A 72,089-nucleotide genomic window follows, 5' to 3' on the forward strand; every position below is an offset into this window, starting at 1 on the left:
AAAGACATTCCGGTAGTATGCGAGTATGCGGATGTCTTTCTCTAAGCGATAACTCTTATCGCTAAGCGACCCTATCGAATGCCTGGACTACCCCTTGATAGAGATATTGAGTTTGTAATTGAGCTACAACCAGGCACAACTCCTATCTCTAAGCGACCCTATCGAATGCCACCAAAGGAGTTAGCAGAACTGAAGATTCAGCTTCAAGATCTTCTGGATAAGGGATTTATTCGACCAAGTGCTTCACCTTGGGGTTGCCCAGCCCTATTCGTGAAGAAAAAGGATGACAGCTTAAGGCTATGTGTGGACTATAGACCTCTCAATGCGGTAACAATTAAGAATAAGTACCCTCTTCCCCGCATTGACATCTTATTTGATCAGTTAGCCGGAGCTAGAGTTTTCTCTAAGATTGATCTTTGTTCCTGTTATCATCAAATCAAAATTCGGCCATGTGACATACCGAAGACGGCCTTCTCTACTAGATATGGACTCTATGAGTATCTGGTAATGTCTTTTGGCCTTACCAATGCACCGGCTTATTTCATGTACTTGATGAATTCGGTGTTTATGCTAGAGTTGGACAAGTTTGTCGTTGTTTTTATTGACGACATTCTGATCTATTCCAAGAACAAAGAGGATCATGCTAATCACTTATGAGTTGTTCTTCAAAGGTTACGGGATCATCGCTTATATGCTAAATTCTCCAAATGTGAATTCTGGTTGGATAGTGTGAAATTTCTGGGACATACTATCTCCAGTGAAGGCATATCCATTGATCCAAGCAAAGTTTAAGAAGTAATGGATTGGAAACCCCTACTTCAGTTCACCAGATCAGAAGTTTCCTTGGCTTAGCTGGTTATTATCGTCGTTTCATTCCAAACTTCTCCAGAATAGCTAAGCCAATGACGGAAATATTGAAGAAGGGAGTTAAATTTGTTTGGGATGGCAAGTGTGAAGAAGCATTCCACACTCTTCGAGCACAATAAACCACTGCCCCAGTATTGGCTCAACTAGATAATACCAAGCCATTTGATGTGTATTGTGATGCTTCCGGCACCGGACTTGGATGCATTCTTATGCAAGACAACCGGGTAATTGCTTACGCATCACGAGCACTTCAGACCCATGAGGAACTATCCCACTCATGATCTTGAGTTAGCAGTAGTCATCCATGCTCTTAAGATATGGAGACATCACCTTATGAGAACTCATTGCAATATTTACACTGACCATAAGAGTCTCAAGTATATCTTCACACAAGTGGATCTGAACATGAGGCAAAGACGATGGCTAGAGCTCATCAAGGATTACGATCTTGAAGTGCATTATCACCCCGGCAAAGCAAATGTGGTTGCGGATGCACTTAGCTGTAAGTCACATTGTCATTGCTTAGATGCGAAATCATACAACGAGACTCTATGCAATGAAATGAGGAAACTAAACCTAGAGATGGTTCCGCAAGGAAGCTTGAATCACATAGCTATCGAGCCTACGATTCAAGATAGTATTATCTCGGCGCAACTTCGAGATAAAAGTGTCAAGATCATCAAACAAGAGTTAGCTCGAGGCGAAGAAAAATACAAGTGTTTTCATCTGGACCACAAGGGAGTTTTATGGTTCGATAATCGCATTGTTGTTTCCGAAAACCATCAACTCCGAAGGCAAATCCTGGATGAAGCACACCTCTCAAAGTTCTCCATTCATCCTGGTAGTACAAAGATGTACCAAGATCTTAGGCAGAATTATTGGTGGACTAGAATGAAGAGAGAAATAGCCAAATATGTTTTCGAGTGTGATGTCTGTTAGAGAATTAAAGCCAGTCATCTCAAGGTAGCAGGTACACTTCAACCACTATCAATCCCATCCTGGAAATGGGAAGACATTAGTATGGATTTCATTGTTGGCTTACCCAACACATCCCAGAAGCATGATTCAATATGGGTGATCATTGATAGATTAACAAAGACTGCCCATTTTCTTCCTGTGCATACTACCTATTCCGCTAAAAAGTATGCAAAAATCTATCTTGATCAAGTAGTTCGTCTCCATGGTGTACCCAGGACAATCATATCTGCTCGTGGAGCACAATTTGTTGCACATTTCTGGGAGCAATTACAAGACTCTCTTGGAACTAAGTTGATTCATAGCTCTGCATATCATCCTCAAACGGATGGACAAACCGAAAGGGTAAACCAAATCCTTGAGGATATGCTTAGAGCATGTGTCATCCAATATGACAAGAACTGGGATAAATGTCTGGCCTTAGCAGAGTTTTCTTACAACAACAGTTATCAGTCTAGTTTGAAGATGGCACCATTCGAAGCATTATATGGCCGGAGATGTCGGACTCCATTGAGTTAGTCGCAAACCAGAGAAAGCAAAATGTTTGGACCCGACTTAGTAACTGAAGCGGAGAACAAGGTAAAAACTATCCAAGCAAATCTTAAGGCAGCTCAATCTTGTCAGAAAAGCTATGCAGATAAGAGGAGAAAGCCATTGCAATTTGAAGTTCGAGATCATGTATATTTGCGAGTATCTCCAACAAAAGGTGTTCAACGATTTGGCTTCAAGGGAAAGTTAGCACCTCGCTACATTGGACCCTTTGAGATCCTTGAAATTTGTGGACCAGTGGCATACCGAATTCGACTTCCTTCTCAGTTAGCTGCTGTCCATGATGTCTTCCACATCTCTCAGCTCAAGAAATGTGTTAGAGTCCCCGAGGAAATTGTTGAACAATGAAACTTGGAAATAGAGTCAGATCTATCATATGTGGAGTATCCAATGAAAATCCTCGACACTAAGGAAAGAAGTACCAAAAGAGCCAAGGTTAAAATGTACAAGATCCAATGGAACAATCATACTAAGGAAGAAGCTACCTGGGAAACAGAGCACTATCTTCAACAAAACTTTCCCGACTTCCTTAGAACGAATCCAGGTACCTAACATCCCAGTCCACTTCTACTCTGGAATCTCGGGATGAGATTCTTTTTAGGGGGGAAGGCTGTGACACTTCAGGTGTCTAGCTATTAGAACATAACATTATGTGTGCATTTTGTGTGCTTATCCTTGTTTGATAGTTAAAAATTTTCAGTGCAAATTAAGGGCATATGTGTAATTATGAAAAATTACTAGCCCCTTTTTGCAAAAAGTTTTAATTTAGGGAGTATTTTCAAATTTGTGAAGGGCTTTCTTGCAAATATGCTAGTAATCATTACTTGACAGCTTTATTGCATTTTAGCCCAAATTTGGTGTGAATTTGCAATCAAAAAGTACTTTTTCCTTATTAAATAGAGTTCTTTTAAAGTTTTGAAAATATTTCAAAATCCTTTGATCTAGTGAAAATTTTCACAACATGAAAGTTGTAGATCTTGAAAAACTGAACAACTTTCATTTTGGGCACTTTTTCATTTGATCCCTAGATTTTTCTAGTTTTGCAAAATAGTCCTCAGCTACCCTTCTTCAACCTCCCGACCTGCCAGAGCTGTGCAGGCACCGCCGCCGCGGATTTCCCCGCCCATCAACCGATCGCGCCGCCGATTGGAGCACCGCTAGGCCTCACCGCACTCTCCTGGACCCACTTCCCTCCTCGCTGACATCTTCCTCCCCTCACCACGCCGCGCCGCCGAGCCGCCGCCCCTGCTTCATGATTTCGGCGAGCGCTCTGCCGCGGTTTCACCAGCCCGATGCCTTCCAGCTGCTCCACGCGTCACGCATGAAGTTCCACAACCCCTCCACTGCCTCTTGCTGGCCTACCACCCTTGCACCATGCCACACACCAAGCTCCCCTGTGCACCACCCCGCCGGCCGCCGTGGAGAAGACAACTCCGTTGTCAATTTGCCTTTCTTTCCTGACGAGCTCAATCCCTAGTCTTCACTGATGCTCATCGCCTTTGCCTTCGCCTATAAAAGGCCAGGCCGAGCCTCATCGACCGGCCAAACCCCACCGTAACCCTATCCCAACTCCTGCGAACTCAATCCACCATCGACCCGCCGCCATAGAACCTCTCCAGCTACCACAACGCCACTGTGAGCTTCACCCTACTCCTGTGAAGCTAACCCGCCCATTAGCCCACTTTTTTTCTTCACCAGAACGACCTCACCGCCATTCACCCTCGCCGCCGTACCCTGCTTCCCGCCGACGAACTTCTTCCGGCCGCCCCACGCCCATCCAAGCCTACCCAAAGGTTCACCTCACCCCCCTCTACCTCCCTGGCCCTTCAAACCTCGCCGCCGGCGACCAACACCGCCGGAATCAGCCGGTCAAGCCACCTCCTCCCCTTTGACTCTGACCAGGGACCTGATTGCAAGGATTGCAATCTTTCCCAAGGTCTTTACTGCAAAAAGTTCTTTCCTTTTTATTTCTCTTTCAGTGAACTTCAAAAATTTCTAGGAAATTGTAGAAAAATAAAAAAATGCCAAACCAATTTTATTGTTTTCCTTGTAATTAGTTCTACAACTTTGATGTTATGGGTTTGAGCTGATTTTGTGTGTTTTTAAATCTAAAAATAAAATTAGTTTATGGTCTTTTTAATTTGTATCCTTTGTTCTAAACCAATGCTAATGTTAATCTTTGAACCATATGTTCTTTAAAGTGTACCTAGATTCTTAAAAAAATTTGTAAACCATTTTTCCAAACTTTAACTCTTACTTTTAAAATTTTTCTGGTATTTTGTGTATACCATCACAAAATTTATTTAAAACCTTTTTACGTATTGTTTAAACTCCAACTTTTTAGTAAAGGAAAGCAATACTCAAGCACTTCACTAATTTCCAATTATTGCATTTCATATAGAAGGCACCCCGCTAGCCAACGGAACCTACGAGATCACCCAGGAGCCAGACCGGGATTTTTCTTCTAAAGCCTAAGTCAACTTTGCTGAATTAACTGAAATTCTGAACCTCGATTCGGAAGAACCCCAGTTTACTGACCCTATAGACACTACTACAGGCAAGCCCTGGTGCATAATCCTATTATTTCAAATTATACAACTATTGTTATTATTTACCTGTGCATTTAAGTTGTTGGAGTTGATTGAAAACCCTAGTTGCATAATCTTAGGTACCTACTGATTGAACACTAGATCTGAGTCCGAGTTAGATGCTATGCTAATAGGACCGGTAAAAGTCGAGTGATTGCCTGTCACTCGCTAGCTTATAGGAGTTGATTTTTTACTTCCTGCAATCACTATAAGGATCATGGGCGGATTTGTTGAAGTCCATCTGTGTTGATGAACTTGATAAGGCCGTAGTGTGTGGTAGTGGTGGTTAAGCGTTTGAAAGTACTAACCACATGCCGTGAATTATGGGTAAGCAGCAAGCCTTGTAACTCCTCGGCCCAGCAAATGGACATACCCCCCCCCACTCTCTCTCTGAGATAGGAAGTTAAATTATAACTAAAATTTATTTTATGTTGCACAACAAACCACGGGTGCAGAGAAGAGTGGTTCTCTGTAGTCGGGGAGAGTGGCGTTGAACCATGAACCGGAATGAGAAGCTAACGGTTGCTTGGGAGTGACTCAACAGTGCTCCAAGCGTGTGTGTTAGGTTTACCCTTGCAAGGTTGGAAATTCGATTCAGAATCGTCCGTTTCTCGTGGAAATTGAGCCTGCTTGATCCCTTTGCCACATAGAGTAAGAAGTGAAACATTCATGATTTTTAATCTTATTGGATGCAATTATATCTTCTACCATGATTGTGTAGATAGATGCTTACCTAGAATAGTTATTGCAACTAAAATCTGAAAGCTAAAATTTGACCTTAAGGATCTATTCTTTGTTGCTTTTCAGCAAAAGAAACTCCAGAGCCTTCACAAACCTGTCATGTCTAGTTAAAGGGCTATATCATATACCCTTACACGAGTCAGTCTTGCTGAGTATTAGTATACTCAGACTTGCTTGTGAACTTGTTTTCAGGAATAAACTCGGAAGACCCCAACACTAGTATGACTTGGCCTAGTGCTTTACATGCTGGCTGGATGATGGAACGGGAACCATCCACCAGCTATGGTTCGAATGAATGATGTCATGTTCGGGCTTATCATGACATCACCGCTATGATGTTTGTATATAGTTGTGTTTTACTTTCCGCTGCAGAACTTTTCTTATAGTTGGTTTCTGTGAAACCCTTTCATTTAGAATAAAACATAAAAGCTAGAGCTTCGGCTTGCTTGCTTCGGAACTATGATGTCAATCATACTCCTTATCTATGTGATGTAAAATATAGTGGAATTGTTGTACCTCTGACTCGCCTTTGTGCGGGATGTATACATGTATTATGATCCGATATCGAGTGGCTATATCGGGATTCTACCCGAAGGACCATTGGTTATACTAGTTGAAGTGCATTTAAATGTTTAATGCACTAAAACTGGTGTAGTTCAAAGTGGTTCTGCCACAATCCCTACTTTCCCGGTGGTGACGCTGGTGGGCGTCAACAGGGTACTCCTCTGGTGATTGAGTTGAGGTAATTGGCGGAATCCTTATCGAGACTCTTCTTAAATTTCCAAAGGACTAAAGGATTGAGTGTCGATATGGTAGGGTCGGACTTCACTAGAAGCTAAAATCTGGCCGAGGTTGCGCCTAAAGTTTCCTTCTCATTCTGCTGGAAGAAGACGATAGAGAATGTCGTCTTCAAGGAGTCCCAACTGCCCTTGCCACTATATGTATAAGACGTGTACCATTTCTCTACCTTTCCTTTAAGAGAGAAGGGAAACAACATCCACCGGAGGACATCTTGTTTCATGCTTGCAAAGGCAAAGCGTGAACAAAGCTGCTCAAACTCTCGCAGATGGTGGTCTGGGTTCTCGCTACTTAACCCAGAGAAGGAAAGATTCCGAACCGTAGCGATAAGGTCTGGACAAGGTTCATAGCCAAATATGGAAGAGGATGGTGGCTCATTGAACTCGCCCCTTAGGGTAGAAAGGCTTTGAAAGGATGGCTTCTCTATGGGTAGCGGGGGTAAAGATAGCAGCAAGGAAACTAAAAATGATGCGGGATAAATCCTGTAGGGTAGAGAAGCTTTTAAAGGATAACTCCTCTATGGGTAGCAGGGGTCAAGGTAGAAGAAAAGAAAACCAAAGGATACGAGGACGAATAGGTTCAAAGAAAGATACAACAACCGTACCCAGGCAACGGTGCCAGAAAGCTTGTTGGATATTTTAGCATCATGAATAAATCTGCAAGCACACGGATACCGTTGTAGCTTTCACCTCAGAGTATTCCAAGGGTTATCGAATCCACAGGGAACGTGTGTGCACTCTCTTCTATTCTAGTCAGTACAAGGACACACCAAGATACGTAGAGGGGTAGAGAGGATTCCTAAGATAGTGCTACTGCTGAGTTAAAGGTCGATCTCTCGGGCACAATACTCGCTTCGGGCACCGGCTTACAACTGGTCTGCCAGTCGACTCTGGCCAACAGTTCTACGCTATATCCGAATGTGGACGATTACAAAGGACCAATTGGGCTGTCACCACCTACGACCTACCTCTACTAAACCATCGGATATAAGGTAAACGAAGGATAACCCTTAGCCTAGACGTGGCCTACGCTACTGATTACTACTATAGTCTAACTACGTATGATATCCCGTAGTAAACTACAACACTCTGTATGAATACAGAGCGACGAACCCATGAGTAAGAGAACTGATCTCACTCAACTACAAGCACTACCAGCATATACTATACCAAGTATAAAACTAGAGATAGGAACCACGAATACTTTTTTTTGAACGCAAACGGCAGGAGCTCTGCCTTTCAATTAAGAGGGAAAGAAAGTTTTAAGAGTACACATGACATCATGGCCACCGAAAAACAAGGGTGGAGAAACACCCTATCTAGCACTCCACACGACATAACACACAGTAGCCTTGCTCAAGATTTTGCTAGTGTGTTGTGAAAGCTCGTTTAAACTCCTCTAAATTCTCCTTTGTTTTACTTGCCACCTGTTGGGCCGATAGGTACTTCTCCTCAAAAATCCGACGATTGCGTTCCTTCCAAACATTCCACATAATATATATGGCCATTCCATTGATGGATCGTCTGCTTTCTTTTGGTACTAATTTATTCGCCACCTCCCACCAATCATTGATGCTGTTGAAACTTGTTGGAAGAGCTTGCTGGAAGGTGTTGAGGCCCTCCCATAATGACACTTGGCACCAAACCGCTTGAGCAAATGGGCATGTGAGGCAGAGGTGCATCCCTGTTTCCATTGGCCCATTACAAAGAATGCAAGAATTTTGTTGTGGCCACCCTCTGAGCGCCAAGTTATCTGAGGTGAGGATCTTGTTCTGGATTAGTATCCATGCGAAAAGCTTGCATTTATTCTCAGCATGCGCGCGCCAAATGAGCTTGGTGTGGTAGCGATTATATGACCCAATGAATTGGGCACGATAGGCAGATTGCGTGGTGTATTGACCATTGGCTGTCCATTTCCACTTAATTTGGTCCTCGATATCTGGCTGCAAATGAACTTGCTGCAGACGTATCCAAAGGGAGACAAATTCCTCAATATGTGTGGCGGTCGTTATTTTGTTACGTAGAGCCCTGATCCAAGAGTTATTTCTCAACTCTTGATCAACAGTTTTATTTTTCCTTCTGACCAGTTCGAAGAGGTGTGGAGCAAGAAATTTTGGGGCCTCACCATCTAGCCAGCTGTGGTGCCAGAACTTTGTTTTCTTTCCATTGCCAACTGAAACATTGGTGGAGGCATTGAAGAGGAAGCGGTCTGACGCATTGCATGGTACTTCTGAACCGGCCCAAGGCTTGTCATCCAGCGTCCATTCTTGCCACAACCATCGTAGACACAGGGCTTGCCCAAATCTGTCGAGGTCTAATACACCAAGTCCACCCAAATCTTTAGGTTAGCTGACGGTGGGCCAGTTTACTAAACAGTGTCCCCCATTAGCATTGTCATCCCCCTTCCAAAGGAAGGAGCGACGGATCTTGTCGATTTTTTCCTTGCCCAAGTTGCTAGAGGAAAGATGGTGAGATGATAGGTCAGCATGGATGATAGTACTGAGGTGACAAGAGTTAGTCTCCCAGCCCAATTGAGAAGACGACCCTTCCAGCCAGGAAGGCGTTGGCCTATCTTCTCGATGAGGGGCTGAACATGTATCTTCTGCAGGGGTTGGGTGTGTAGTTGGAGACCAAGGTAGCGGCATGGGAAGATGCCATGAGAACCCAAAAATGGTTGTAACACATGATCTAGATCAATGCTTTCACACCTGATTGCATGTATGGAGCTTTTCTCAAGGTTTGTGACCAAACCGGTGACTTCACCAAACATTTTGAGGATGTCCTTCATTGCTTGCAAGTCTTGTCGGTTTGGATTTAGGAAAATCGCCGCATCATCAGCATACAATGAGGTTCTCAGTTTTGCTGTTGTGAGTGCTAGTGGTGTGAGGATGCCATGTTGCGTCGCTAGATCGAGTATCTTTTGCAGTGGGTCAATGGCTAGAATGAACAACATGGGCAAAAGCGGGTCACCTTGTCGCACTCCACGCATGTGGGTGAAGCTGCTGCCTTGCCGACCATTGAGAAGTGCTCGAGACGTGGCCGTGCCAAAGAGAATGGAAATCCACTCTCGCCATTTCGGTCCAAACCCCAAAGCTTGCATGACCTCCAGCATGTCGCTCCAATTTACAGTGTCGAAGGCTTTTTGTATGTCAAGCTTCATGAAAAGGGCTGGTATTTTCATTTTCCGAAATCTCCTAACGGTGTTTTGAATGCAGAGGAAGTTGTCCTGTATGCATCTATGTTTGATGAATGCACTTTGGCATTTGGAGACCAGCTTGTTAAGGTGAGGAGCAAGTCTATTGGCCAACAGTTTTGAGAAATTTTTTGCAATACTGAGAATTAGATTTATTGGCCGGTAATCTCCCACTTTGATGGCATCCAACTTCTTGGGGAGGAGGAAAAAATTGGCCGAGTTTAATAAAATCAAAGCCCTGTGCGTTCAGGTTATGCAGCTGGTTGAACGCAGCGGTGAGGTCGTCTTTGATGATCTCCCAACATTCTTTAAAGAAAATTCTGGTAAATCCATCCAGGCCAGGTGCTTTGTCCGTGGGCATTGAATCAATAGTGTCTTTGATTTCTTGCTGGGAGAAGGGTTCTTCAAGGGAGGATAAATCGTGGGCCTGGTATCCAAGTGAAGACCAATTAAAGGTGGCCGGCCTGCCAATGGTAGTGCCAAGATGTTGGCGAAAGTGATCAGTAATGATCTTCTCTTTGTCATCATGAGTAAAAGCAAGGCCCTCTTCGGTTTGCAAGCAGTGGATATAATTTTTCCTTGATCTTGAGTTCGCTCGCAGCTGGAAGAATTTGGTATTTGCATCACCAAAGCGGATATAGGTAAGGCGAGATCGTTGTCGGATCCATGCTTTCTCAATGACGGCCAAGCCAATAGAGCCAAGTTTCAGACGTCTCAGCAGGTCAAGCTCCTCCAGTGTGAGAGCTCAATTTTCTTGGGCTGTCTCTAAACAAAGGATGATTTCTTTGACCATAGCCAATTGGAGCTTGGTGTCACCAATTTTAGATTTTTTCCATTTTTTTAAACTTTTCGCGGTGCGAGCCATTTTGATTTGCAGGCGCTTGAGGGGTTGCGTCGAAGTAACCGGCCTATTCCAGGCCATTTGCACCGCCTCCTTGAAGCCATCCATGTCCACCCAAAAATTTTCAAAGCGGAAATAGTTGTTCGTCTCACGATCCAATTGACCTTGGAGTAGCAGCGGTGTATGATCAGACATGAGGGAAGGTAAGGAGTGGAGATAGCAAGACTGGAAAAGGATCTCCCAATCCGGTGTGCAAAAAACCCGATCGATTCTAATTAAGGTTGGATTAATACTGCCCATTGCTCCAAGTAAACCGGCGTCCATTTAGTCGTAGCTCTTTCAGGCGGAGGGCATCAATGGTTGCTTTGAATGATCCCATTAGACGCCGATGAAGATTTGTATTGTTTTTATCCTCAGCTTGGTAAATGAGGTTGAAGTCACAAGTACTAACCATTTATCAAGGTCAGGATCGGCCAAGTCCTTTAGTTCTTGTAGGAATAGAAGCTTGTCTGCATCCGTCTGGGGTTCATAGACTACCGTAATCCACCATTGTGTGTTGTCAGCTTTCATGGTGATCTTGGCCGTAATTGTGTAATGAGTGAGAGTGATGTTTGACAGAGAGAAGTAGTCTTCCGATGCTGCAAGCAGAATACCTCCTCTAGTTTTCTCGGCTGGTAAAAAGGTGAAGTTGTTTAAGAATTTATTTCCTAGTGTGCGAGCCACAACACCACGATCTATGGCGGCAAGTTTAGTTTCCTAGAGACAAATAATTGTGCTGCATGTGTCCCGTACCAAATCATGAACTACATCTCGCCTGGCTCCATCATTTAGACCCCTGACATTCCAATTGAGAATTTGACAGTTACGCTGTGACATTTTGAGATGTAGTAGACCCAAAAGAAGAAGCTAATAAGGAGAGCGAGAGCGCTAATGTGAACTGCCCAAACATGGATCTCGTATTACTTTGGCAAGTGCTGCATTGCAGAGCAAACTGAAGGCCTATGGCTGCAAGCAAGTACATGTTCACCTACCGGACACGACGAGGAGTTGGAGCTGGTGGTTCTGCAATCGGTGCATGGAGCGAAGGGTCGCTGGGGGTGGCCATGCAGAAACCCAGCAGTTGAAGGCCCCTGGCTGCCGCTGGGGGACTGCACGGCCAGGCGTGAAGACGGACGCGCCCGTGGCGACGAGCAAAGACGAATACAACAGGGAGGACGCGTCCTCGGCGTTCGGTAAACTGAAGCTGCGACATGAAGAAAGACAACACCCTAGGCAGAGATGCGCAATGAGCAGTACTCATACTGATGCATGTAACGCCGCGCAGAGCCATCGAGTCCACAGAGCGCGTCGATGGCCTTGATCACCAGGTCTGTGCTTTTTTCTAAGGAATTGCCTATGCCTCATGTAGACCAACTTCTTCGATCCACTAAGATAAGGGTATGTAACACCCTAATTTAAATTCCAGTATTTATTAATAAATTTAATTGGCTTTAATTAATTTTTCTAAGGTTTATTGTGCTAGACTTGCATTTAATCTAATTTTGTTCCTCAAGTAATTAAAAATTTCATCATAGGTTTACTTTTAATGTTGCATTCATGCTGGAGCATTTCTTTACTTGTTTGAGTGTTAGAGTTGAATTCAAATTAAATTTTGAATTCAAATAGTTTTGGTTGAGTTAGTTTGAATAGGAAAAGAAATAGAAGAAAAAGGAAAAGAAGCCCAAAACCCCATCACAGTTGGCCCACCAACTCCCCTCTAAACCCAGCCCAACTCCCCTCTCCCTCACTCTCTCCTCGCGACCCAACCCAGCAACTCAAGCCCGACCAGGCCCACCCTTCCCTTCGGCCCAGCCACCTGCGCGCGCGCTCAGCAGCCCAGTGCCCTCCCTCGCAAGGCCAGTAGCGCGCGGCCCACTCAGCTCCGCCCCACGCCCGCTCGCGCTCACCCCGTCACCGACAAGCCGGGCCCGCACGGCAGAACCTCCTTCAACTTCGCGCAACAACCGCGCCATCTACTCCGTGATCCCCGGCGAACCTCCCATCTGCGGCACGCCTCCCCAAGATCACCGAGCCGCCCTACAAATAGCGCCCCACGCCTCTGAAACCCCATCCCATCCCGCTAGCGATGCCACCCAAACCCTAGCTGCCGTCTCCGCGCTACCCAGCCTCGCCGCGCCTCTGCTCCGCCGCGGACCAGTCGCTCCGCTGCACCACGAGCCACCGCGAGCCCCGCGTTGGTCCCGCCACGACTCCAGAGAACTTCCCGTGCACTTTTGCCTCCCCATCCGCCACGAGTAGCGCCGGAATCGCGCCGGAACCACCTCAGGTGAGCTCGTTGCGCCGTCGCAATTGCTTGCCGCTGGTGCCGCTCCGCTCACGCTGACCACTCCACCGGCTTCGTAGGAGCACGACGCATCGACCCGCACCGCCCAGGCGCCCGGAGGCCCCTTCCTCGACCCCGGCCACGAGCTCCGCCCCGACTACGCCGCCGGTTCTCGCCGACGTCCACCCTGCGCCGCCCCTTCGGCCACTCCGCACCCTTGGTAAGGTTCGGCCCGACTCCCTGATGTTGTTGCACCCTAGTTCGTGCCCAGTAGACTACCAGCACCACCGGGCGGCCGCGCTCCGGCGAGCGCCACCACGGAAGGCCGAGCCGTAGCAGCACGCCCCGCCCCGAGCCCTCTCGTGCCCCGCTCAGTCCAGAGGTAGACTACGCATGGCGCGTAGACCCATCTAGACCCAAACCCCAGTCAGTTTATCCTCCAGAACGCCGAATTGGGAGGAGTCCGGCGATGCGTCGCCGCGGAGCTCTGCTCCATCGACCTCCCGCCGCCGCCCCGAGCTTCCCTCACCCTGAGCCGTCCGATCCAGAACCCGTGGCCAGGATTAGATCACCCCCTGGTTAGATCCAAACCACTCGATCCAGATCCGACGGCCGAAAATCAAGCGTACCCCTTCGGCTTGTACCTTTTGCTTAAGAGCCCCCCAACTATCACTGATTCAACCCGCAGTCCACAGAAGTGTAAAACTATTTACACAGAGGCCCAGTTTTTAGCGCATAGCCCCCTGGCCTTTCTAGATTTAGTACCCGCAGTCCAGCCCTGGCATTTTTGTGAGTTAGACCCTAGAACTAACGTTTAATTATGTTTAGGCCCTCGGTTTTTGTAGAAAAACCCCTGGAACCTTAGTTTTCTTGCAGTTTAGTCCCTGAACCTTGTTTTAGGCCTAGATTATGTGTTTTAGCTCCGTTTTAGGCGTTCTTTATATCCACGCGATCGTTGTAACGCGTAGAATAGTTTTAGACTAGTTTAGTGTGCTGTTTTATGTATTGATGTACTATTTCTTAGTTTTTGTTAGTGTTTGCTTGTATGCTTATTGTTGTGCCTCGTTTTGGCCATGTGTTCGTGAGTAGACGCTGATCCAGTTGAGGAGCCCCAGTACCAGTACCCGGAGCAGCCGTCTTCCGAGCACTTTGAGCAGCAGCAGGAGCAGTACGAGGAAGGCAAGTATAACATGAACAACCTATCACTTTTAAATACAATTTCATACTGCATTTTAATATTGTATGCCTATAAGGATTTCCTAGCCACTTTATATCCTTTATATATATCCCTTGGGTTGCATTTTGGTTAGTTGTGCTAGGTGCCGCGCTATAACACATAATGGTCCTTTTTAATTAATTTGATTAATGGTATATGCAACTTAATTCTGAGAGTGGCCCTCTGTGTGGCTTGAGTGGCTCACGTCTCGTTAAAATTGGTTTTGTTAGAAACATGATTTAGGGGGCCAGCACGGTGCTTACTGCCTGGTTGGCCACTCTCCATAAGGACTGGTTCATAGAGCGACAACCTGGGACAACAGCGCTACCACAAGACTGGAATGGGATGGTCTTGGCTTACTAATTAGGTCATTTTGGTTCGGGAGTAACTTACCTGCGGGGCAATAGGGGAGTCAAGCTTCAATGGTGGTCAGGCTACGAGGCTGGTCTGTGTGTCTTGTACCCCCTCGAGGTGGACACCATTGTTGCATTGACTGAATCCTTAGCGGTTACACCTTACCAACGTGTCCTTTGTAACGGCCTCGTAGTGAGTTTGCTAGTCATCTCACCTAAGGAAGTGTGATGAACAACTAGCATAGCTCATGACTTGTGGGTAAAGATGTGCAACCTCTGTAGAGTGTAAAACTAGTATACTAGCCGTGCTCATGGTCATGAGCAGCCCAGATCCTCCTTATGATTAGTGGGGTTATCTTCCTTTGACGAGGCAGGTTTCCCCGGGTGGCTTGGTTCGGTTTGGTTCTCAGTAGTATCATGAGTAAATATGATTAATTACTATGTAGCTGGGTTAATGGTAACTCGTCAACTCGTAGTAAATAGCTTTAATAAAATTTTGCTAAGACTTAAAAGCTAATGCAGTTGAGTCAGCCAACCTTAGAGCCTCATAGTTTGTGTTATACTTGTTGAGTACAAGTTGTGTACTCACTCTTGCCTCTTCTCTACTTTTTTCCTCTTGGTTACGCTACTGCTGCTCAGTTCCTGCCGACACGAGGGAGTTCGCTCAGCGGTACCAGGACTACGAGGACTTCTAGGCGTTCGTCTCCCAGTCGACGTCCCTGTGGCGCCCTGCTCAGCTTCGGAGAGTTCTTTTCGTATTTGTACTTCGCTTCCGCTGTATCAGACATTCTTGTCATTAATGTAATAAATAACATTCGTATTTGCTTTAATATGTCTTTTTACGTGATATGTGCTGTGATATACTGTTCATTCTGTTGTATATACGTGTGACTTGATCCTGGCACGTATATGATTGCTCGGTTTATGTCCTTTTATAAACCGGGTGTTTCAGGGTAGCAGGTACCGTCAATGCAAAATACACAACATGACTTGCCTTTCATCTGCCCCGACAGTGCAAAAAGGCTAGGGTGATAAGTGATGGTGACAAAGATAATGGCTTTTAGAGTGAACTCCTTTATAGACACATTCATCATCTTAACCCCATCTTCCCATAGCATCTTCATGTCCTCCATTAGAGGCTCTAGGAACACATCTATATTATTGCCTTATTGCTTTGGGCCAGAAATAAGCATGGTTAGTAACAGATACCTATGCTTCTGGCATAGTTAGGGAGGTAGGTTGTAGATGGTCAGGATGACCGCCCAAGTGTTGTGGGAGCTGTTGAGCTCACCGAATAGTTTCATCCCATCCATACTTAGTGCAAACCTCTCCTCGTCACCAAACTCCTTAACGAACTTGGCATTGAAATTCTTCTGCTGCTTACCATCAGAGCCATGTCGTAGCTTGCCATCATCCTTGATGCGTACTACCGATGCATGCCACGACATCATCTTGGCATCCTCTGGGTTCCCAAATAGCACACGTAGGCGATCGATCATAGGCAGGTACCACACTGATAGGGCAGGACTTTTCCTCTGCAAGTAGCCCTTTTCTTCCTCACCCTCAGGAACCGGGTTCTGCTTGGCCATCTTTTTCCTCTTCTTCCTACTCTTGAGTCCCTCATCATCCACGTCAGCGCGACAACTGGCATAGATCTTGTACCGACTCGAGCTGTAGTGCGAACAGCTCTACAAGTTCTCATACTTACCCCGATACAAGATAAAGTGGTTAGTGCATGCATGGAACTTTTTAAGCTTCATTGACACTTGCCAGATCATCTTCTTCACTCGATAGGTATTGGCGGGCACCTTGTTACCCTCTAGGTATGTGTCAGCAAGCTTACATAACAGGTCGTCGAAGCTAGTGTCGGACCTCCTATGGCGAGACTTCAGCATCAGCAATTGGAGGTTAAAATGCAACAATGTCCAATGCTTTGGACAGTCCTTATACAGCGGATCAATTGCCACTTGCTTGATCCCCTTGAAATTCTCCAGCCACTTCGGATTCCCAAACAAAACATCATCTTGGTCCATATGGTTAGCAAGATTTTCAAAAATCTCTGCACCTTCGGGACCCAACAAATTAAATCACCCTGCTCATCACCATCCTCAACACCATCATTGACTGCCATGTCTTGGAGAAGTTAATCAATGTTGATGTAATCACGATTCTCACTATTGCCGCCCACTTTAGTTGTTGATGACGAGGGCTGTTGTCCTCTTTCATTCACCGTCGAGGTCGTCAACGAGTTTCCTTCAGATCCCACTACTGGAAATCGATGCATCGATGACGAACAGCTTTCATCACAGAAAGATCCAAATTCATCGTGCAAAAAATCCTATGACGAATTTGTGACGATTAGTGATGAAATTCGGTTCGTCAAAAATGGAGCATCGAGTTAGGTCTGCCTTGACGAGACAACAAAAACATCACTAAAATGATTTTTTTCACGATGAAAGGAAATTTCGTCACCAATTTTGCTTCGTTGACGTGCCCGGATCCACATGTGCACATCCGCGCTGGCAGGCGCCATAGGACACGCTGGCGCTCCACGTGGCTTCATCCACACTGGCAGGTAACGTGGCGCGCAGCACGTGTCGCAAAAGAGGGTAGCGACGTGGCAAGCTGGTAACAGTCCATGTGGCGATATGAGCAACTATCATGTGTCAGTTTTTTTTCGGTCGCCTGTCATCTTCTAGTTTTTCCATGTGTCCTTTCTCCATTCGGCCACGTGTCATTCTCTCGGTGACCCACGTGTCGTTTCCTTTTTATCCACGTGTCGTGTGCCTATTGGTCCACGTGTCACTTTCAAGGTGCTGCACGTGGCATTTTATGGATGTTCCATGTGTCGGTTTCCGGTTGTTCCACGTGTCATTTTCATACAGGTCCACGTGGTGCTTTCATCATAGAACTTTTACTGGGCTGGTTCTGGCTGGCGCCAGCCTCATTTTTATCATTCCATTCTAGCCCAGCCAACTATTTCAGCCTAGCCAGCCGAACTGACTGCATTCCATCACAGAAGAAATGATGCGGCAGGAAAACACAGAAAGCGAGCCACATAAGTTACAATGACATATAGTTCATCACACCACTACAGACAACAGATATATAGTTCATCACAACACAACAGATAGTTCATCGCACCACCAAAATAGTTTAGAACCCACAAGCACCGGAGGTAATGATAGGATTAGGGCTGAGAAGAGAAACCAGCAATGCTCGTCTGCAAGATTTTCTGAAGGACGAGATGGTTCTCTTCCTATCGCCTCTTCATGTCCTCATACAGTTGTTGGGTCTTCAGCAGCGCTTCCTCTGCTGCTTCACTCCTCTTCTTGACCTCAGCAAATTCTTCAGTGATAGAAGCTTCTTTTTGTTTCTGCACAGCAAGTTCTTCAAGTAGCACTTGTTCCGCAGCTGACGGAGGCTTCAAGGAGCTAGTGGATAAACCAGCATTCTTGAAGAAAGTGGAGTTGGAGCTGTCAGGCGAGATGACCTTTGAAACCACCTCAGCACTACTCAATGGAGCCTGCCCATCGGCAACAGCTTCTGCCCGGATAGTTTCCATTGACATCTACAAAATGCATAGATGAACTATTACTTCATTGATTGTAGTAAAAGAAAGTAGTGTATCAAAAATACTGGAACAAAGGCAGATTAGATAGTTGCTACTAAATAGTGTTAATATGACACACCACTGAGTGAAAGGGGCAGCCATGAGCCATGCATATTAAAACTATATGATGCAGCATGTACAGAGCATTGGAAAAATTATGACAAAAGCCTTGCAAAAACAACTAAAAGTCGTATTTAATCATGAAATTCTAACTGCTGCTAAAGAACTGGAATTGCAAATTTCAACAAAACTAGCCGAATCCTAAAAGAGCAAGGAACCATGCAAGGGGACTTACAACTGCTTCTCTAGCGGCATCACTCATACCATTCTTGCGGTTGGTATGGCAGACTTTGAATGCTTCCACAATATCGAGTACTTCATCAGATTCCCTAACTAGCTCCTGGGATTGCTCCCCGTTGACTTCACTGCCTTCGGTATCATTCTTCTTGTTATTGTGCTGATGGATATACGAAAATGGTGGTCAAACAAACAGCAAAACCATGAGAATCAAGCAGGAATAACTGACAATAGGACTTGCTACATGTGTGTGTGTGTGTGAGAGAGAGAGATAGCTCATTTCATTAACAAAGCAAAATAATGAAAAGCTTCCATTACAAGAGTGTTGAGACTTACATATTCATGCAACTGGGCAACATAGCAGCGGGATCTTGTTGCTTGAGGCCACTTGACACGTCTACGGTTTTCCTTGTTCTGGTCAGAGACTCCTTGCATGAGAAATTATGGCTTATCTAGTCGCTATCATACGTACATATTTCAAAGAACAGCAAGAGCAATTACCCTATTGCACATGTTTGACCACTTATCAACAAGTTGAGACCACTGTGCATTAGTCATGTAGGCGACAGGAGAGGTTGTGGGGATCTCATTAGCAAGGCGGCCAACAAAGTATTTCTTCTTCAACATATACCGCCTTTATTGTATGGCTGACTTGAATACGCTGACACAAGCATCTTTTGTTGGCTTGTGGCTTGGGTCAATTGCTAACCTTCCCTGGTGATTAATTGACATCCGAGTTACACGAGGGCCATATAAGAGTTCAATGTAAAAGAGGAACTAGCAGATAGGCACTCACAGATAGCTTCCCCATGAAGCCATCAAAATGTTCTGTATGTTGCTTGTATTCTTTCCAAAGGGTCAAGATAGGAACTTGACCCCTAACAATAACACTAGCCTCTGATGCAAACTTGGAAGCTTGCATCGGATCATGCGGCCTTACGTTCCCCTCAGCAACAGTTACGGGCAACCTTCTCCCCATATCTTTGGTCATCCTGTCAAGCATAACTCCCCTGGTTGCTTCCCTCACCTTCATCGGGCCACCTCTTTGTGTAAGTACTGCAATTCAAATTCACATTATTGAACAAGTATACAAATATTAGTGCAACAGTCTTGAGGGTAACATAACAACCAACCTTTAGATATGGGATCATCTTCGGGGATGGGACTGCCCTTGGTCTCATCTTCGTCCAGGCCGCCATCATATGCATATGACCAGTCCCGATTTTCTACAACTGGTGTTGATTCTGCCTGCAGAGCATTGTCACAACTGGTACTATTTGCTGCCAGTGGTGATATGTTTACAGACACATGCTATTCAGGTGCTCCTGTTGTCTTCAGCCTATTCAGTATCCTTGATGAGCCTGCATTAACAACTTGTGCTGGTGGGTTTGACCTGACCCTCTTGGATTGTCTGCCTCCAGGAGCCATGACAGCAAAGTCTTTTCTTCTTCTTTTCAGACACCTTCCTACGCCGAGTTTGTATAGGGCCCTATTGAATTAAAAAAAATAGTTGTTTAAATGAATAACTCAGAAGCAGTATTATGTATTGCAGATATGTACTCCATGCACTAGTGCAGCTTCTATAGGCATTGGAAATATATGTAATCCCGCATCCCGCCCCCTCAGCCAAGATAGAAAATGCACCTCATTTGCTAGGGGTGCCACCTCCTCTTGTAAGTCTGTATTGTCATCTCCATCATCAGGCTCCTCAATTTCAGGGATATAATCTGATAAATCAGACCCTTCACCCCTCCTAGCATTATTGCCGGAGCTCTTCCCCTTGGTGCCTGAACCTCCCCCTTTAAAGTTGCTTTTTTGGTTGGCAACGAACTAAGAGTTGATGCTAGACCACTAAGGCCAAGCTCCTCAAATATTCTGTTATTATCCCTGATGTTGGCATTCCATTGCATTTCGTAATCACAAGACGGTTCTTAAATGTGCAAAATATATTTTAAGTGCAAGTAACCTACATTCAGAGCAGAGCAACCACAATTTTGTTGAAAAGCAGTCCAGAGTGCTGAAACACTATGAGACTAGAGCATACAGTAATCCATAGCAAAAGGTACCCATAGAGAATAAAAATGTTACTTTTTCTTACTCCCCCTCCCCCCCCCCCCCCCCCTCTCTGTCCTGATCTTGTTCGGCTGGCTGTGCCTGATGGCTGGTACTGATTTGTTGTGAGACAAAAGTACTTCTGGTTGGCTAGTGACCGGTGGCTGGTTGCTGGTTGCTGACACGAGGGCGAATATAGACCCACTATAGGCTCCATAGAGGAGGAGGACGAGGGGAAGGATTGTGCAAAGAGGATGGATTTTGCATACCTGGACTGACCATGGTCAATCGTCGGGGTAGCTGCTCGTCGAAGGTATTGGCCTACAGGTGCAGCAGCTCCGGTGCGGAGGTAGTGGCCGACGGGGAAGCAGATCCAATGCGCTGGTACAGGTCGACGGTGAACCAGATCCGGTGCCGACGGAAATTGATATAGTGCGTGGGGGAAGATTGTCACAAATACCCTTGAGAGATGGGGTAGTGGTGTGCCTTTTGGTTGAGGGTAGAAGGGTCATTTCGAGGAAATGTTTTCGGCTTCGGTGGCGTATTTGCCACCCATCGAAAATTTCGAACCAGAGGACCCCACGTGTCGGTTTGAATTGAATCCCAGATGAATGGTGCGCGCGATTTGCTAAAATCCAAAAGTGGTCGTATGTAGTCCATATTTCTCTTTTCAATCCTTAATAAAAACTTGTAACTAGTATTTCTCCCACATACTAACTCGAAATTTGATGATTATTTTTAAAAATTTTATATTAAATCACCCTCTTTCCATTAATTTGTGTTATCCCAAAGTTATGTACTGTTATTTAGATCTTGTACCTATCGTGTAGTTTAGTACGCATAAGTACTTAAAAGAAACAACACAATTTTCAAAAAAAATGCAAATATAAGCTCATATTTGGCATTTGTATGGTAAATTCGACATTGTGTCCAAATTTGAAATGTATATGAGTTCACATGTATTGTTGTGTTATGGAAACTTGAAACTTGGTGTTGAGTTATAGGTAACCATGTGGTTGATGTACTCATTTTTGAACAATGTATGATCCAACTTTGTCAAAACCACTTGATTTTTTTTTACAATATTATGAACCTACATTATGTTGCTTTATTAGTTTATACGATTTTCTGACAAACTTTTGATTTTTTTAATTTTTTTGGTAGTTCCTAAGAAATAGATGTTTGAATTACCCACACCAACCAATTGAATATTCATTCCATATGTAGCACTTGGCTTATGCTGCTATATATGATCCTGATTATAATTTTTTTGATATTTTACGGGTTCTATTGGAGGGACGCGTAGTTCAATTTGAACATACTTTTCAAATTACTTGAAAGGTTAAACAGTCAATATTTAGACCGTTGGGTTAAATGGGCCGGAAACCTACCGTGGGCCCTTTTTCTAGTCCAATCCGATTCCTCGTGGCCATTTCATCTGCCCATCGACGGCTGACGATTCAGATCCCAAGTACGGCCGCAACCGGTTGTCGGCTCGGTTGCTATTCTCCGGCGCGGGTTGACTTCTCGTGGAAGCCACGAACTCAATTATTCAAATCGGTTGACTTCTCGTGGAAGCCACGAACTCCTTCAAATCGACATTTGCAGGACCATCGGCGTCCTCACCATTTCCACCACCACTATCTCAGCATGATGCGTGGAGGTTTGTCGTCCCGCTCTAGGCGCTCGCCCCACTCCGACGACGCCGGCAACCTTGGGCACCTGCCGTCGTCCACTGATGCAGGCCACGGAGGGGCTGCGGGCTCCCCACCATGTTCCCAGCATTCTCCGGTGGTGGTGGCACCCTCCTCATCCACCTCCACTGCTTCGTTACCACCTGGGCTGTTGTGCTCCATGGTCAACATTCCTGCTGAGGCATTCGACTCCGAGTCCGACACGCAGACGATGACGGATCCGAACGACGACTACCGACAGGGATATCGCAGAGCAGTACCCCGAGGCCTTGCTCTGCGCATCATCTGCCATGGTGACGGCACCTTCCGGTGCCCTATTTGCCCCGACTTGGCGAACCGATGGACTAGGCCGAATGAGGTCAGGGATCATGTCGTCAGAAAAGGCCAAGTCCCGTGCCCTAAGGGAAGACAACAAGAAGAAGTACAGCCGGCATCGAGTCCTATCTCGGAAGGAGGGTTGGATGCTGTGAGCACTGTCACCATGTGCACAATTAATTTGTGTTTGATTAGGAAATCCATCAGGATTTGAACTAATTTGTTGTGTATGCGTTCAAATTAATGTAATTGTGTTGTCCAATTGTTTGTTGTTCAATTAATGTAATCATGTTGTTCAATTAATGTAATCGTATTGTTCAATTTTTGTTTGAATACAGCTTTGTTTCAGTACAAATATGTCTGAATTAATACTTTATTTAGCTGTCATGACATTGTGGTACGATATTTACGCTTATTGGATGGATATAATGGTTACAAGAAATTTCGCATTATGTAACAGCTTTGAACAGATAGGGGATAACAATTCAGGGATACAAACATTTCACAACTTCAGTGAACAAAATATTGCACTAATTAGTAGGTCTTTGTTCTTCGCCTCAGCAAAATACAGAGAAGGGGCAACAAGCCCATTAGTAATTTTTGTCTAGACTACGAATCGTAGAAGCATCCGGCCATGATCCTGCGCTTGATGGCAACACGAAGGTCCTGTGCCATTTGATATATCTGACAGTTGACAATGCGATCAGGTAAGTTATAAATCAAAATGAGGAGTGCAGGAGTAGCTTATGAGAGCGATCCTTACGACATGCGGCGGCATGAGCTCTCCAACGGCCTCTTCATCGTCAATGTCATCTTCAATGGCACGCAGAATCACTGTGATGCCCTGAAAATGAATCTCATGCATCCCCTCGGCCTATGAGAAAACCATGGTCACTATACATATATATGGAACCAAGTTAAAGCAATAATTCACAAATTCAAAAGCATGGTGCTTCTATATCCAATAAGTCATGGTGCATTTGTCATTCCCAAGCTTAAGCACCATGGTACATCAACGAATTTTGTACATAACAATGCTACATGGTGAATCAATCTAATTAATGAACAAAGTAGGATATGATGATTGTGACACCCCGACCCAGGATTTAATAGGATTAATAGGATACTTATACCAATAAGTTGCAACTTCTTTTCCGGGAGCCGATCTCCAAAAAACTCCGAGGTTAAGCGTGCTTGGCCCGCAGAAATTTGGGGATGGGTGACCAACCGGAACAGGTGCACACGAGTGAGGACAAAGTGTGCAGAAAATACTTGTGTTGGTCTGTGAGGGCAGTCTATGTCCTAGAAAGCAGCCAGATGTAAGTGGGCACGGCCTCGGGGAGGCGGGATGTTACAGAATGGTATCAAAGCCGACTCTCGCGGTTTCACGGGGACGTACGGACGTAAGTGCGCGGGCATGAGCATGGGCGCGTGGGGGTGCAGATGCCGCCGGTATGTGGACAGGCGCGTGGCGGGTCAGTGCGCGGGCATCTAGGATGCGCCGTTGGCACTCGACGAACAGACGTGGGACAGGGACCGTTGGCACTGGACGCACGGACATGGCACATGGGCCATCGGCACTGGACATACGGGACGTGGCCAAGAGAGGATGTTCCTGGCTTGGGATTGACCGATGGGGAGGTCAGTCTCTGTTGACGGCCATTATTTCACGTTCTGACCATCAACTTCTCGGAAATAAATCGAGCTTTACACTATGTTCCATTCATATTTTATTTAATTCTAATCAGTTCCACAAGTTTTAGATGAGTTCTGATTTCAGGAGATTACATGACAAAAAGGGACGAAAATGGGCAAGATCCCACGCCGACCGGCCTCTCCTAGGCCGGCCAGCCTGACACCTCCACGTACACTACCACGTCCTCGATCCAGGAGCAATGTGACAAGCGAAAGTGCATCTGAGCTGAGGATTGGATGTCGGTTTGATCGAATGGACCGAAAGGCTTGCACAAGGATCAGAGGACCCACAACTCAGTGCAAAGACATGTCCAAGTCAGCAATCCACCTCCCTAGAAGATCACAAGCATCCACTTGCAACATCGGTACAATGGAGGGCCGAGAGGAGCCAGAGGGAGGCCTCAGTGCAAAGACATGTCCAAGTCAGCAATCCACCTCCCTAGAAGATCACAAGCGTCCACTTGCAACATCGGTGCAACGGAGGGCCGAGAGGAGCCAGAGGGAGGCCGGCCAGCCTCCCCTAGGCCGACCGGCCTAGCACGTGCAGGCGTTGAGGCTACGCAACTGTCACCGACACCAGGAGAACATCTGAGACGTCCAGGAGAAGGCGGTGGCCAGATGGCCACATCCCCAGGCCGGCCGGCCCCACCTTGCAACCTCTGGCGTCCCGGCTTCGCGTGGAAGTTAAGCTCAACCATCACAACCGCCTCCAACCGACACCACGTGTTTCACTTGCTCAGAACCGACCTTGGAAGGCTATAAATAGAACCCCCATCCATCACTTGTAACACACATCTTGGAGCTCATTTCTCTCTTCACTTTCTAGAGTAGGACTAGTAGTTTGGGAGTTAGAGTCGAGTCGAGCTTGCTCGGGATTCCGGAGTCCTCGGAAGTCTGGTAAAGCTCTTGTATCTTTCTTTCGAAGTTATCAATATAAGTTATCTTCTATTTTTCTGAGTTAGCTTTACTTTCCGTTTTCTTTTATCCTCTCGAGTCTGAATGTTCAGCTCGAGCGCGGAAGTGTATCCCTTTAGCTTAGACTAAGTTATCTCTCTAATAGTCGGGAATTTATCTTACGGGTTTTCTTGCTCGGACTAGAGTATCTCAAGTTAGTGCTCTAGGTTGAGGGGGATTTCTCTCGAATGCCTCGAGAGAAATCCTAACAACGAGTGCAGATGTGGTGTCTGAGCTTAGTGTTAGGTAGAAAGTGTGTTCCACCCCATGGTACCGTTGTGGTAGGCGGTAGGTGGTGAACATGGTTCAAGCAAGTCCGTTGTGTGGAAAGGCATCCGAGGATGCCAATGCCCATCTCTAGAACTTCCTGGAGGTGAGTAACACCATCAACCCCAAGGATACTATGATGGATGTCGTCCGCCTTCGGCTATTCAAGATGTGGTTTTACTCCAACAAAGAGGCTTTCAACATATGGGAAGATTATTCAAATGCATTCCTGGCCAAGTACTTCCCGGTGGGCAAGACTAATGCCCTCCGGAACAAAATCTCCGGTATCCAGCAATTACCGGATGAGACCATCCCAGAGGCCTGGGAATGTCTACAGGAATACATTCAAGCATGCCCACACCACGGCATGGAGGAATGGCTGATCATCCAGAACTTCTTCCATGGCCTGAATCAGCAAGCCAAGGATCACGTAGACGCAGCAGCGGGTGGTTCCTTTCTCTCTCTTAATGTTGCGGGAGCGAAGATGCTGATCGACAAGATAGCCTCCAATCAAAGTTGGAGAGGTGACAAGCAGCCAGCCCGTCCAAGGGGAGTGCATCAGATCGACAGCGTCGATATGCTAGCTGCCAAAATGAACCTTCTCATGAAGAAACTGGAATCTCCGCACAAGGAGGTGAACCAGGTTTCAGAGTCTCGGATGACATGTGAAACATGTGGCGAGACTGGGCACTCGGGCACATCGTGCCCTCTAACTCAAGAGGACGCGAACTTCGTTGGCACCAACAACAACAATCCCAACTCAGGATTCCGTCCTCAACAAGGTTGGAACTCAAAGTCCAACCTCCCCTTCGGAAATCAGCAAGGTATGAACTTCAACAACTTTCAGCCTTCATTAAAAGACATAGTTTATGGCCAGAAGCAAATTAATGAAAACATTAGCAAGAAGTTTCTAATGGCAAGGTTTTGGAATCCTTGGCCTCACAACTAGAGGGCTTTAGCTCTGTTATTAAAAACCAGTTGAGCTTTAACAAGATGATAGAAACTGAGGTTGCTCAGCTAGCCTCGTCCTGTCCTAACGCTAACACGGGAAAACTGCCTGGGCAACCGGAAGTTCCCTCAAAAGAGAACGTTAATGCGGTGACTACGCGTGGTGATAAGTCCACACGGGAGCCACCTTTCCCATCCCCATAGGATGCAGGAACCCGGCGGAAAGCCGTATCCGCCAGCCATGCCAATGCTAAAGAAGAAAAGCAGGAGGAGGTTGTTGACTCCAACACCATTGCAGCCTAGGAAGACCCCATGGAACCCCCTAGAACTTCACGGGATTACCACGATACAACTGCCTTACCGTTTCCAAAACGAATAAGGAAGCCAGTGGCCAACGAACAATTTGGCAAGTTCGTCGAAGTAATAAAGAAGCTATATGTCAATATACCGCTTCTTGATGCTATGCAGGTGCCTACGTATGCCAAGTATATCAAAGATATTCTTGGAAACAAGAGAGCACTGCCCACGACCGAGGTCGTGCAGTTAACAGAAGAGTGTAGTGCTGCTATACTCAATCCTCTCCTGGTGAAGAAGAAGGACCCAGGCTGCCCAACCATCACATGCTCAATCGGGACTCAACATGTTTCTTGCGGCGCGTATTGTTTGTTGACCATAACTAATGAACCCAGTTAGCATAGGGAACATATTCTAAATATATATGAAAAAGGTATGTTTCTTTCTCTTGTTTGAGAGAACTTTTGAAAATATTATTACTGTTATTGTATTATCTTATTTATAGTGAAACTAGTTGGGAAGAAGTTGTTAATAAGAGATTGCCCGGAGAAATAGGTAAAAGAAATTTGCATCCAAGATTTCATAACTGATATTTCTCAAACGCTCTATGCGACATGGGAGCAAGTGTCAGTGTCATGCCTAAGGTGGTCTATGACTGCCTTAATCATCATGCGCTTGCCCCTACTGCCATGTGTTTGCAGCTAGTGGACCAATCGGTTCGCTACTCCGCGGGAGTAGCGGAGAACATTCCGGTGAAAATCCGGAATTTCCTTATTCCCGTAGACTTCGTCGTCCTCGACATGGAAGTTGACACCAAGACACCTCTCATTCTTGGGAGGCCGTTCTTGAGTACCGCAAACGCAAGTATTGATGTGGGAACTGGAGAAATTCAGCTCAACATCAATGGTCAGAAGGAGACATTCACCTTCAAGCCGAAGGTCGAACAATGTTCTCAAGTCAAGACAATCAACCGGAAAAAGAAATCCGAGAAAAAGCCGGAGAAGCCGTCCATCCCACCTATCAAAGCCCTCATTAAGTACGTAGAAAGTCTACGGATTCAAGAGGAGGCGAAGCAAATTAATCTTCACAACTACAGAAATGCGAGAGAAGGATCCAATGTAAGAAATTTCTGGAATCGGGAAAGAAAGAGGTCGAATCAAAACCCACACCCAAGAAGGTTTGGCGGAAGAAAGGGTCGTCGTCAGGAACTCCACCCAGCGACGACAAACGAACCAAAGAGAAGGAGAGTCCAGCTCCGGACTCAAAACCCGAGCCCGCTCCATGAGGTTCATAGTATGTAGGATAGTTTAAATTCTTGCATAAACTTTATTCTATCTCTGCATAAGCATATTTGTTTTCAACCAAAGCATGTTTCAACCAAAGAACTTAACAAAAAATTTCAAAAAAATTCGGCCAAATGTCAGCAGGGGACATTTTGGCCAGGAGCAGCAGGGGACAGCATGCTGGAGTGCATATGGAGCAAGGTTAAAAAGACGAGGTGCAGATCGTGCAGGTGCAGGCCGACCGGCTCTCCTCCCCCGTTCACGTCCCGTCACCACCGAAAGGGAGCACCAGCATCTGCAGAGCTATGGCGTAGACCTTCGCCGTGGCATGTTCACCACCGTGGGAGGCCGGCCGGCCTCACCTAGGCCGGCCGGCCTGGCCTCTCCGCGCTGCTATAAATTCCGACAATGGTGACATTCCTCGACGCACCACATGCTCAGGTTTGCATTCTCCATCCTGATCACGAGCATCTCCTCTCCCTTCCAGAGTTCCTTTGCTTAATTAGGCTCTTTTGAGTTAATCAAGTGGAGAACTCAAGTGCTAGCTCAACCAAAAACAAATAATTTCTGTAGGGTTTAGTGAAGTTCATAAATCTGAAAAATACCAAAAATATTTCCCTTGAATAAAATCATGGAACGCTGAACGACAAGCGTTGTGGTGGTTTAACGCCCAGCAAGAACGACTAACCTTCCTCTTAATTGTCATATCCTTCGAGTATTGTGTGCTAACATTTTGCAGGAACCATGTTCGAGAAAGCCAAAGAAAAGATCAAGAGGATGTTCTCAAAGAGCTCGAGGAGCTCACAGAGTTCATCTTCCTCGCGGGATACTATGTCGGTCGACTCCGGTCGCCATACAAATGTGTCCTGGGAGGAAGAGGAACCTCCAGTAGTCCCAAAGCCTCGTCTCCGCATCAGGTGTCTGACGATGGTCGAGCAGATCACCGTCAAGAACGACTACAAACGGGAGGCCCTGGAGCTACTGAAGAAGCAGAATTTTGGCCATGCCAAGAGGTTCGAATGTCGCTTCCTCATGAAGACAGGACTCAAGCAGGACATGAACAATGCCCTCACTACCGTCAGATGGGAGAACTTCGCCGACATTGTTGAGCCAGGTTCGCAACACTTAACTGTGGAGTTTCTGATTTCTCTTGCCGTTGAAGAAACCGGTGCTGAAACTAAGGTTTATTTCCATCTCTTCAATGAACAATTTGAAATGAAACTAAAAGACTTTAGCATCGCGTTGGGCTTTCATAAAAGATGCATCCTTGACCCCAATGAGCTTGCTAAGAAACATCGTTATGACCGAAATTCATGGTGGAGTGCAATATCAAATGAACCGGTGAGTAGCAAAAACAGCATAGTCTCCATCCATAATCCTACCCTGAGGTTCCTAGCCAAGTGGCTCGCCATGGTCGTGCACCCGCGTGCAGACCTTCGCCTCTGCAGCTTGCCCGAGCTACAGTACTTGTACGCCATGGCAAAGCAAATCCGCTGCTCTCCAGTCAGAACCATGCTCGCTCACTAGCAGAAATGATCTCTGGCAAAAGCCCCATCGATATGACCTCTCTGGTCACTCGTATTGCGAGGTACATTGGTGTGATGGATAATGCCGAGGTCACCTTCATGCCAGAGACCGAGGCATTCAGGTACGAGGTTGACCTCGAGCACTTCGTGCAGGGACACATGATGTGCGAAGGGCCCAGGAACTCTATCTTTATGTGTTACCCCGGGTATGATAGGGAGATTGAGCTTCCACGCCCAAGACTCTCTCTCTCTCTACGTAGTGAAAAGCCTAACCTTGCAGATGGAGAAGAAAGAGCCCGCGTGACAGAGTGTTGCAGGTCCACAGACGAGAAGCAGAACCCGGCTGGACCAACAAGCCGGAGCAGGACCATCACGTCAAGCACCCCCGGCCCCCACCACTGCACAGCCCGGACCATCTACTCAGAACATGAGCTTCGAGCAAGCATATGGGTACTATGCCTATGGCAACCCGAGCTCGTTCCAGGCCGGCAACAGTGGGTATGCTGGTGATCAGGGACCTTACTACCCCCCAGGTATGCATTCATCTTATGGTCCACAGGTGGGTCCTTCGGCATCAGCACGCTTCACCTATGAGGACCCGATCATACGGAGCATCTCCGACCTCTCGAGCCAGATCACCACACTTGGCACACAGCAGCAGCAGATGCAGGACACCATAGCACACACACCAAGCTGGCGCAGCAGAGTTGGGGGCTGACTTCGGCCATGCATTACAACGTCTCCAACATGTTCATCCACATGGGGCTGGATCATCAACCATCCCAGCCGTACTATCAGCATCAGCAGTACGAGCAACCTAAACAAGAGGACAATGATGATGAGAACGAGGAGGAGGAAGAGGAGGACCCCGACGAGAAGGATCAAGACTTTGATGAGGAGGATTGAGCTTCTTCGAAGCTTGGGGGGTCGTACCACCAGGTAAGTCACCACATCTCGCCCGTTTTTCAGTAGCCATGCCATAATAATTACGCATATAAAATAATAATAATAATAATAATAATCTCTTTTGAGTGGAAATCCGTGTAAGCTCTTGCTTTGGAGATGATGAATAGTTGCTCTGTTCATGCCTCGTATGTGCCTCGTTTATAGCTTTTTACTCTCCTAATACATGAGCTAGTTGGCACATTTTAGTTCCACTAAAAAATGGTGGAGTGGAGGCATGAGTTTAATTTTCGAAGTCTAAGTTGTTGTGGGATTCGAGATAGCCCAAACCGGATTTAAAACTGCTTGCTCTAGTAGGGAACCTCTCGGAATCTTTTGAAAATTAAAATTTTGGTGAAGGTTGCCCACATGGTTATAATGACCCATCCAGAGCCTCTCGTGCTATTTAAACCGAAATGAGCCTATCTTGAGTTATCATGAGCTTTATTTTAAATATTTTCACACTAGCAATTAATATCCCTTAATGGAAAGCTAAATTTTAAATTTACTAAGAATTTTGGAAGGATAGAAATCCTACTTAAATGAATTCTTACAGCACTAACATAAAAAATTTTAAAATTCACATTTTTCGACTTTATAACATTCCGGAAATTTCCGGGATGTTACACCACAGGTGAGCACTCCTGACCTCCCTCCAAGTCTCCCCCTCCTTCAATTTTATCTTTCCACTTCTCCACCGAGCATGCACCTTGGCCATGGCGCCGCCTCCACTCTTGCATGTCGCCGGCTGCCATGGAGCCACTTCAAACCCAATCGAGCCCCAAAATAGGATGACCAAGGCCTATAGATGCCTTCCCGTGCCACTAATTTGATCCACAAGCTCATAGGAAGAAACCCCCAATTTCTCACCGCTGCCACCCTCAATCTCAGTTGAGGCACTGGTCTGCTCCAATCACCGGACGCTGCAATGGGGGCAGAGGCTAGGGCCACGAACGTACGCCGATGCGAAGGCCAGGGCGGCAAGCGGGGGCCGGAGCGTCGGTGTAACACCCGGTTTATAAAAGAACATAAACCGAGCAATCATATACGTGCCAGGATCAAGTCACACGTATATACAACAGAATGAACGGTATATCAAAGCACATATCACGTAAAAAGACATAATAAAGCTGAATACGAATGTTATTTATTACAATAATGACAAAAATGTCTGATACAGCGGAAGCGAAGTACAAAAATACGATAAAGCTCTCCGAAGCTGAAGCAGGGCGCCACAGGGACGTCGACTGGGAGACGAAGCACCTAGAAGTCCTCGTAGTCCTGGTAGCGCTGGACGAACTCCCTCGTGTCGGCAGGAACTGAGCAGCAGTAGCGTAGCTAAGAGGAAAAAGTAGAGAAGAGGCAAGGGTGAGTACACAACTTGTACTCAACAAGTATAACACAAACTATGAGGCTCTAGGCTGGCTGACTCAACTGCATTAGCTTTTAAGTGTTGGCAAAATTTTATTAAAGCTGTTTACTACGAGTTGATGAATTACCATTATCCCAGTTACATAGTAATTAATCAGAATTAATTATGTAACTACGGAGAACCATACCAAGACCAAGCCACCAAGGTAACCCCGAGAAGCACCTCCCTCGTCGGAAGGAGATAACTCCACTAATCAAAAGGAGGATCTGGGCCTGCTCATAACCGTGAGCACGGCTAGTATACCAGTTTTACACTCTGCAGAGGTTGCACATCTTTACCCACAAGTCGTGAGCTACGCCAGATGTTCATCACACTTCCTTAGGTGAGATGGCCAGCGACTCACTACGAGGCCTTTACAAAGAATCTCGTTGGTAAGGCGTAACCGCGAGAGTTAGGTCGGCGACGATGGGGCCCACCTCACGGGGGTACAAGCACAGGTACACAAACCAAGCACAGACCAGCCGGAGGAGCAGGGACCATTGAAGCTTACTACTCTTGCCCCGCAGGTAAGTTACTTCAAACCAAAAAGATCTAATTATTACGCCAAGTCTATCCCATTCTAGCCTTGTGGTAGCGCTGTTGTCCCAGGTTGTCGCTCTATGAACCGGTCCTTATGGAGAGTGGCCAACCAAGCACTAAGCACCTTGCTGGCCCCCTAAACCATGTTTCTATAATAACCATCTTTTAACGAGACGTGAGCCACTCATCCACACAGAGGGCCACTCTCAGAATTAAGTTCAAGTAAACCATTAGTCAAATTAATTAAAAAGGACCAGAGTGTGTTATAGCGCAGCAACCTAGCACAACTAACCCAAAATGCAACCCAAGGATATATATAAAGGATATAAAGTGGCTAGGAAATCCTTATAGACATACAGTATTAAAATGCAGTATGAATTTGTATTTAAAGATGATAGGTTGTTCATGTTATACTTGCCTTCCTCGTACTGCTCTTGCTGCTGCTCAAAGTGCTCGGAAGATGGCTGCTCCTGGTACTGGTACTGAGGCTCCTCAGATGGATCAACGTCTACTCACAAACACATGGCCAAAACAATGCACGATAATAAGCATACAAGCAAATACTAACAAAAACTAAGAAACAATACATCAATACATAAAAACAGCAAGAAAAACTAAGCTAAAACTATTCTACTCGTTACAACGATCGCGTGGATATAAAGAACGCTAAAAACGGAGCTAAAACGCGTTTTCTAGGCTAAAAACAAGTTCTAGGGGCTTATTTGTAAGAAAACTGAAGTTCCAGGGGGTTTTCTGCAAAAACCGAGGGCTAAAACGTAATTAAACTAAAGCGTTAGGGTCTAACTTGCAAAAACACGAGGACAGGGACGGCGGGCACTATTTCCGGAAAGAGCAGGGACCTAAACATTAAAAACAGGACCTATACGTAATTATTTTTGACTAAGGCTGGACCGCGGGTTGATTGTGGAAAACCTCAGGGGCTCTTAAGGAAAATACACAGGCCGAACCGTTATCTTTGATTCAGGGCGCTTGGATCTAGATCCGACGGCTCAGGGTGGCTCGGTCCTAGATCTAATCTAGGCCGTCGCTTTCGGATCGGGTGGCTGGGGGGGTTTGGGCGCGCGGGGCGGCGGCGCTGCTCACGGAGCGCGGCGGCGCGCGGCCGCGGAGCTGCCGGAGTTCGCCCATCCGGCGCTCCGGGGGTGGGTTTGAGCCAGGGATGGGCCGGGAAGCATGCACGCGGTATGCGCAAACCACTGAGGTGTAAAGCGGGGCGTTGCGGGGCTGGGAGAGGGAGTCTCACCGACAGGGGTGGCTCGGCGGCGGTGGAACAGCGCCGGCGAGCGTGTTCGTGCCGCGAGGGTGGCCTACGGGCTACGACAACTCGTGCAATAGGAAGAGGGGGCGGAATCGGACGGGGCGCGACGCAGACGAGCCGGCGGCGAGCTCAGGCGGAGGCGCACGGACGGAGCTCGAAGGAGGGCCGCTGCAGGGTGTCTCCGGCTCCTAGAACTCGTGATCCGGCCCGCGAAGGTCCTGTGGAAGTGTTCCAGGGGTCAATTAGGCACTAGAGTCGACGGCGGTGAGAGAATTGGGCGGGCAGCGCAACTCACCGTTGATTGTTTAGGGCGTGATTCCGGCGAGGTGGGGCCTGGGCTCCGGGGCAGAGAGCTTGGGAAGCTCGCTGGGTGCACGGCGGTGCTCCTGCGAGGATCTTTCGGGGTGGAGAGGCAGCCTAGGAAGACCCCATGGAACCCCCTAGAACTTCACGGGATTACCACGATACAACTGCCTTACCGTTTCCAAAACGAATAAGGAAGCCAGTGGCCAACGAACAATTTGGTAAGTTCGTCGAAGTAATAAAGAAGCTATATGTCAATATACCGCTTCTTGATGCTATGCAGGTGCCTACGTATGCCAAGTATATCAAAGATATTCTTGGAAACAAGAGAGCACTGCCCACGACCGAGGTCGTGCAGTTAACAGAAGAGTGTAGTGCTGCTATACTCAATCCTCTCCTGGTGAAGAAGAAGGACCCAGGCTGCCCAACCATCACATGCTCAATCGGGACTCAACATGTTTCTTGCGGCGCGTATTGTTTGTTGACCATAACTAATGAACCCAGTTAGCATAGGGAACATATTCTAAATATATATGAAAAAGGTATGTTTCTTTCTCTTGTTTGAGAGAACTTTTGAAAATATTATTACTGTTATTGTATTATCTTATTTATAGTGAAACTAGTTGGGAAGAAGTTGTTAATAAGAGATTGCCCGGAGAAATAGGTAAAAGAAATTTGCATCCAAGATTTCATAACTGATATTTCTCAAACGCTCTATGCGACATGGGAGCAAGTGTCAGTGTCATGCCTAAGGTGGTCTATGACTGCCTTAATCATCATGCGCTTGCCCCTACTGCCATGTGTTTGCAGCTAGTGGACCAATCGGTTCGCTACTCTGCGGGAGTAGCGGAGAACATTCCGGTGAAAATCCGGAACTTCCTTATTCCCGTAGACTTCGTCGTCCTCGACATGGAAGTTGACACCAAGACACCTCTCATTCTTGGGAGGCCGTTCTTGAGTACCGCAAACGCAAGTATTGATGTGGGAACTGGAGAAATTCAGCTCAACATCAATGGTCAGAAGGAGACATTCACCTTCAAGCCGAAGGTCGAACAATGTTCTCAAGTCAAGACAATCAACCGGAAAAAGAAATCCGAGAAAAAGCCGGAGAAGCCGTCCATCCCACCTATCAAAGCCCTCATTAAGTACGTAGAAAGTCTACTGGATTCAAGAGGAGGCGAAGCAAATTAATCTTCACAACTATAGAAATGCGAGAGAAGGATCCAATGTAAGAAATTTCTAGAATCGGGAAAGAAAGAGGTCGAATCAAAACCCACACCCAAGAAGGTTTGGCGGAAGAAAGGGTCGTCGTCAGGAACTCCACCCAGCGACGACAAACGAACCAAAGAGAAGGAGAGTCCAGCTCCGGACTCAAAACCCGAGCCCGCTCCATGAGGTTCATAGTATGTAGGATAGTTTAAATTCTTGCATAAACTTTATTCTATCTCTGCATAAGCATATTTGTTTTCAACCAAAGCATGTTTCAACCAAAGAACTTAACAAAAAATTTCAAAAAAATTCGGCCAAATGTCAGCAGGGGACATTTTGGCCAGGAGCAGCAGGGGACAGCATGCTGGAGTGCATATGGAGCAAGGTTAAAAAGACGAGGTGCAGATCGTGCAGGTGCAGGCCGACCGGCTCTCCTCCCCCGTTCACGTCCCGTCACCACCGAAAGGGAGCACCAGCATCTGCAGAGCTATGGCGTAGACCTTCGCCGTGGCATGTTCACCACCGTGGGAGGCCGGCCGGCCCCTAGGCCGGCCTGGCCTCTCCGCGCTGCTATAAATTCCGACAATGGTGACATTCCTCGACGCACCACATGCTCAGGTTTGCATTCTCCATCCTGATCACGAGCATCTCCTCTCCCTTCCAGAGTTCCTTTGCTTAATTAGGCTCTTTTGAGTTAATCAAGTGGAGAACTCAAGTGCTAGCTCAACCAAAAACAAATAATTTCTGTAGGGTTTAGTGAAGTTCATAAATCTGAAAAATACCAAAAATATTTCCCTTGAATAAAATCATGGAACGCTGAACGACAAGCGTTGTGGTGGTTTAACGCCCAGCAAGAACGACTAACCTTCCTCTTAATTGTCATATCCTTCGAGTATTGTGTGCTAACATTTTGCAGGAACCATGTTCGAGAAAGCCAAAGAAAAGATCAAGAGGATGTTCTCAAAGAGCTCGAGGAGCTCACAGAGTTCATCTTCCTCGCGGGATACTATGTCGGTCGACTCCGGTCGCCATACAAATGTGTCCTGGGAGGAAGAGGAACCTCCAGTAGTCCCAAAGCCTCGTCTCCGCATCAGGTGTCTGACGATGGTCGAGCAGATCGCCGTCAAGAACGACTACAAACGGGAGGCCCTGGAGCTACTGAAGAAGCAGAATTTTGGCCATGCCAAGAGGTTCGAATGTCGCTTCCTCATGAAGACAGGACTCAAGCAGGACATGAACAATGCCCTCACTACCGTCAGATGGGAGAACTTCGCCGACATTGTTGAGCCAGGTTCGCAACACTTAACTGTGGAGTTTCTGATTTCTCTTGCCGTTGAAGAAACCGGTGCTGAAACTAAGGTTTATTTCCATCTCTTCAATGAACAATTTGAAATGAAACTAAAAGACTTTAGCATCGCGTTGGGCTTTCATAAAAGATGCATCCTTGACCCCAATGAGCTTGCTAAGAAACATCGTTATGACCGAAATTCATGGTGGAGTGCAATATCAAATGAACCGGTGAGTAGCAAAAACAGCATAGTCTCCATCCATAATCCTACCCTGAGGTTCCTAGCCAAGTGGCTCGCCATGGTCGTGCACCCGCGTGCAGACCTTCGCCTCTGCAGCTTGCCCGAGCTACAGTACTTGTACGCCATGGCAAAGCAAATCCGCTGCTCTCCAGTCAGAACCATGCTCGCTCACTAGCAGAAATGATCTCTGGCAAAAGCCCCATCGATATGACCTCTCTGGTCACTCGTATTGCGAGGTACATTGGTGTGATGGATAATGCCGAGGTCACCTTCATGCCAGAGACCGAGGCATTCAGGTACGAGGTTGACCTCGAGCACTTCGTGCAGGGACACATGATGTGCGAAGGGCCCAGGAACTCTATCTTTATGTGTTACCCCGGGTATGATAGGGAGATTGAGCTTCCACGCCCAAGACTCTCTCTCTCTCTACGTAGTGAAAAGCCTAACCTTGCAGATGGAGAAGAAAGAGCCCGCGTGACAGGAGTGTTGAAGGTCCACAGACGAGAAGCAGAACCCGGCTGGACCAACAAGCCGGAGCAGGACCATCACGTCAAGCACCCCCGGCCCCCACCACTGCACAGCCCGGACCATCTACTCAGAACATGAGCTTCGAGCAAGCATATGGGTACTATGCCTATGGCAACCCGAGCTCGTTCCAGGCCGGCAACAGTGGGTATGCTGGTGATCAGGGACCTTACTACCCCCCAGGTATGCATTCATCTTATGGTCCACAGGTGGGTCCTTCGGCATCAGCACGCTTCACCTATGAGGACCCGATCATACAGAGCATCTCCGACCTCTCGAGCCAGATCACCACACTTGGCACACAGCAGCAGCAGATGCAGGACACCATAGCACACACACCAAGCTGGCGCAAGCAGAGTTGGGGGCTGACTTCGGCCATGCATTACAACGTCTCCAACATGTTCATCCACATGGGGCTGGATCATCAACCATCCCAGCCGTACTATCAGCATCAGCAGTACGAGCAACCTAAACAAGAGGACAATGATGATGAGAATGAGGAGGAGGAAGAGGAGGACCCCGACGAGAAGGATCCAGACTCTGATGAGGAGGATTGAGCTTCTTCGAAGCTTGGGGGGTCGTACCACCAGGTAAGTCACCACATCTCGCCCGTTTTTCAGTAGCCATGCCATAATAATTACGCATATAAAATAATAATAATAATAATAATCTCTTTTGAGTGGAAATCCGTGTAAGCTCTTGCTTTGGAAATGATGAATAGTTGCTCTGTTCATGCCTCGTATGTGCCTCGTTTATAGCTTTTTACTCTCCTAATACATGAGCTAGTTGGCACATTTTAGTTCCACTAAAAAATGGTGGAGTGGAGGCATGAGTTTAATTTTCGAAGTCTAAGTTGTTGTGGGATTCGAGATAGCCCAAACCGGATTTAAAACTGCTTGCTCTAGTAGGGAACCTCTCGGAATCTTTTGAAAATTAAAATTTGGTGAAGGTTGCCCACATGGTTATAATGACCCATCCAGAGCCTCTCGTGCTATTTAAACCGAAATGAGCCTATCTTGAGTTATCATGAGCTTTATTTTAAATATTTTCACACTAGCAATTAATATCCCTTAATGGAAAGCTAAATTTTAAATTTACTAAGAATTTTGGAAGGATAGAAATCCTACTTAAATGAATTCTTACAGCACTAACATAAAAAATTTTAAAATTCACATTTTTCGACTTTATAACATTCCGGAAATTTCCGGGATGTTACACCACAGGTGAGCACTCCTGACCTCCCTCCAAGTCTCCCCCTCCTTCAATTTTATCTTTCCACTTCTCCACCGAGCATGCACCTTGGCCATGGCGCCGCCTCCACTCTTGCATGTCGCCGGCTGCCATGGAGCCACTTCAAACCCAATCGAGCCCCAAAATAGGATGACCAAGGCCTATAGATGCCTTCCCGTGCCACTAATTTGATCCACAAGCTCATAGGAAGGAACCCCCAATTTCTCACCGCTGCCACCCTCAATCTCAGTTGAGGCACTGGTCTGCTCCAATCACCGGACGCTGCAATGGGGGCAGAGGCTAGGGCCACGAACGTACGCCGATGCGAAGGCCAGGGTGGCAAGCGGGGGCCGGAGCGTCGGTGTAACACCCGGTTTATAAAAGAACATAAACCGAGCAATCATATACGTGCCAGGATCAAGTCACACGTATATACAACAGAATGAACGGTATATCAAAGCACATATCACGTAAAAAGACATAATAAAGCGAATACGAATGTTATTTATTACAATAATGACAAAAATGTCTGATACAGCGGAAGCGAAGTACAAAAATACGATAAAGCTCTCCGAAGCTGAAGCAGGGCGCCACAGGGACGTCGACTGGGAGACGAAGCACCTAGAAGTCCTCGTAGTCCTGGTAGCGCTGGACGAACTCCCTCGTGTCGGCAGGAACTGAGCAGCAGTAGCGTAGCTAAGAGGAAAAAGTAGAGAAGAGGCAAGGGTGAGTACACAACTTGTACTCAACAAGTATAACACAAACTATGAGGCTCTAGGCTGGCTGACTCAACTGCATTAGCTTTTAAGTGTTGGCAAAATTTTATTAAAGCTGTTTACTACGAGTTGATGAATTACCATTATCCCAGTTACATAGTAATTAATCAGAATTAATTATGTAACTACGGAGAACCATACCAAGACCAAGCCACCAAGGTAACCCCGAGAAGCACCTCCCTCGTCGGAAGGAGATAACTCCACTAATCAAAAGGAGGATCTGGGCCACTCATAACCGTGAGCACGGCTAGTATACCAGTTTTACACTCTGCAGAGGTTGCACATCTTTACCCACAAGTCGTGAGCTACGCCAGATGTTCATCACACTTCCTTAGGTGAGATGGCCAGCGACTCACTACGAGGCCTTTACAAAGAATCTCGTTGGTAAGGCGTAACCGCGAGAGTTAGGTCGGCGACGATGGGGCCCACCTCACGGGGGTACAAGCACAGGTACGCAAACCAAGCACAGAGCAGCCGGAGGAGCAGGGACCATTGAAGCTTACTACTCTTGCCCCGCAGGTAAGTTACTTCAAACCAAAAAGATCTAATTATTACGCCAAGTCTATCCCATTCTAGCCTTGTGGTAGCGCTGTTGTCCCAGGTTGTCGCTCTATGAACCGGTCCTTATGGAGAGTGGCCAACCAAGCACTAAGCACCTTGCTGGCCCCCTAAACCATGTTTCTATAATAACCATCTTTTAACGAGACGTGAGCCACTCATCCACACAGAGGGCCACTCTCAGAATTAAGTTCAAGTAAACCATTAGTCAAATTAATTAAAAAGGACCAGAGTGTGTTATAGCGCAGCAACCTAGCACAACTAACCCAAAATGCAACCCAAGGATATATATAAAGGATATAAAGTGGCTAGGAAATCCTTATAGACATACAGTATTAAAATGCAGTATGAATTTGTATTTAAAGATGATAGGTTGTTCATGTTATACTTGCCTTCCTCGTACTGCTCTTGCTGCTGCTCAAAGTGCTCGGAAGATGGCTGCTCCTGGTACTGGTACTGAGGCTCCTCAGATGGATCAACGTCTACTCACAAACACATGGCCAAAACAATGCACGATAATAAGCATACAAGCAAATACTAACAAAAACTAAGAAACAATACATCAATACATAAAAACAGCAAGAAAAACTAAGCTAAAACTATTCTACTCGTTACAACGATCGCGTGGATATAAAGAACGCTAAAAACGGAGCTAAAACGCGTTTTCTAGGCTAAAAACAAGTTCTAGGGGCTTATTTGTAAGAAAACTGAAGTTCCAGGGGGTTTTCTGCAAAAACCGAGGGCTAAAACGTAATTAAACTAAAGCGTTAGGGTCTAACTTGCAAAAACACGAGGACAGGGACGGCGGGCACTATTTCCGGAAAGAGCAGGGACCTAAACATTAAAAACAGGACCTATACGTAATTATTTTTGACTAAGGCTGGACCGCGGGTTGATTGTGGAAAACCTCAGGGGCTCTTAAGGAAAATACACAGGCCGAACCAGTTATCTTTGATTCAGGGCGCTTGGATCTAGATCCGACTGCTCAGGGTGGCTCGGTCCTAGATCTAATCTAGGCCGTCGCTTTCGGATCGGGTGGCTGGGGGGGTTTGGGCGCGCGGGGCGGCGGCGCTGCTCACGGAGCGCGGCGGCGCGCGGCCGCGGAGCCGCCGGAGTTCGCCCATCCGGCGCTCCGGGGGTGGGTTTGAGCCAGGGATGGGCCGGGAAGCATGCACGCGGTATGCGCAAACCACTGAGGTGTAAAGCGGGGCGTTGCGGGGCTGGGAGAGGGAGTCTCACCGACAGGGGTGGCTCGGCGGCGGTGGAACAGCGCCGGCGAGCGTGTTCGTGCCGCGAGGGTGGCCTACGGGCTACGACAACTCGTGCAATAGGAAGAGGGGGTGGAATCGGACGGGGCGCGACGCAGACGAGCCGGCAGCGAGCTCAGGCGGAGGCGCACGGACGGAGCTCGAAGGAGGGCCGCTGCAGGGTGTCTCCGGCTCCTAGAACTTGTGATCCGGCCCGCGAAGGTCCTGTGGAAGTGTTCCAGGGGTCAATTAGGCACTAGAGTCGACGGCGGTGAGAGAATTGGGCGGGCGGCACAACTCACCGTTGATCGTTTAGGGCGTGATTCCGGCGAGGTGGGGCCTGGGCTCCGGGGCAGAGAGCTTGGGAAGTTCGCTGGGTGCACGGCGGTGCTCCTGCGAGGATCTTTCGGGGTGGAGAGGCAGCGGGGTGGTGTGAGTGCGGCGGAGCAGAGCCTCTGTGCAGCGGAGCAAAGGGAGGCGGCGGCTAGGGTTTGTGGGGAGGCGGCGGGATGCGGATTGGGGTACCTGGGGGTGGATAGGGTGTTTAAGAAGGCACGAGCCCGGGGATTTGGGCGTGCGTGCCCAGGGCGTGATCTCGGCGAGATCTGTGGCGGTTTCCGTTGAGCGCGCGGGGTATGCGGGAGGAGGAAGGAGGACCTGGCAAGCGGGGCCCGGTGGCAGGCGGGTGAGAGCGGGCGCGCTGGCTTGCGGGCCCGGCTGGCAGTGGGTGCAGCGCGCGGGGCGGAGCGAGCACGGCTGCAGGCCGAGCAGGGTGAGCGGGCCGCGCGGCGCAGGACTGGGCCGAAGTACGCGGGCGCTGGGCTGGTGGAGGTGTTGCGCTCTGGGCTGGACCGAGCGGAGCCGAGACGGCCTGGGCCAGCGGAGGAGAGGGCGAGCGGGCCTGCTAAGCGGGAAAGGGAGCGGGCCAGGCTGAGTGCTGGGCTGGGCTTGGGAAGGTGGTTTGGGTTTTGGGTTCCTTTCCTTTTCTATTTTCCTTTCTCTTTTCTATTTCTACTTCAAACAAAGTTTGAATTCAAATCAAAATTTGAATTCAAACCACACTCAAATAAAAACATGCACCAGCATGAATGCAACAACAAAGTTTTAACCTTAGACAAAATTTTAAATACTTAATGGAACAAAATTGAATTAAATGCCATACTAAACACAATAAACCTTAGAAATTTAAATAAAGCCAAATAAATCTATTATTAACTGCTGAAATTTAAATTAGGGTGTTACAGACCCTACCCCCCTTAAAGAAATCTCGTCCCCGAGATTTAGCTGGGCTGGCTAGCAAAGAGATCTGGATATGTCTTTTTCAACTCATCTTCTCGCTCCCAAGTAGCCTCAGCTTCACTGTGATGACTCCTACTGAACTCTGCACATCCTGATGCGCTTGTTCCGAGTAACCCTCTCTGATGTCTCCAGAATCTTCACCGGATGCTCGGTATAAGTCAGATCTTCCTGGACATCGACTCCATCCAGGGGTGCCTGCTCCTCGGGTACTCGCAAACACCTCTTCAGCTGAGATATATGAAAGACATCATGAACTCCTAAGAGGCTGAGGGGTAACTCCAGGCGATAAGCAACTTCGCCTTTCCGCTCTAGCACCTTGAATGGCCCCACATAACGAGGTGCTAACTTCCCTTTGACATTGAATCTGCGGATTCCTCTCATCGGAGACACCTTCAGATACACATGATCACCGACACTGAAAGTCAGGTCTCTCCGCTTGCCATCAGCATAGCTCTTCTGTCTGCTCTGTGCAATCCTCAGATTTTCTCGCACAGCCTGGACCATCTGCTCTGCATCATCTATGATCTCAGGACCGAAGAGCTGCTTCTCACCAATCTTATCCCAATAGAGAGGAGTCCTGCATTTTCTGCCATACAATGCCTCGAAGGGAGACTTCTTCAGACTAGCTTGATAGCTGTTGTTATATGAGAACTCAGCATAAGACAGGCACTTATCCCAACTAGTACCGTACTGAATAGCACAAGCTCTCAGCATATCCTCCAACACTTGGTTGGTTCTCTCTGTCTGCCCATCTGTCTGAGGGTGATAAGCCGTACTGAAACGCAGCTTCGTATCCAATGAATCATGAAGCTACTCCCAGAACCGAGAAGTGAACTGAGACCCTCTATCGGATATAATCTTCTTGGGCACACCATGCAAGCAGACAATCCGAGAGATGTACAACTCTGCAAGTCTAGCACCGGAGTAAGTAGTGTTCACTGGAATGAAGTGAGCAACCTTCGTCAAACGATCCACTACTACCCATATGGAGTTGTACCCTTTCTGAGTACGAGGCAATCCAACAATGAAGTCCATAGTGATTTCCTCCCATTTCCACTCTGGAATCTTCAAAGGCTGTAATAGACCTGCTGGCCTCTGATGCTCAGCCTTGACACGCTGACAGGTGTCACAAATAGCCACGTACTCTGCCACTGAACGCTTCATCCCATACCACCAGAAACGTTCCTTCAGATCATAGTACATCTTCGTGCTGCCCGGATGAATAGAGTATGCTGTATCATGGGCCTCACTCAGAATCAACTTCCGGAGATCATGCACATCAGGCACGCAGATCCGGTTCTTGTACCACAAAGTACCCTGATCATCCTCTCTGAAATGAGGAGCCTTGCCCTTCTTGAGCAACTCACGAATCTCCTGCAGCTTCTCATCATCTTTCTGATGCTGCCTGATCTCTGACTCTAGAGTCGGTACTGCCTCAAATGCTGCACTGGAGGTATGATGCAAGAAGCCCAGACTCAACTGCTCGAACTCCTCGCATAACTCTGGAGGCATCTGGAAAGCCACGGCCATGTTGACATAACTTCTTCTGCTCAGAGCATCTGCTACAACATTGGCCTTGCCCGGATGATAGTGAATCTCCAGATCATAATCCTTGACCAACTCTAGCCATCTTCTCTGCCGCATGTTTAGCTCATTCTACGTGAAAATGTACTTGAGGCTCTTGTGATCTGTGTAGATATCACACCGCTGCCCATACAAGTAATGCCTCCAAATCTTCAGAGCATGCACAACTGCGGCTAACTCAAGATCATGAGTAGGATAATTCAGCTCATGCCGACGTAACTGCCGTGAAGCATAAGCAATCACTCTACCCTCCTGCATCAGAACACACCCAAGACCATCCTTCGAAGCATCACAATATACCGTGAACCACTTCGTCTGGTCTGGCAGAGTCAGGACTGGCGCCGTAGTCAACCTTTTCTTTAGCTCATCAAAGGCCATCTGACGCTCATCAGTCCATATGAATGCCACATTCTTCTCTAGCAAAGTCAAAGGCTTCGCGATCTTGGAGAAATTCTCGATGAACCTCCGATAATATCCAGCTAAGCCCAAGAAAGATCTGACTTCCTTCACTGTCTGCGGTGTCTCCCACTCGAGCACATCCTTCACCTTGCTTGGATCAACAGCAATGCCTCCCTGAGAGATAACATGACCGAGGAATGGAACCTCGTCAATCCAGAACTCGCACTTGCTGAACTTGGCATATAGCTGATGCTCTCTCAATCTCTGCAACACGAGCCTCAGATGCTCTTCATGCTCTTCCTCTGTCTTGGAGAAGATCAGAATATCATCAATGAAAATCACCACGAAGACATCCAGATAATCCATGAAGACCATGTTCATCAGATGCATGAAGTAAGCCGGGGCATTAGTCAAGCCGAAGGACATGACTGTATACTCATATAGCCCGTACTTGCAGGTGAATGTCCGTCTTCGGAATATCCCCAGGACGGATCCTCAGCTGAAAATAACCCGAACGAAGATCAATCTTCGAGAATATACGAGCACCTCGAAGCAGATCGAAGAGATCCTCAATACGGGGCAGTGGATGCTTGTTCTTGATAGTGACTGCATTCAGCTCCCGATAATCCACACACATCCTCTTCGAGCCATCCTTCTTATCTACTAGCAGCAATGGAAAAGCCCAAGGAGAGAAGCTGCGACGGATATAGCCCTTGGCTAGCAACTCATCAATAGTCTTCTTAACTTCTTCATGCTCTATAGGTGCCATACGGTAGGGCCGCTTTGCAATAGGAGCTGTGCCAGGCAAGAGATCAATACAAAACTCAATGGCGCGTTCAGGCGGCATACCTGGCAGATCATCCGGAAAGACATCCGGGAATTCAGACACCACGCGAATACCGTCCGTGGGTCTAGCCTCCATCTGATGAAGAAATCCAGAAGGCTCTACTGCACTGATAACAACCTCTTGGCCACTGGAAGCTGATAGCAAGACTGTCCTCTGAGCACAATCTATCCGAACTCCCCATTTGGCCAGAGTCTCCATTCCCAGAATGACATCAATGCCCTTGGTGTCTAGCACCATCAGATCAGTACAGAACTCTACTCCCCTCAAAGAAACACTGACTCTCGGGCAGTAAGTGTGAGACCTCAACTGTCCTCCCGGTGAAGATACTAACAGGCACCTCTTTAAAGTGCTAGTATGAATACCATGATGCTCGACAAAAGACTGAGTAATGAAGGAATGCGTAGCACCAGTATCAAAAAGCACTGTAGCTGGATATGAATTAACCATGAACGTACCAATAACCATGTTGGGAGCCTCGGCCGCTGACTCGGCCGTCACGTGGTTAACTCTGCCCTGAAGTGGCGCCCTGGGCTGAGCTGGGCGCCCCTGCTGTCCCGCCTGCGCCTTCCGGGGGCAAGCGTTGGCGTAGTGCCCCGGCTGGCCGCAGTGAAAGCAAGGTGCGAGGAGGTCCCTGAGCCTGCTGTCCGGTAGGAGCTGCCGGATGTGGAGCCTGCGGTGCCGGTGGAGCTGGTGGAGCAGCACGAGCCGGAGGTGCCGGTAACCTCTGGCCCTGCCCCGCCTGCTGCTGCTGTCGAGGCGGGTACTGCTGTGGTGGCCTCTGCTGGTACTGCTGAGGAGGCCGATACTGAAGCTGGTACTGCTGGGGCTGCTGGAGTCGAGGACGAGTGTTGCTGCCGGAAGCAACGGGGACAACCTTCCTCTTCTTGTCCTCCATCTCCAGGTGCTTACGCTCAGTGTTGAGCGCGCTGTCAACCAGATGGTTGAAGTTGTCGAAGCGGAGGTTGAGCAGCGCGTACTAGAGGTAGTCCTCAAGACCCTCCATGAAGTGCTCCTGCTTCTTGCGGTCATCCGCAACCTCGGCAGGGGCGTAGCGAGCCAGCTGAAGAAAGCGATCACGATACTCCGTGACCGACATAGTCCCCTGAATTCACAAAGACAGATAGATATCGAAAGATTAACTCAAGATTCATAATGATAAAACAAGGGGGCATTAGCTCAAAAGAAAACTGCTGAATGATTATACTTAAGATTACCTGCTTCAGTGCAAGGAACTCCTTCTGCTTCATCTTCATAACGCCCGCGGGGACGTTGTGGCTGCGGAAACGCTCCCTGAACTGGAGCCAAGTGAGAGACTCGCGGTCATGAACTGGGTGGGACTCCCACCAGTCCAAAGCTGCCCCTCACAGCTGTCCTGCTGCGTACAAAACTCGCTCCCGATCATCGCACTGGGCGATGTCCAGCTGACGCTCCACTGCACGGAGCCAGTCGTCGGCCTGAAGGGGGTCGGACGTGTGAGAGAACGTCGGCGGGTGACCCCTCAGGAACTCTGCACGCCTGTCACGAGGCTGCGGCGGTGGAGGAGGCGGAGGCTGAGTGTGAGCCTGCTGAAGAGCCTGAACAGTGTTGTTCAGGGTAGCCATCATCTGCATCTGGAGCTGGAAGTACTGCTCCGGAGTCAAAGGCGGCGGCATCGGGATCCCGGTACCCTGGTTGTTCTGACCCTGCTGCTGGCCAGAACCGGAACCGGTGCTCCTGGTGTTCACCATCTGATTTGAACAAAAGATTTCACGAGTAAGGATATTGTAGGAATAAACTCAGATGGATATGATAACTCTTTGCGGAAAAAGACTCAGCCATGATAAAGTAGACAGGATAGAGTTGACTGTTTTACCCCCAACGATCTAACTCATTTTATTAATTAGTTAACTTTACATCTGAGTGATTTTCTTTAAACAAATTTAAGCTACTAAGCTATGCAATCATTCAAAAATCCAAATCAACCATGTAGCATAATAACAAGCAGACAATTTTCACGACTTAGCCGAGTTTAACAAAAGACTCGACTAACACAACGCGTCGCAGAACGTGCTATCGTATTATTATAAAAGGATCACCTAGTTTATACTCATGGTGGTCAGATGACTGATTCAGGCCAAATCTACGAAAACTATTCTTCAGAGAGAGAAATCAAGGCAAGAAGGGTAGAAAGTCAAAGAAGTCAAGGGGTATAATAGTAAAATAGTTTCAGCAGACAAGGATTAGAGAGAAGAAGTCCTAAAACTCGACCAGTTCTATCTAGGCTTCGTCCTACAGTCGATACGGCTCTGATACCACTCTGTAACACCCGGTTTATAAAAGAACATAAACCGAGCAATCATATACGTGCCAGGATCAAGTCACACGTATATACAACAGAATGAACGGTATAATCAAAGCACATATCATGTAAAAAGACATAATAAAGCGAATACGAATGTTATTTATTACAATAATGACAAAAATGTCTGATACAGCGGAAGCGAAGTACAAAAATACGATAAAGCTCTCCGAAGCTGAAGCAGGGCGCCACAGGGACGTCGACTGGGAGACGAAGCACCTAGAAGTCCTCGTAGTCCTGGTAGCGCCGGACGAACTCCCTCGTGTCGGCAGGAACTGAGCAGCAGTAGCGTAGCCAAGAGGAAAAAGTAGAGAAGAGGCAAGGGTGAGTACACAACTTGTACTCAACAAGTATAACACAAACTATGAGGCTCTAGGCTGGCTGACTCAACTGCATTAGCTTTTAAGTGTTGGCAAAATTTTATTAAAGCTGTTTACTACGACTTGATGAATTACCATTATCCCAGTTACATAGTAATTAATCAGAATTAATTATGTAACTACGGAGAACCATACCAAGACCAAGCCACCAAGGTAACCCCGAGAAGCACCTCCCTCGTCGGAAGGAGATAACTCCACTAATCAAAAGGAGGATCTGGGCCGCTCATAACCGTGAGCACGGCTAGTATACCAGTTTTACACTCTGCAGAGGTTGCACATCTTTACCCACAAGTCGTGAGCTACGCCAGTTGTTCATCACACTTCCTTAGGTGAGATGGCCAGCTGACTCACTACGAGGCCTTTACAAAGAATCTCGTTGGTAAGGCATAACCGCGAGAGTTAGGTCGGCGATGATGGGGCCCACCTCACGGGGGTACAAGCACAGGTACGCAAACCAAGCACAGACCAGCCGGAGGAGCAGGGACCATTGAAGCTTACTACTCTTGCCCCGCAGGTAAGTTACTTCAAACCAAAAAGATCTAATTATTACGCCAAGTCTATCCCATTCTAGCCTTGTGGTAGCGCTGTCGTCCCAGGTTGTCGCTCTATGAACCGGTCCTTATGGAGAGTGGCCAACCAAGCACTAAGCACCTTGCTGGCCCCCTAAACCATGTTTCTATAAAAACCATCTTTTAACGAGACGTGAGCCACTCAATCCACACAGAGGGCCACTCTCAGAATTAAGTTCAAGTAAACCATTAGTCAAATTAACTAAAAAGGACCAGAGTGTGTTATAGCGTAGCAACCTAGCACAACTAACCCAAAATGCAACCCAAGGATATATATAAAGGATATAAAGTGGCTAGGAAATCCTTATAGACATACAGTATTAAAATGCAGTATGAATTTGTATTTAAAGATGATAGGTTGTTCATGTTATACTTGCCTTCCTCGTACTGCTCCTGCTGCTGCTCAAAGTGCTCGGAAGACGGCTGCTCCTGGTACTGGTACTGAGGCTCCTCAGATGGATCAACGTCTACTCACGAACACATGGCCAAAACAATGCACGATAATAAGCATACAAGCAAACACTAACAAAAACTAAGAAACAATACATCAATACATAAAAACAGCAAGAAAAACTAAGCTAAAACTATTCTACTCGTTACAACGATCGCGTGGATATAAAGAACGCTAAAAACGGAGCTAAAACGCGTTTTCTAGGCTAAAAACAAGTTCTAGGGGCTTATTTGTAAGAAAACTGAAGTTCCAGGGGGTTTTCTGCAAAAACCGAGGGCTAAAACGTAATTAAACTAAAGCGTTAGGGTCTAACTTGCAAAAACACGAGGACAGGGACGGCGGGCACTATTTCCGGAAAGAGCAGGGACCTAAACATTAAAAACAGGACCTATACGTAATTATTTTTGACTAAGGCTGGACCGCGGGTTGATTGTGGAAAACCTCAGGGGCTCTTAAGGAAAATACACAGGCCGAACCGTTATCTTTGATTCAGGGCGCTTGGATCTAGATCTGACTGCTCAGGGTGGCTCGGTCCTAGATCTAATCTAGGCCGTCGCTTTCGGATCGGGTGGCTGGGGGGGTTTGGGCGCGCGGGGCGGCGGCGCTGCTCACGGAGCGCGGCGGCGCGCGGCCGCGGAGCCGCCGGAGTTCGCCCATCCGGCGCTCCGGGGGTGGGTTTGAGCCAGGGATGGGCCGGGAAGCATGCACGCGGTATGCGCAAACCACTGAGGTGTAAAGCGGGGCGTTGCGGGGCTGGGAGAGGGAGTCTCACCGACAGGGGTGGCTCGGCGGCGGTGGAACAGCGCCAGGCGAGCGTGTTCGTGCCGCGAGGGTGGCCTACGGGCTACGACAACTCGTGCAATAGGAAGAGGGGGTGCGGGCGAGGCTCACCGGGCGTGGAATCGGACGGGGCGCGACGCAGACGAGCCAGGCGGCGAGCTCAGGCGGAGGCGCACGGACGGAGCTCGAAGGAGGGCCGCTGCAGGGTGTCTCCGGCTCCTAGAACTCGTGATCCGGCCCGCGAAGGTCCTGTGGAAGTGTTCCAGGGGTCAATTAGGCACTAGAGTCGACGGCGGTGAGAGAATTGGGCGGGCGGCGCAACTCACCGTTGATCGTTTAGGGCGTGATTCCGGCGAGGTGGGGCCTGGGCTCCGGGGCAGAGAGCTTGGGAAGCTCCCTGGGTGCACGGCGGTGCTCCTGCGAGGATCTTTCGGGGTGGAGAGGCAGCGGGGTGGTGTGAGTGCGGCGGAGCAGAGCCTCTGTGCAGCGGAGCAAAGGGAGGCGGCGGCTAGGGTTTGTGGGGAGGCGGCGGGATGCGGATTGGGGTACCTGGGGGTGGATAGGGTGTTTAAGAAGGCACGAGCCCGGGGATTTGGGCGTGCGTGCCCAGGGCGTGATCTCGGCGAGATCTGCGGCGGTTTCCGTTGAGCGCGCGGGGGATGCGGGAGGAGGAAGGAGGACCTGGCAAGCGGGGCCTGGTGGCAGGCGGGTGAGAGCGGGCGCGCTGGCTTGCGGGCCCGGCTGGCAGTGGGTGCAGCGCGCGGGGCGGAGCGAGCACGGCTGCAGGCCGAGCAGGGTGAGCGGGCCGCGCGGCGCAGGACTGGGCCGAAGTACGCGGGCGCTGGGCTGGTGGAGGTGTTGCGCTCTGGGCTGGACCGAGCGGAGCCGAGACGGCCTGGGCCAGCGGAGGAGAGGGCGAGCGGGCCTGCTAAGCGGGAAAGGGAGCGGGCCAGGCTGAGTGCTGGGCTGGGCTTGGGAAGGTGGTTTGGGTTTTGGGTTCCTTTCCTTTTCTATTTTCCTTTCTCTTTTCTATTTCTACTTCAAACAAAGTTTGAATTCAAATCAAAATTTGAATTCAAACCACACTCAAATAAAAACATGCACCAGCATGAATGCAACAACAAAGTTTTAACCTTAGACAAAATTTTAAATACTTAATGGAACAAAATTGAATTAAATGCCATACTAAACACAATAAACCTTAGAAATTTAAATAAAGCCAAATAAATCTATTATTAACTGCTGAAATTTAAATTAGGGTGTTACAGTCGGAGGCCGATGCAGGGACGGCCGGGGTGGCGAGCGGTGAGCGGCGGGAAGAAGAGGAAGCAGTAGGAGTATGGCATATGGGGCCCACATAAAGTAAAATATGGAGAGTCCAGTTTTATAGAGCCTCTTGGTTTACTCCTTAGTTTTTTGAGCTATTTATTTTTGAGCTATTTATTTTTTAGCTAATCTTGTAATCTCTAAATTGAGCTAGAATTATGACTAGTCTCTTGGAGATGCTTTTAGCCTTGGTAAAAAAAACACCGCTTTTCCTAGATACTAGGCATTGCTGCCACATAATTTGATGAGGGAACGAGGTTGGCTACATAGTCATTCGACAATACATGGATGTAATTTTTTTTTTGTTCGAGCATCAATACATGGATGAGAGCGGAAACTGCTGAATTGCACATAATAAAGACGATGATGACCTAGATAGAGATACTGATCAAACTATCCTGGAGTATATATCGAAGAGCATATAAACAAGGGTCCTATTTGGATGCTCTAACTGAGTTAGAAGTTAGAAGTTAGAGTTAGTTTCTAGCTCTAGACTAATCCTAAACTAAATCTAACCAAAGTAATGTTTGGATGCAAAGGTTAGAGTCAGATTAAATGCACTTTTTTAATCATTTGATATCTCTCTACCAGGATTTGGTGTGGCCAGCTTTGTGTGCCCTCCTCCCTAGCTCCTCTCTCCCTCCCACGCTACACCATCTCTCTCTCCTGAAGTCGCCAGGGACGGCGTCCGGTAGCGGCCGCAGGGCGGCGAGGATCCCGGGCGGCCACCGTCCCCGACGCTCAGCCTCTGCGTGGGGTACTCCGCGCGTGCTGCCGTTCGCTTCGGACCGGCTGGCGGCCGTCGCGACGCAGACTCCTGCGGGGGCTCGCCGGCGACCTCGATAGGGCGAGGGCGCAGGTGGCGGAGAGGGGCGGATGCACATGTGGGGACAGCGAGGGCGGCGAGGGGAGGACGGCCGGCGCACCGAGGATGGGCGGTGAGGCAAGGGCCGCCACGGATCTTGGCCGGTTTCTTCGAGCGGCGCGGCGAGGACTGGACAGCGCGCGCGGCGAGGCTATGCGGCGAGGATAGGGTGGCGAGCCGAGAGGGGCGGCGTGGGGAGGGTGGCGCGCAGGGAGGGGCGGCGAGGCGGCACTGGCGGCGCTCGCCCCCCTGCTCGCGCGCCCCTCGCGCGGATGGGGAAGAGGACGAACCGTCCACAGCCACGGAGGGGAAAAAAGGGTGGGCCCACCACTCTAACCCAAATAAGCACCTCTTGGAGGGGGTAGTTTTTTGGGTGGGTTAGATGCATCTAACCCACTCTAACTCATTCTGTTTGGATATTTTAGGATTAGATTAGCCTCAAAAAGTCAACTCTAACTCTAACCCTGATATTCAAAGGCCCAGTCGGTGGACGCACAAGATTTGGGGATCTACCTCGGCATGCACCCGCGTGCGCTGAGACATGCATGGCCGTGCTCCCCTTTCGTATTTTACATGCGCTGTTGCCGCCGCACAAAGGCAGGAAGCTGCCCTAGGTGCTTCGATGTCCGCCTGTACTCCCGTGGCCCGGCAGGAAAGCTGCCCAAAGAACCAATCCCTCGTGCACGCACCGTGCCTGCCCCCAACGCTGGGAAATAGTATACAAATCGTCGCTTTGAGATTCCCGCAGCGCGATACGTACGGGTAGTATGCGATATGCTAGTTAATCCGGATGGTTAATTTTGTCCGTCAGTGCACGACGCATGTGCGGAGCAGATGGGTTAAACCTAGGGACTTGGAGTTTGCGCTGTAAAGAATTGGGGATTCACATGTGAAGCATCCTGGCTGGTTCCGGGAGACTGCAGCTAGTTGAACAGCGGGAAGATGGTTTTGATCGAGTTCTTCCACTGCAGACTGTGTATGGGATATAGCAAGTGATTGATGATTGTTTTGCACTGGTCGGTGGCCGGCTGGGAGTTTCGTCTATCTACTTATCGTAGTTCAAAAGAAAAAAATCGAAGGTAGACTTCATGCCTTACTAGTGTGTGTGTGTGTGTGTGTTTTCCGGTTAAAATTTATGTCAGCATCAAGTTGTGATTCCTCTACCTCTAAACTGTCTTGGTACTGCGGGAACTAAATCAGCTTTCTTACAAGCTCTCTTTATATATGCTGACATTCATTAAGATTATCAAGGCGACATTTCTTTTCTTTTCTTTTTTATTTTTGAGGGAAACCAATTGATGGAAGTGGATATGCAACATTTGGTTAATTTCCATTGAGCATGTAGGACTGTGAGAGTCAGAAGACGACATGGTATATACGTTGCTTAGTTTATCCCATCCCATCTTTACAGGTTGCCATTACACGTAGCAACGCAAAGGGACAAGGCAGAAGCCAAAAGCTACCTGCACAATAGCTCTTCAGCTGCGCAATATATATCCATGGCTCTTGTCCAGCCTAACCCAGAGAGACGCATACCAACATTAATTCATTCAACCAGTACACTATACTGATATAATTTACTCCTAAGCTACCCTATATAAAACCTTAAACATCCCTGCAGTATTCCCGGTCCAGACCCTACAAACACCCACGTCACTTCACACTCACTCCATCAGCTTCCTCAAATCCAGCGACCTCATCGTATAGCACAAGCAGCAGCATGAGAGCCAAGGCCATGAAGGCTGCGACGGCGGCCTGCATGCCGCGGCTAGTGCGTGGAGGCGGCTGCCGCGCGTCCACGGCACGCCCGGCGGCGTCGGTCTCGCTGCTCGAGCGCATCCGCGACGTCGTCCTCCGCCTCATCATGCTCTCCGCCGTGTCCAGGGCCTCCGTGCAGCGAACCAGCAGCGGCAAGTCGTCCAAGGCCTCGTCGCAACGCGCTGCCAGCCGGCACCGCGACTCCGACGCGGCCGTCGCTGTGGCGTGCCGGCGGGATGACTCCATCCGGAACAAAGCCGTGGAGGACTGCATCGAGTTCCTCAAGCGCTCCTCGGCCGAGGGCGACGCGGCCAAGCTCTCCAGCGTCACCGACGTCGACGCGAAGCTGCCGGGAGCGACCCCTACCGACGAAGCCAAGATGTCAGCAGTAGGTGGTGAGGACAAGGCCTTCTTTGTCCTCAACGTCGAGGCACGGCATGAGCCCTCACCAGGCGGTGGATGTAGAGAATCATCGACCTAGGACAGGGGAAACTCTTAGAAATTTGTTCAGTTTGTTTAAGGAATTATTATTTTTGTACCATCGATCTGTTGTCATCTTTTGTGAACGCTTTCGCTTTTGATATCGCTTACAAAGTGCTTGACGATGACGACACAGCCAAGTGGAGTGGTTCATCGGTGTGCGTTTCGTGTTTTTATTTTTGGTTTCTTGATGGGGTTTGTGAGCTGGAAAGGAGGGAGCAAAAGGACGGTGAAAATATTTATATTGAAGAAGAAAACGTATGTCAACTGTTTCCTTGGTAGTGCGCGAAGTTCGTAGTACTGCTTATCGATCTGGATTCTATTGGATGCATTCGAATGTTATCTGGATTTTTATGCAAACAGTTCAGTATGTTCCATTGTTTCTGCGCAAATGATTTCTTTGAACGTAACTCTGGTCCGAATTATATTTGTCACCCAGTTCCTAAGCACTTTCTTTCAATTGATGGATCCTATATACAGGTACAACGTTAACATTCTTATCTAATTTGAGTAAGGCTTAATTTGTTCATCTTCACATGAGACGTGCTGGAAAAAAAAAAGTGAAATCCTAGAAATACTCCAGAAAAAAGCAAAACATTCCATCATTGATTAATAGTAATCTAATCATAACAAGCAAGGATATTGTATAAAACATATTTATTAATCAGAATACCATTAATAAACAAAAACTTAGTATCCACACTTCTAATCAACCAGTTTTGCCGATACAAAAAAAAATTATGCTGAGGTACCCTCAGAACTTGAATTATCCACCTCTGCCATTATAATTAGGATTTATTTTGCTTATTGTATTTTCAGAAAAAGCCTTGGAAGTGCTGTGGATTTAGTTATCTGTCATAGGCGTCCTTTTGTTCTTATGTGGGCTTTTATCTTTTCCATCCGAAATTTCTGCTGCAGTTGCTTCTTTCTTGTACCCTAGCTAAAATGTTCCAAGTGTTCTAGAAGTTAAAATGTTCCAAGTGTTCTAGAAGAGGAATGCTTTAACAGTGAAATGAGTTTCATATATGGGACCATTTCAACGAATGATTTGGTAGTATCATGGTAACAGGATGTCAAGTTTATAGCACTCATTATGATTGGTGAGCGTTAAAAAAAGAAACAGAGCGCCCAGTTGTGCTCTCTCTGAACCCAGAAAACTTGCTCTTAGCATTCCGGACTAAACCAGTTTCAATGGCAGTATCATAGGAGCGTAATGAGCATTAAATTTGATGACATGGCACGGCAATTATGAAGAGAGAGGAGGAAGAATGCCATCACCTTGACACTTCTTCAGCTCGGTTACCTAGTTCACAGTCTTTATAACTGTGCGATGATACTCCCTACCGAGACTGGCCTTATTACAGTATACTGTATAGCCATTCTGTACTCGAAAACTGTAACTTTTATCCGAACTTGATTGTCAAACGTCCATTATTATCCTACGAAAATAAGGGAGCACGCACACACCAATCCATAAATGACATGCATGTCCTAATATTAAACAGTATTAAACTTAATAATTGACATAGAAGCACTCTGTTGCCGCAAAAATCGAACAAAGAGCCTTACAGAGCATGACACGCTAAGGTCTGACAGCTCTGATTATCTCCGGTGCCGCTGCTGCAAATTAGATTCAGAGTCAATTTGACCTGTAATTGATAAAGAAAGAAACTTAATTAGTAGATAACACATCGGCTGGAATTCTGAAGAGTTCTACAAAACACATGAGACTTGAAGTCTGATACATCACCGAGGCTATCGGCTATGGAGCCAATTCCCAAACAACGAATAGAGGCAACGATAAACTTAATCGTAAAGCAAACTTGTCATTGAATCTAATTATTGCAAAGCTTATTTCTAAAACAAATTTTTGATCACATTGAAACTCCAAGTTACCTTTATCATATTTATTTTTATAGAAAACCAAACCTAACTAATAAGATTTATTTTAAAGCCACTATTCAAGGATCTACCGAGACAGCTTGAGATAGCGAGATTAGATTAAACGAACTAGCCGATAAGGTTAACTATAATGAGGAACAAAATTTTGATAACTTGAAAATGAGATGAAAATCAAGTAAACTATCGGCTAGTAAAGATTAAGCAGGAAAAGGTTAGATAAATCCGATAGATATATGGTTATTATCATATACTAAATTGTAAAATCTATTAAGAACTAGCAAGAGATCGGATGCTGGAACTTAAAGAAATCGATAACTAGTGATATCAATTAAAACTAACAAGAGATTGAAACAATAGCAGCATTGTATGATTTAAAAGAGATGGGATAAATTGGTTGATAAACTAGTTGAAACTACAGCGACACGCTGGTAATTAAAGCCTAGAAAATCTGGTAAAACAATGTTTACAGGCAAACCAGAGATCAAAGAGATGCAGCACTGTTTACCACCGAAGAAGTCGTCGAAAACTACTGCTACTTCAACTCCTAGGGTTTTAGCTAGAGTCGAGAAAAAAGGTATTGATGGATCATTATTCTTAGCCCTGACCACTACTATATATACTATAAAACTAAAAGACTACTAATCAATCACAACGAAATAAACTTGATGAAAAAACAACTATTACATATTTACAAAGCTTTCCAAAGAAACCAGACTTCTATAAAATGTCCAACTTACATCCTCACACTGGTCCTGCTCATACCGTGGCCCTCGTTGCCTTTGACCGGATCCTTGTCAACTTTGACCAAGACTTGTAACCGCCTTGATCGAAATGCGTTATCAGTCTTTTCTAGGATAATCCATCAGCTCCTCGCCAAACTCTTCATCAGCTTACTCCATACGCTGTCCTTCCATAAATATACTTGCAAAATTTGCACACTCGTTATTGAGTCAGTTGCATATATCATTACAAGGTAATATGCCCCATAAATTTATATTTCTCCTATTACCCGAAACTAGGTAATATGTGACGATAATTGTCCAAACCTAACTATCTAACTAAATGGACGGTTCATAGTTACTTGAGAGTATTGTATATACTGCTGGAAGTAGAATTGAAACTAGAATTGAGAGAGCAAATGAATTGAGGGAATGAATATTGAGAGAATGAATGATTGATTCTTATTGATGGGATTGATTGCATATGTATACAAGTTCAAAGGGCATGATGTCCCTTGGGATTGGCCCTTTGAGTTGACCATTTCATGATGGCCCTTTCATGATGGTCCTTTCATGAAAGGTAACCACCTAATGACATCATTAATCTAATTAACTATTACAGAAATTGATCACTAATTCTAATTTCTTAACAACACTTCACATTGATCAATTTCTGGTTCTTGTGGTCTTGTAATTAATCGAATAACTCCTTGAATACCTTATGGGAAAAATCAGAAGATGCAATATAATATATATAACTCCCCCAAAAACCTTTCATGAAAAATGTGAGGAGAATATTTACAAAACCCTGTGGGAAAAAACCAAAGTAATACCGGTATACCTGGCAAAACATTTTAAAACCCGATGAAAAAATAAGGAGAAACACCATAATATACAATTATCAATGTTAGTAGACCCTTGAGATAAACCTAAAGTCTTAGTCTAATAGCACCTTGACCATATGGTCAATATGCCTCAAATATCATCTTTCAAAACCCCCTTGGGGAAATAGATCTTTGTGTTGGCGTTGCCTCATCAAAAGCTTTATATGAGAAACCTCAATGGAAAAAAAACTAACATAAAGAAAAAGAGTAAAATGCATGTTATGTCTGAGTATCATCCACCAAAAACCCCCGTGGGAAAAAATGGATGATATGACGTAACCTTGTGTTGATATTGCCTCATTAAAAACTTTATATGAGAAACCCTAAGGGAAAAACTCATAGAAAGAAAAGAGTGCAATATAATATTTGCAACAAGTTACTATTCAGAGAAACTCTCCCCCTGATACTTGAAAATCTCAAAGTAAATTCATATCAATGCACTCAACACATAAGAAATGTGGAGTATTGTAGACTCTGTGAACATCTCATCACTTAGTTTGCAAATTTTCATATGTCCGTATTGCCTATGGAACATAACCATTTTAGTGAAAAAATATTACACTAAGTATAACTTGTCGTCATCTACATAACACAAGTTGCATTACCTTTATAGGTAACAACTATTGATTCAATGGATTCAACACCACATAACTTCAGTATGTTATATACCATTCTATCAAGCTATACGCATTCATGTAAAGCCTTGTGCAATACAACATCAGAATGATTAGTGGAATTGACCATAAATGCCTAGTTAAAAGATAATCACAAAATGGTCTTTCCATATATACATTAAGCCTTCCAATGATCTGAATTTTGGGGTCTTAGAAATAATCAGAATCATTATATCCACATTATTAGATCTTGGATTATACCAAGATCACATGTGCTATTTGAGGTATCAAAAGATGCTCTTAACTCCAATCTACCAATATTTGGTTGGAGTAGCATGCTACTAGATAGCAAATCCTTGCAAAATTAATATCCGGCTGGGAACTTTTGCAAGATATATTAGCGCATCAATAGCACGAAGATAATGAACCATATGTCCTATTATCTCATCTCAATCAGTATGGCATAAAATAATCTTTCTCTTTTCTAGAGGTGTAACAACCATAGGATACCTTCATATTGAATCGTTCAATATGATCTGGATATAAATAGCTTTGTACAAAACATTGGGAGAAGATGCTCAATTCATAAACACATAATAAAATATTGGTTTAGTCCGTATCTTTCATTTTGAACTCCATCTTTAGAATACACAAACTATCAATGTGTGTTCATTGCTAATGATGTCAAGATTATTGACCACCATATATGACTACGAAGTCCAATCAAGGACATTAAAATGAACACCTACATGTAATCAATTTTGTATCCCTTAAGTTTAAGAAGTACACACAAAGTCGATTGTACCAAATTCAACTTAACTGCTTTAAGCTGTATATTGACTCAAGCAATACACAAAATATGTTGCGATTTTATGTACGAGGGTTGGGTATGTAAACTCCTTCTTGAAAGTTTCACAAATATGCCAGACCAGGTGATCATATAAATATATGCAATCACTACATCTATCAACTATCAACTGCAATGATAGATGCTTTTGTACTGCTAATCAAAAGATAGTATCACAAATTTATAAAAATTCTTTAAGAGAATAATTTGCATTGAAAATCAATGCCTATGCTTTGCATAAACCTCTTGTGCTACTAATTTTGCTTTGTATCTCACCACCATATTGTTCTCAATCCATTAGGATGAAAACACTTATGTATCCCTCGGTAAAGATATCTTGAGATGTTAGCTTCATAGCCTAAAACATCTGTTTCCTTGTGAGCAAGACAATCTCTGTATCTATTACTTCATCCAAGAAGTTCCAATGAGAGTGCTCTAAACACTCTGCCATAGTCTTATGAACTAGATGACTTGTAATGTTGTATACAATTTATTTAGAGAAATATGTGTCGACATATGTAGCCTTTCTATCATATCACTACAAGACATGTTACCTTCCATGACCAATCGATTATGTCATAAAGACCTCAAAAATCATCACAAAGCACTGTTTATAACGTTTTCAAATAACATCATGTATTCTGCGTCACAGAAAGTCTCGTGATGGTTTTGTAAAAACATCACAGATTGACGCAATCTATGACATTTCCCAACCGTCATAGAATTGCCATGAGCCTGCACAACTCAACCCAAGCCCATTGTTCATGACAAAAATTAACGTCATAGAAATTGTCATAGATTGAATAGTCATGTGATCATCAAAATCGTTGCTGCTGACGTGGACTGTGACATGGCCGCTGACGTGGAGTCAAACGTTGACGCTGATGTGGCCCATTTTTTCAGGCCAATAATTTTGGGCCTCCCTTTTTTGGGCCCATTAGTTTATTTCAGCTGGCCCAAATAGCCCACTAAATTTTGCACAATTACATTTCACTCAATTGCAGCCCACTTTTCAGAATTACTTTTCTAGCCCAATAAAAGATATAAAGCCTATATAATCAACACTACCAATACAGAATTTTATACAAAATCACATCACATGTTTTTATCCAGTAGCACACTAATGACAGAATCTCATTTTTTTCATACAACAAATGCTCAAGAAAAGATCATACAACATCACCAAATACCACTAGAAGAGCAAAATTTTGAAGCAATTCCACCAGACGAGCAAAATTTAGGATCCTGAAAAGAGCACATCAACAATACTTATTAGCGGGCAATATTTAGATGGAACCTACTAAAATGCTGAGCATAACCATCAAAGATGGAGCACATCCAGAAAGCAAAATACAATGGCATATTCATTTTTCAAAATTATCCAAGATAGTAATTATAATAGAATTATAAATACACAAATGAAGCACTGGTTATGTCACAATCCTAGACTAGCCTGGCCAGCCAGGACTGTTATGTTTATGTCACATACCAATGGACCGTTAGTTGCATATCTTTCACTGGAAAGGAGCATAGCTAACTCCTGCACATCTTGTTGCTCATCCTGAAATTTGAAATATAGCTAATTAATTTGAAATATGAACCCAGCAAACGCAACACATTTGTACTGATAAAAAGAATGCCACTGCCAAAGACAAAATAAACAAATACTATTAGAGAGAAACTCAAGTACTTAGATTTGCATGTATGGCAAGAGCTCTGAAATCCTAATCAGGTTGAGTGTAGCAAGTACAGTCGCAGAGTAGAAGACTAGCAAGTCAATACTAGTTGATGCATTTGTAATGACCAATTTGGCTAAGGAATATGTTCAATGACAGATAAACTAACCAATTTGGCTCTAGCTGAATAAAGATCCATGGCAACCTAACAGCCATTGTGCAAAGCATGGATCTAAACAAGCACCGATCTAAACAAGCATGGATGTGTGTGAGCAGACTGCATACATGGAAGTGCTCGCTACCATTATTGTTACTCTTCTCCCTGTTCACACTTGCTAACAGGAATGAAACTAGTTCTTAGCAACAGACTTCATGATCCACCAAAGAAAATAGTACTAAAGACAAGCAAGTAATGATTGCAAGATGGTTAGTAACAGTAGCAAGACAATGATGTCAACTCTGATGACTGAAATAAACCTGAAGAACTTCTGTTGCTAACTAGAGAGAAGAGCTGAGCTGCAGATGTTACCAACTAGCAGAGATTCAGATAACATCACTAGTCAAAGGCATATGACCCATGACTCCAAATAAAAATGGACTCTACCTGTTACTCAGAGCTAGCAGATCAGCACAAGTTAACAACATTTTAGACCCCTCTCGTCATGCCCCAGAGCTAGGCCTGAGGGAGATGCGCTGCTGCTGTGGACCGAACAAACCAAACACAGTCCGCCTATGGGGAGAAAAGAAGAGGCGAGGAGCACGGATTAAACGCAGCTCCTATTTTACATTTGATTAACCTAGACCAGAACGAACAGGTTGGATTTGAGATGTTGGGGAGAAAAACGAAGGTACCTGGGGCTTGATCCAACAGGACAGCTACTGCAGGCCAGCAAATCTGGAAAAAAAAGAAAGCAAATTAATTCGTGGATCTGCAATCTGAAAAAAAAAGCAAATCAATTCGTGAGTCTGCTTAGGAAGAGGAGGGCTCTGCCCGTGCCGCACTAGCACCACCCGCTTTACCGCCTGCTCGTCGCGACGAAGGGGAGCGGCGGCGCCCTGTCCCCCGCCGCCTCGCTCTGTAGACGAAGGGGAGCCACCGCAACCCACAACGCGTAGGTCTCCCCAGCCCAACACGCCACTCGTGGGGAGGGAGCCCTACGAGGATGCGGCCGCACCCGCATCCTTGGTCAACGAGGGGCTACGGTGGAAGGCAGTGGGAGGGCGCGAAGGACCAGCAGCGGGGGCGGAGGAAGAGAGCGCGGCGCGCGGGAGGAGGAAGAGGGGTTAGGGTACTGGCGGTCGGCCAAAGCATCTTTTATACCAGGTGAGCCTAACCTTGATCGTCAGATCGAGGATGGATGGTACAGAAAAATTGGGCCGTGGCAGGCCGAGTAGAAACATGGGCCCTTTGGGTCTATTTAACAAAATTTATCATTTATTCATAAACTATAAGAGACAAATAAAACTAAAGAATAAGTTTGTACAATTTTCTCTTTTGTACCCTAATGCAATTTTTATATGTATTAGAATATATATATGTTGTTACCTACAAGTTTCAAAAAATTTAAAACTGATTTATTATTTTTATAGTTTAAATAAATTTCTACATGCTTATCAAAAGTATTTCCAAATTGAACTATGTGTAGCTCAAATAAGATTTCTAAAAATGCATACAAATTATATTTAGGCTCATATGTTCTATTTTAGCTCATATACTAAAATTAGATGAAAAATTCAATTGTCTTCCAAGGACAATTCAAACTTCTACATCCAAATTAGCACATAATAATTACAATAATATCAAAATTAGGTTAAAAAATTCTAAAAGTCGACGTGACAATATATTTTTGACCCATAAGATTGTAATATAAAAATTAAATAATTTTACTTAAGTGAGACCACACATTCTTCACAAATGGATACATATCTCACATAGTTTTTTGTAATTGAAGTCAAACTTTGAGATTTGAACACCTCATGACATGATCGAACTCGTACGCCGCTCAATTTTGGACACCACCTTATATTGTCCATAACATTGGAAAATATTAAGTTATATTAGCAATTATTATTCAAAAACATATCTTTTCTATTCTCTATTAAGATGGAAGAAAACATGTCATATGGAAAAAATCAAGATGTAACAATTAACATACAAACAAATGCCACTAAATAAAATATCCTGATTTTAGAAAAAATTAGAACAAAAACCACTAAATTTGGAGTTCTTATGACGGAGAAATAACAACTCAAAATTTAATTCCGGATTAAAAAGAAAACTACGTATTGCATATCTGCTCCTAGTTGTAGAACCACGTTACAATGATATAATAACTAATAGTTACCTAATAAAAGCGCAAACCAAGGCGTGGCACAGTGGTAATGTAGTTGTATCTAGTCTCTAAGATCTGGGTTCGAAGCCTCAGTATAACACAATTGAAGGCGCAGCCTAGTGGTAAGGCGCTAATTCTTGCCACCAAGACCCATGTTCGATTCTTTCTCTTCCTCTTTTTTCATGCTGATGTTATAAATAAGTTATTCACGCGAGCCGGAACAAAATGCAGTGGTAGTGCGGTGGTTGGTTGGGCCTGCGCCTCTTTGTTGCAAGGAGCCCGCGTTTTTTTCCCCTGATGGCCGCCAGTCTCAGCCCAAAACTTGCCGCCGATTTTTTTTTTTCCGATAGCCGCTAGCCGCCACGCACAACAGTGCCGCCATTTTTTTCGGATGGCCGCCAGGCTCAGCTCAAAACTCTAGTGCCGCCATTTTTTTTATGGCAGGTGCTGCCACTTTTTTTTTCCCATGGCCTCCAGGATTAGACTAGCTTTTTTTTCCAATGGCCGCGGGAACTCATAATGAAGCGGGCTCAGCCGAGTAAAACTTTGATGAGAGAAAAAATGATTTTTTAGATGAAAAAATATAATGGAAGTTTTTCCTATGCATCACAATTTTTCAAAAATAAAAGACAATAAATTGAAGCCTGAATAAATTCAAAAGAATTCAGACAACAACATTCTCGAGGTATTTTTTCTTTCTATAATTTTATAAACCATTTGTGTCCTACATGACAGGTGGGTCCATGCTATCTGGACTTGAAAGATGGGCCCATACAAACTTTGACAAATTTGAATTTGTTGATTGTGATGAATTTGAGAAAACGTCACTAAGATGTGGGCCGAACTATGACGAATTTGATAAAACGTCACTAAATTCTGGGCTTCAATGTCCATAATGCACATCCATGACAGAAAACAAAAAATCGTCATAGATGTCGTACCATTCGTGATGTTCTCTGAAAACGTCACGAGAAATCCATCATAGAATGTAACATTTCTTGTAGTGTATAATTCTCCAGTCTATCAAGACTCAAAAGTATTCTGGATGACTCATTGTGACTTCCTGAAACGAGAGTCATAGCTTTCCGATATCCTAGTATTAGTATTTAGGTGCACCTCCGAGCTAGGTTTGTGGATGACATTTATCCATTGGGTAATAGCTAATATTTACCCACAAGGTGTCACCAACTATATGTTGACTTGAATTAATTTACTATCTTAGAAGGAAAACCTTTTATTGCTAGCATGATTCTGCTTTATGGCCATAATTCTTCCCCTCTTATTTACAATTGGTAGTTGAGTGGTTTTATTTGTGTGGCAGAACCAGTTTGAATTATACCAGTTTGAGTGCACTAAACATCTATACGCACCTCAACCGGTATAATCATTGGTCTGTCGGGTAACATCCCAATGAAACCACTGAATATCCGATTGTAACACAAGTATACATCCCGCACGAATGCGAGTTAGAGATACAACATTCCACAAAATTTTACATCATATAGATAAGGGTGTAATTTACATTAGAGTTTTAAAGCTAGTAAACCGAAGTTCTAGCTTTTACATACTTTATTATAAAGAAACTTAAAGAAGTTTAACTGAAACTAAGTATAAGAAAGAAGTTCTGCAGCGGAAAGAAAACACAACTATACACAACCGTCGTAGGGTGGATGCCATGGTAAGCCCGATCATGACATCATTCAGCCGAGTCATTGCTGGCCGGAGATGGTTCCCACTCCATAGCCCAACCAGTAGGTAAAACACTAGGCCAAGTTAAACTAGTGTTTGGGTCTTCCAAAGTCATTCATGAAAATAAGGTCATAAGCAAGACTGAGTATACCAATACTCAGCAAGGCTAACCCGACTAAGGGTATATAATAGCCCTTTAACTAGACATGCAAGGCTTGTGAAGGCTCTGGGGTTTCTTTTGCTGAAAAGCAACAAAGAGTAGGTCCTTAATTTCAAGTTTTAGCTTTCAGATTCTAGTTTCATTAACTATTCTAGGTAAGCACCTATCTATACAAACATGGTAGAGAAATTATTTGCATCCAACAAGATTGAGTATCATTATTATTCCACTTCTTACTCTACGTGGCAAAGGGATCAAGCAGTCTCAATATCCGCGAGAAACGGATGATTCTGAATCGAATTTTCCAACCTTGCAAGGGTAAACCTAACACACACGCTTGGAGTACTGTCGAGTCACTTCCAAGCAACCGTTTGCTTCTCATTCCGGTTCGTGGATCAGCGCCACTCTCCCCGACTACAGAGAACTGCCATTCTCTGCACCCGTGATTGTTGCAACATAAAATAACTTCCTAGCTCTAAGAGAGAGTGGAAGGTATGTCCACTTGCCGGGCCGATCAGTTACTAGGCTTACCGCGTACCATATTTACGGTATGTGTCTAGTACTTTCAAATGCTTAACCACCGCTACCACACATTGCGGCCTTATCAAATTATCAACACAGACGGATTTCATCCATGAATCTCATAACCAAATATGTCCATGATCCTTATAGTGATTGCTAGAAAGTAAACAATCAACTCCTATAAAGCTCACGAGTGACAGGCAATCACTCGACTTTTACCGGTCCTATTAGCATAGCATCTAATCGGACTCTGTTTCTAGTAGTCAATCAATAGGAGCCTAGAATTATGCATCTAAGGTTTTTATTCAACTCCAATAACTTAAATGCACAAGTAAATAATAACATAAGTTGTATAATTTAAAATAGTAGGATTATGCACCGGGGCTTGCCTGCAGAGGTGTCTATGGAGTCAGTAAACTGGGGTTCTTCCGAATCGAGGTTCGGAATTTCAGTTAATTCAGCAGAGTTGACTTGGGCTTCAGAAGAAAAATCCCCGTCTGGCTCCTGGATAAGCTCGTGCGTTCCGTCTGCTAACGATGTTGTTTCTATATGCAATGCAATGATTGGAAATTAGTGAAGTGCTTGAGTATAGCTTTCCTTCACTAAAAAGTTGGAATTTAAACAATCCACCAAAAAGGTTTTAATTAAATTTGTAAAAACATAAACAATATACAAAGAAATTTTTTTAAAAGTATGAGCTAAAGTTTGGTAAAGAGTTTTGAAAATTTTTATAAAGTTTGTCATGTGCTATAGAACACATGATTCAAAGCTCCTTTAAAGCATAGCTTTAGAATAAAAGTTTAAATTAAAAAGAGCTATTATTAACTTTATTTTTTTTGAATTTGCTACACAAGAAAATATTTCAAACTCTTCACACCAGATGATAGAGCTAAATAAAAGGAACACAACAAAATTAATTTCACATTTTTCTGATTTTTCTACATTTTTCTGGAAATTTTTGAAGTTCACTGCAAAAAGAATTAAAGGATAAAGGTCTTTTTGCAGAAAGGACCCTGAAAGGTTTTGAATCCTTTTGCAATGTGGTCCTTGGCTGTGGTCAGAGGGGAGGGGGAAGTTTGACCGGCCAAATCCGGCGAAGTTGGTCGCCAGCGGCGAGGTCCAAGGGGTCAGGGAGACTCAGTGAGTCGTGGCACACCAGTAGAGGGGCTTGGTGGGCCGTGGGATGATCGGAACAGTGCTCATCGGCGGCAAGCAGAGCGTGGCGGCGCAGGTGTTCCAACGAGGGATTGGCGACAATGCTAGGTGGATGAGCTTCACTGATCCACGGTGAAGCTAACCAAGGGGTCGGGGTGGTTGGGGTGAAGCTATGGCGGCAGATCGGCGGCGGCCAGAAGATCGCCGGAGTAGAAGAAGAGGAGCGGCGGGGTTGGCCGGCGATGGGGCTTGTCCGGCCCTTTTATAGGCCAGAAAAAGAGAGGATGAGCACGAGGATAGGTTCAGGGATGAGTCTGGCTGAGGATGAATCGAAATCGGCGATGGAAACAGGCAGTCCACGGCGGCCGGCGAGGTGGCAATCCAGGGGAGTTCTCGGAATGTCGTGGCGGGGTTAAGGGGCGCCAGCAGATGCGGCTCTGGTGGCGGCGGCGCTCCAGGCGCGACGCGTGGAGTCAGTGGAGGGGAAACCGGGCCGGTGGAGCGGTTCCTGCGGTGGTGCGCTCGCCGGCGAGGAGAAAATAGGGGCAGAGCTCGGCGGCGCAGTGTGGCAAGGAAAGAGGGGCGCCAGCGGAGGGGATGTGGGGCCAGGGAAAAGCCAATGGCGGCGGGTGGCAATCCAAAGGCAGTGCGGAGCGACCGGCGGCAGGAAAAATTGCGGCGAAGATCCGGCGGCGGCACTGTCAAGTTTCCACACCGGCAGGAGGTAGAAGAAGGTAGGTAGGGACCATTTTGCAAAAACAAAAAATTTTAGGGTTTTAACTATAAACTAAAATTACCCACTGATATAGTGCTCAAATGAAAAAGTGCCCAAAATGAAAGTTGTTCAGTTTTTCAAGGTCTACGACTTTCATGTTGTGCAAATTTTCAATAGATCAAAGGATTTTGAAATATTTTCAAAAGTTTAAATGAACCTATTTAATAAAAGAAAAATACTTTTTGATTGCAAATTCACACCAAATTTGGGCTAAAATGCAATAAAGCTGCCAAGTAATGATTACTAGCATATTTGTAAGAAAGCCCTTCACAAATTTGAAAATACCCCCTAAATTAAAACTTTTTGCTAAAAGGGGCTAGTAATTTTGCATAATTACACATATGCCCCTAAATTGTACTGAAAATTTTTTGGCTATCAAACAAGGATAAACACACAAAATGCACACATAACCTTATGTTCTAATAGCTAGACACCTGAAGTGTCACATGCTGCCCGCGGAAGCAATACCTCCGGCGGGTGGGAGTTCTGCTCCGGTGGTACTCCGGCGAGGGGGAGCGACGGATGGGGGGCTCGGTGAGCTTCAGTGGGTGGTGGGCAGGGGTGGGCAAATTTAACCGAAACTGAAGAACCGAACCGAAAGAACCGGAACCGAAACCGAAATAACCGGAACCGAAACCGAAATAACCGGAACCGAAAAATTCGGTTCCTTGTTCGGTTCAGGATATTGAAGAACCGAAATAACCGAAAAAAATTCAGTTCCTACCCTCGGGTAACCGAATTAACCGAAAGAACCGAATTACATAAACTTTGCATTTTGTAAGAGTATATTTAGTTTACATGTGATGTATCATACTTCAATTGCCATGTATTTCTCTTACTATATTGTTATTGTTCTCTTGTCAATTATTATTCTCTAAAGTAGAGAAAGTATTGTCTAAATTTGCTATAGAACATGTATATTTTTCTTGTTATCTTAGCTTTCGGTAAAAAAATCGGTTAGTTCGGTTAGAACCGAAACCGAACCGAAATAACCGAGAACCGAAATACTCGGTTCCTGAAATTTCTTGGAACCGATCGGTTCCTATTTTCTAGGAACCGAATTTCTTCAAAAACCGAGGAACCGAACTGAAGAACCGAATGCCCACCCCTAGTGGTGGGGAACCAATTTCGAGGGTCGTGTTGAGGGAAGGGAGGCCGGAGGCGGGGGCGCCACGGCGAGCTCGAGCTCGGCACATCAATGGCGGAGTTCGGGCGTGAGGCAGGGAGGGGCGAGCGGTTGTATATGCCGGCAAAGTGTTCCAGCAGGGGCTCTTTATAGGCTAGCAAAGGAGAGGATAAACGCTGGAGGAGAGGGGGCTAAGGAATGAGCACGTCGGCGTGATTCCGGCGGCAAGGCTGCAATTCCATGGGTGAGCTGGCGGTGAGGCGTGAGGCAAGAGGGTGAGGCGGCGTGGCCCGGAAATTAGAAGCCAAGGCAGAGGCGGTTCAAGGTGCGGCGGCGCGCATGCTTGACGCTTGGAGAGGCTAGGGATTAGCGGCAGGGCGAAACCGCGGCGGCGCGCTCACCGGAGAAGAAGAAACAGGGGCGGCGAGCCAGCGGGGAGGCGCCTTCGCGGCGTGGCGTGCATGCGAGGAGACAGCGGAGGCGGCGGAGCGAGGCTGGGTGCCTAAGCGCGATGCGTGGGGCGGCGCGGGGTAGCCGGTGATAAAGAATTTCTGTCGGCGATGACCTGCCCAGTTTCCAAGCCGGCTGGAGGTAGAAGAAGGACTGGGAGGACCTATATGTAAATAAGAAAAAGTACAGGGGCTGTCTGCAAACTAAAATTTGTCACTGATCTGGAACTCAAATGATAAAGTGCCCAAAATGAAAGTTGTTCAGTTTTTCAAGATCTACAACTTTCATGTTGTGCAAATTCGCACTAGATCAAATGATTTTGAAATATTTTCAAAAGTTCAAATGAACTCTAATTAATAAAGGAAAAATACTTTTTCGTAGCAAAATCACAACAAATTTTGGGCTAATTTGCAAATAAGCTGCCAAAGTAATTATTACTAGCACATTTGCAAGCAATCCCTCTACAAAGTTAAAATTACTACCTAAGTCCAACCTTTTTGTAAAAAGGGATTTGTAATTTTTCATAATTACAAATATACCCCTGATTTTGCACTGAAAATTTTTAACTATTAAACAAGGATAAATACAAAGTTCACACATTATCCTATGTTTTAAATGCTAGACACCTGAAGTGTCACAATTTGGTACCTCTACTATTTTTAGCGCATACATGCAAAAGATTAACAATATTGAAAGATAGCTTAGTAATCATTAAATGCATTTGGCAGTTTATTTGCAATATTTTGCAAATCAACTGTTCTTTGAACTAAAAAATCAGTTCATTCAGTACGTTCTAGTAAGCATGCCCGTGCTAATGGCACAGGACATACAAAAAACACATGATCATAGTCGAAAAATGAGAAATATTTGTTTCATACAAAAGAGATGTAACACAGAGTTATTATGTTAATTACACAACCACATCCATAAAATAAAATCAAATTTAAAATTTAATCCTGAATCCATTTTAATCACTCCAATAAATAAAACTCCAAACATGATTACCTTTTTGAGGGAAAAAATAGAATGAACTTGGTTTTGAACGAAGCAGTACTTCATATATTTCAAGCAGACCGGGTAGGAAATTTCTTTATATATTCTCTTGTTTGGCAATCTATACAGCGCCAAACATTCAACGCAATCTCCCCATCTTCATCCACATGAGTCCTTGGTTTTTCCGATGATATTTTCATGTGTTGCATCAATCTTGCCTACAAATAAGAAAAAAAATGGAAGTATGACTGGCCCATAAACAACTGCGTGCGCTGGTAGTGCGACATACAATCTTATTTCCCTTTTTAACATTTCACTAAATTATATCTATGGACAATGATGATCAGCATGTCGCTAGAAAGACAGGCACTAACATGCTACATACCTCAGCATCCATGTCAATGCTCCTGAAGACATCCCATTCACCAAAACTTGTCCTGCAAAATGCTGACAAGGGGAGTTCCTCGCCTACATAATCATCATAATATGGAGATGAGTTTTTCCAAAATCTACACGGGTAAATAAAGATCATGCATTTGATGCCTATGCTGAACAGAAGAGCAACTCCACATGAGCATTTATAAAATGAAAACATATGATCTAAAAATATAGAAGAGAAACGAGCGTATGCTTAAGTCCATAAATTTCAGAACCACGTTACTTATGCAAAAATTAACATGTTTTAAGAGAAAATATTTTCTTTATATCATTTTGTCAGCACAATCTCGAGGTTTTCTGGCATTCCTTTGGAGGCAAATCGATAGAACTCATGTGAAAACTACCACTCAAAAGGAGATGCACACATCAAACGTGCAGCCAAATATCTTCCCATTAAGAAAACAGACAAGCATTCCTTTGGAGGCAAGCATTTGGATGGGTTAGCTTCGTCAGCAACAAATCGAGCAAGCATCAGCATCACTGTAGATGAAATCGAGCAAGACCCGACTCACCTTCAGCTCTCTTCAGGGTGTTCTTGGGTTTTGTGAAGGTCGCCATGGTTGTAGCGAGGGTGATGTGGCGCCAATCTACTCCTATACCACACCAACAAAACAAAACGGCGAAATAAAGATAAAGTTACAAATTCACAAAAACAACAATGAGAAATCCATCGAGCAAAATGGTTTCCTACTCAACATATCGATTCATAGTGTAAATCCACATACAAACACCACCCAAAAAAAACTCGAAAACCACTATCCCGATTGGACTGAGCGATGGGTGCCGGGGTTACCTGTTAGTGTTAGGCGACGTTTGCAAGAGAGGCAAAGTGGGGTTACCTGTATTTTCGCTAATGTACATGGACAATCAGAACTTTAGAAAATAGAGATTTCAATTAAGTTAATAGCATTTTAATTCTAAATGGTTGATTTATATTTTTCTTTTGCGAAATGAACATTTTATAACTATATTATTCCATAAACGCAAGAGCACATGTTTCCTAAAACAACACTTCATTTGTAGTTTATACATTGGACAATGCTTCAATGCTAAACACATACATTCATGCACAATTTATCAATGGAAAAAGTCCATTTTTTGGCCATTCAACTATCGTGTGAGTCCGACTTTGGCAATCCAACTCCAAAACCAGACATCCGCAGCCATCCAAGTGTTTATACCAGACATGTTTGACCATGGACTCCATTCCACTCCGGTTTTAGCCTAGTCAGCCTGCCACATCGGCTATAGTCAGCTGAGTCAGCATTGCTGACTCAGATCCCACACGGCTGAGTCATAAGCAGCGGGCGTATACATCAACCCCACCTCCCTCTCCTCGATTCGCTCTCGATCTAGACGCGTGCCGCACAAAACCCTAGTTGCGGCGGCGGTGGCGGCGAGGAGCTTGCTGCGGCGACGACGCGATTCCAGAGGTGGCCAGGAGACTCCAGTGTAGGCTCCCGCAGCGGTGGGCATGGCGAGTGCTAGCAGCTTCAGTAGCACGGGAGGCCCTCGAATTGGCTCAAGCGAAGGGGGAAGATCATCCCCCATCCCTTACTAGCAGGGCCCCCTCTATTATTGGCCTCCGGTGCTCTGTAAGTGTGGCAATAAGGCGGTTTGGTGGACTTCATGGAGTGATGAAAATCCTAGTCAAAGGTTCCTCAATTGTTTTTGTGATATGGTGAGTGGTTATGTTGTTGGTGGTAGATTCGGATTTGGCTTTGTTTGATGGTGCTGCTATTTCGTTTGTGCATTTGTTTGGTTGCTGGATTGTAGTCGACAAGGGGGGTATGCAATTTT

General features: G+C 45.8%; 2 protein-coding genes, 1 long non-coding RNA gene and 1 other non-coding gene across 4 annotated transcripts; 2 read left to right on the forward strand and 2 right to left on the reverse strand.

Moving 5' to 3' along the window:
- Positions 1–25,592: 25,592 nt before the first annotated feature.
- LOC120653154 lies at positions 25,593–25,699 on the reverse strand. The gene has a single exon (XR_005666834.1). It is a non-coding gene; the product is annotated as a small nucleolar RNA R71 (small nucleolar RNA).
- An 8,880-nt stretch (positions 25,700–34,579) lies between these two features.
- Positions 34,580–35,047, forward strand: LOC120647952. Its single transcript, XM_039924748.1, has one exon. The coding sequence runs from the start codon at positions 34,580–34,582 to the stop codon at positions 35,045–35,047; it is 468 nt and encodes a 155-aa protein (XP_039780682.1).
- An 18,290-nt stretch (positions 35,048–53,337) lies between these two features.
- LOC120648675 lies at positions 53,338–54,146 on the forward strand. The gene has a single exon (XM_039925378.1). The coding sequence runs from the start codon at positions 53,489–53,491 to the stop codon at positions 54,005–54,007; it is 519 nt and encodes a 172-aa protein (XP_039781312.1). The 5' UTR covers positions 53,338–53,488; the 3' UTR covers positions 54,008–54,146.
- Positions 54,147–59,981: 5,835 nt separating this feature from the next.
- LOC120651277 lies at positions 59,982–61,933 on the reverse strand. Its single transcript, XR_005666058.1, has 4 exons — positions 61,501–61,933; positions 61,253–61,378; positions 60,462–60,533; positions 59,982–60,217 (listed from the first exon to the last, which is right to left on the reverse strand). It is a non-coding gene; the product is annotated as an uncharacterized LOC120651277 (long non-coding RNA).
- Between the last annotated feature and the right edge of the window lie 10,156 nt (positions 61,934–72,089).

The sequence above is a fragment of the Panicum virgatum genome, chromosome 9K (genome assembly GCF_016808335.1).
Source record: "Panicum virgatum strain AP13 chromosome 9K, P.virgatum_v5, whole genome shotgun sequence".
NCBI classification, from domain to species: domain Eukaryota; kingdom Viridiplantae; phylum Streptophyta; class Magnoliopsida; order Poales; family Poaceae; genus Panicum; species Panicum virgatum.

Coding starts and splice junctions, on each gene's coding strand:
- LOC120647952 (XM_039924748.1), top strand. CDS start 34,580: ATGGGAGCAAGTGTCAGTGTCATGCCTAAGGTGGTCTATGACTGCCTT.
- LOC120648675 (XM_039925378.1), top strand. CDS start 53,489: ATGAGAGCCAAGGCCATGAAGGCTGCGACGGCGGCCTGCATGCCGCGG.